At 38.6% G+C, this 72089-nt stretch overlaps 1 protein-coding gene across 3 annotated transcripts; it reads left to right on the forward strand.

Annotated features, from left to right (window-relative positions):
- Positions 1 to 1335: 1335 nt before the first annotated feature.
- Positions 1336 to 39943, forward strand: ANKRD50 (ankyrin repeat domain containing 50). Of its 3 annotated transcripts, none has more exons than XM_055549987.1 (5): positions 1336 to 1638; positions 3078 to 4027; positions 30824 to 31053; positions 34081 to 37631; positions 39242 to 39943. In XM_055549987.1, the coding sequence occupies exons 2-4, from the start codon at positions 3483 to 3485 to the stop codon at positions 37626 to 37628; spliced, it is 4323 nt and encodes a 1440-aa protein (XP_055405962.1). In that variant the 5' UTR covers positions 1336 to 1638; positions 3078 to 3482; the 3' UTR covers positions 37629 to 37631; positions 39242 to 39943. The 3 variants fall into 3 exon arrangements, with proteins under 3 accessions (XP_055405962.1, XP_055405961.1, XP_055405963.1); XM_055549986.1 differs by having other exon boundaries at positions 1336 to 1585; XM_055549988.1 differs by lacking the exon at positions 1336 to 1638 and adding an exon at positions 2151 to 2254.
- Positions 39944 to 72089: the final 32146 nt, after the last annotated feature.

The following is a 72089-nucleotide window of genomic DNA, read 5'->3' on the forward strand; positions in this document are numbered from 1 at the left end:
AGTCAACTTTTCCAGTGGCAATAATGTATGACAAGTTAAGTGGTAATTAAAACGGCTTAAGCAAAAGGCATATCAAAGTTGTATCTCTTTAAAAATCAATTTTTTATCACTAATTCTGGTGAATTTATACTCTTTGTTTTGTTCTGGAAAAAACCTCAGAATTTGCAACAAATACATTAAAATTAAAGGTCAACAAACCTCAACTGCCATAGATAGCCTGAGAATAAACAGAATGGAAGAATAAGCATAAGTACAGTCCATTTTTCTAGTTAAGAGTGACAGCTATACTTCGAAATTCCTAAAAACAGATGGGAGACTGACTGGTTCAGCATTTAAGATAGAAGAATATTTAAATTAATGGAGGCTGGGAGGAGAGCTGATGGTTTTAGCATAAATAATAAAAAAGATACTGCATTTTCTAATCTATCAGTTGACAGTACTTTCCCAGAAGAAATTTGGAATCTAATCCAGGTTCACGTGAATGCAAACTGGCTCATCTAGTTCAAAAGTAACTGCTTGTGGTCAGGTCCTCCAGGGCAGTTCATCTTATTCTGCATTCTGACCTCGATCGCGGTCTTTTTCCCCCGTAGTGGCCTCTGCGACTAATCAAACTATCCAGAAGGGAAGCTGCCTGAGATCCAATAGTGATAGCTTTCAACTAGATCTGATGGAGGCCATGTCCTTTTCATGAGGCAAGTGGGAACACAGACCCATATCCCTACTATTTTTAGTTTTCACAACCTCCTTCCCGGTCCTTACTTGTTTCTTTTAGTCCCAGATCGAGAAAGTTAAACCATCACCGGAATTTAATAGATTGAATGGGGACCCGGATGACTGAAGAAAAGGACCGGCCTGGAGTGCCCTTTGGGGACAAAAAGGTTAAGGGAGTGGCATGGGGCAACTCTCCCAGCTCAAGTGCCCCTCCTAGCAGCGGCCCCAAAAGCCAGCGAGTCCCTCAGACAGGAAGACAAAGGAAGGCTCAGGGCCGAGTGGTGACGGGATGGGTGGGGGCTGCGACTCGCGTGAGCTCGGGGACGTGAGAACGCAGCCCCCGCCCCCTTCTCCGCCCCCATCCTCGAGAAAGGCGGAGCCGCCAGGCAGCCCTCAGAGAGGTCTCCCCGCGGTGCAAAGCAGCCGGCCCCAAGCGGCTGCACACACCCAGGCACGGGCGGCGACGGGACGGTACAGTGGGGGAGGGGCGAGGCAGGGGGGCGGAGCCTGCGGCCGAAGAAAGGCCGGGCGGCCGGGAGGGGCGGGGCCTGGGCAGAGAGGGCGGGGCCGCGGGGCGGGGCGGAGCCGGCCGGTCCCGGGCTGCCTGAGACAGTCACTGCCCTGACGGCGGCGGCGGCAGCGGCGGCGGTTGGCCAGTGGGGGTTGGGAGGAGCACGGCGGAGCTGCCGGGGCAGCTGGAACTGGCAGTTGCCGGGGGCCAAGAGGAGGATCTGGAGCCGGGAGCGTTCTCCGGGCCGGGCGGAGGAGGCGGCTGCAGTGAGAGTTCAGGGAGCGCTGGCGGCGGTGGCTTCTCAGCAAAGCAAGTGTCTGAGACTGAGACTCCGCAGCGGCGGCGGCAGCAGCCGGGACCGAGGTAACCGAGGGGCGGCGGCTGCAGCGGCGGTGGAAACGAGGCCCCACCCTCAGGTCGGAATCTCGGGGGCTGTGGCTGGGCTCGGACCTCACTCACCCACCCACCCTTTTCAGCCCCGGGCTCCAGACCCGACTTCTCGCGTCGTTCCGCCGCGGGCCGGGCGGGGGCGGGAGCAGCGCTCGGGGTTGGGGGCGCGGAGCTGGACACCGACCCGAAACGACCCCACATCTAGGATTGGCGAGGACGTCGGGCACCCCTTCCCCCTTCAGAGGACACACCCCGATCTCGGGGCGGGGCGGGTGTCTAGGCGTTCCCAGCCTTCTGGAAGGAAGACCTCAGTGTAGAGGCTGCACCTCTGTCCGTGGCCTCTCCGAGGTGGCCCTCCTGTGGCTCCTTTGGGCCACTGAACCCGAAGGAGGTTCCTGTCGCTGGGAATCCCGGAGTTCCTTTTGTCTATCAGCTGAAACTAGAGGCCGGAACTGTAGGCAAACACCCACCAGCCTAAGCCATCTATTCCTTATCCCTTTCCTGCCTGGAAGGAATTCTCCCCGGCAGCCTTTTCTCCGGCCACAGTAGTAGATTTCATGCCTCACCCCCTCTCCGAAACCATCGTCTTTGGCGCAGAGGAAAGGATTCGCGTAGTACTTGTGTTTGGATTTTATCATTCATGTAAGCTCACCCCCTTCCCCTTTTTCTTTTTAACCCGTTCCCATCCAGCCGCAACCCTGATAATCACCCGCTAGATTTTGCAACTATCAACAAAGGACTGTGGCCAGTCAAGTCAACAGAGCCCTTTGACTGGCTGGTCTGTGCAAGTTCATAGAGCTTCCCTACCTGGCGCTATTTTGCCAAGCTTGTCGGAAAGATCTTTTTGGCTAGAGTTAAGGATGATACTGCATGTACCTAAAGTCTTTATTTCTCCTTTCTTTAGTGAGGTTTTAAAAATCCAGGGTAACTTGATTCAAATGTAGCTGTTTGGGAAGCCTAACTATAGAGAAAGGAAAATGTAATTATGATTTTGGTGTAGTTATCCAACTTTTTGAAAGTGCCAAAGATGAAGTGTATGAGTTTTTGAGATTACTGTAACTGGATAATTGTATTTTTTGACAAATAAGCTTTTTATCATGTGATATTTTGCACGAAGGTATTTTTGTTTTTATTTTAGTTGCTAGTGGGAATTATTGATTACCTAGACATCTTAAACGCAGAAACTTGTGAACAGGTTCATTAAGGATCTATCTTGAAAAATGCATTTTATGAATGCTTTGAATTAAGAAGATGTTAACAGTGGTTTGCCATTTTTGCCACATAAGAGACAGTAATCTGAAACAGTTCCCTCTCTGGCAGTTGTCCAGATACCTAAAACCTGTAGGGTCTAGTACTTTGACTATCCTTCAACAAGAAGTATAGCACTAACAATCTACTGTATGAATGTAATCCCTTTGATAGCATTTAACTGTAATGGACACATTTTTCTGCATCTAATTTTCAGATACAGAGTTAACGCTGGAAATCTGGAGAAGCATTTTATACAAATTGAAAGATTGGGCTTTCTCTTCAGTTTTCCAGATGTATTGTCTCATCTGCATACTTGAAATATCCACAATCACATAAACTCCAGATGTAACCATGGAGTTACGCGACCCATCAAGATATAGGAAAAGTGTGGTCAAGGTTCGGAACCAGGCAGTTTTCCACCAGTTCAACAATTAATATAAACATATATTCTCTGCTGATTATCAGGAATAAAGAGCCAAATAAAGTCATGCACATTCTGTTGGCAGATGGACTCTGTGGCTGTTGAATTTTACTGTAACTGGTTACACTGCCATTCAAACTCAACTTAATATGCAAGTTCCGTCCAAAAGGATGTAAAGACCTGTGTTGATGTACCCAGATGCTAGCAAATGTTGACGATAAGAAACCTATTATGACTAATCCTTGGGAAGAGAAAGTCTGCAAAATGGCTCAAACGAGTTTACTGCAGGGGAAGCAGTTTTACTGTAGGGAGTGGGTTTTCCACAAGCTTCAGCATTGCCTCCAGGAGAAGACGAACTGCTGCAACAGTGCTTGCAACTCAGCAGCCCTTGTAATGAATTCTGGGAATAATGCTAGTGTTGTCTCTGGGAAAGGAGCTGCCTGGGGTGTGTTATTGGTAGGAGGGCCTGGCAGTGGCAAGACAGCCTTATGCACTGAACTCTTGTGGCCAAGTTCACCTACAAGCTTGCAGAGAGGTTTACATCGCCAGGCGTTGGCCTTTCATTTCTGCAAAGCGCAGGACTCGGATACTTTGTGTGTTGGAGGGTTTATTAGAGGTCTGGTTGCTCAGATCTGCCGTAGTGGACTACTCCAAGGATATGAGGACAAACTAAGGGATCCAGCAGTTCAAAGCCTCCTACAGCCCGGGGAATGTGAGAGAAACCCAGCGGAAGCATTTAAAAGGTAACAAATAAGTCATGGTCATGGTGCTCTGTTTCTTTGAAAAAATTAAAGGGGTTTTTTTTTTTTTTGGTGTTTTGTATTGTTTCTTAACTTTGCCAGTACTTTGACTCTAATTGTGTATTTGGGGATAATCTGTGGTTGTGAAACACTTGTATACTTTGAGTGTTGAAGGAAACAAAATTTAAGCTTTGGATTGTAGGGATATTAATTAAAAGTATATCTTTTACTTGTTTAATAACAGAGTGTGAAACACTGAAGAAACAGAGAGGTGTGATATTCTTGCAGACTTTTTAACATGTGAGTGCCATCCACTAAAACTCAGGGCAAATCTGTTTTCTTCTGCTGTTAGCTATCAAAATCAGGGTCAGAACTGTTATATCATTCTGAAATTAATGAGCAAATCCATTAGGCAATACCTGTATCACAAATTTGAGATGCCAAGCTTGATGGACAGTGTTCAGTATGGAATAATCAATAATGCAAACCTGAATATTAAACTCTACTTTTTAAGAGTTTTAAGTGTGCATAAACAAATCTTTTCCTCTTACTGCTTTTTCTGGAGGTACTGTCACTCATTGAAGAGCTGAATTTTCATTTCCAATAAGTAATTTCATAAACTGTGGATTTATTGAAATCTTAGAAACTGTTTCAAAAAGCTTAGTCTAAGTTGAACTTAGTCTAACTAAAGTATGTAATTATGTAGTTTGATTGAAATTAGTTAAATAAGTTATGTAAATTTTTAATACTTTAAAATATTTAAAATCAAGTCTGATAACTGTATATTTTTGATATATTCTGATCATGAGCAAATCTTTCTCTATAGTAGCAGAGATTTTCTTTAAAAAGATCCTTCTACTCAGATCGTTTTTCTATATTTTTACCCCACTGGGTGAATTTTAGTTACTAATTGAAGGTGAATAAGAAGCAGATAGAGCTGTGTATAAAACCACATCAGTATTGATTTTCTGTTTGACAGAAGGATCTAATCATTTTGTATTCCCAGTCTATACTTGGCGAGGGAAAGTCTAGTATTTCTACTTGTACCATTCTGGTACTCTTACAGTTTTCTACTGGGTCTTTCAAAAACTTGGGTCACTTTCTTTTTCACTTAAGTAATGAATCAGTGGGCTTCCAAGTGGCTCAGTGGTAAAGAATCTGCCTGCCAATGCAGGAAACACAGGAGACACAGGTTCAATCCCTGGGCCAGGAAAATACCCTGGAAGAGGAAATGGCAACCTACTCCAGTATTATTGCCTGGAGAGTCCCATGGACAGAGGAGCCTGGCAGGCTGCAGTCCATGCAGCTGCAAAGAGTCAGACATGACTGAGACTGAGCTTGCACAATGATGATTGAGTCATTAAATAAACTAGGTAACCCCTTGATATTGGAAAAGCTGTTTTTGAAAATTGGTAGAGCTGCATGTTTCTTTGAGACTGTGAAGCAGTAATATAACCATCATCAAATGCAGACATGAGAACACACTTAAAAGTTAAAAAGATAGTTTACATAGTCTATGACATTAGATGATCTAGACCTCTGCCTTTGGACAAATAGTTAAGATTTTATTGTGGATTTTACTGGTGTTTGGTTGACTTGTTAAATAAATCCTTTGGAGAATTTTAATAGGCATATATTTTATTTAGGCAGGGATAGATATAATTCAGCAAGTAGACAATGGAGCAAAAGGTCATTATTTTCAAAGAGTTAAATAATATTTTGGGGGAGACAGAGATGGATGTAGTTAATCATAACATTATGGGAGATAAAATATAAACAAAGAAAAGTAATTATTTTTTTCATTTTTGACAAAAACAATCTCCCAAGCCAGGTTGTGTATTGTTACTTTCTAACATCTAACACTTGATAATTAATATTGATGATTTCATATATTTATATGTGAAATAATTTAAATAGAAATAGAAATTTGATATAGTTCTTCACAGATCCATAAAACTGGGGAAATTTCAGAGTGATTCAGTAATGGATGCTTTTTATCTACTTTTCTTCAGTTTTACTTCCTAATTTTTTATCCCTATTTTTTTACCCTTAATGATACTGGATACAATATGCAGTGCTGCAAACTAACTTCTTACATGGAGTCACATAGCTAAGAAGTAACTTGTTAATAATCAGTTTTTTGAAATCACATTTTCTTCATGATTAAAAAAGACTGAAAGTAACTTCATGTTTAGTTAAATATTGCTACTTTCTTTTTTTTCTGACATAGTAGAGTATTCTGTTGATTCTGAGATTTAGTTGTCAAGAAATTTCTTCTGACATCCATTCATTCATTCTTACAGCAAATGTTTATTGAGAGCTTTTTGTGTTTTTAAGTATAGTTCAGCTACAGATATTTATTGAGAACTGTCTCTGTGTTAGGTAGAATTCAGCTGTAGATAAATTAATGAATAGAACAGACAAAATACACTGTCTTCGTGGAGTTTTAAGTTGTTAACGCTAACATTTATCTTATTTCTATAAAAAATAATACTTTGGGTAAATACTTGCTATTGTGTAGATGCAGCACACATTTTAACACTGATGGAATTGGATCATCCATTAAAGGGAATGATGAATGAAGACACATTAATTTCTTATTTTTGTTCTTTTCCATTTTTCTTTCTTCACAGGTTAAAGTGCAAAGCTGTTGTTACTACACTTAGAATGTATATATTTCTTCTATTTCTATTGATGGAACTAAGATGACAACTGTTACGTTTTTACTTGTTTAGAGAACCAAACGCTGATTTATTTCATTCTGCCTCCCGTTTCAGGCTTATATGGGAAAACTGCATTTTCTGTTGAACTGACTTTTCTAGAGTTAGCGGTAGAGTTTCCTAGTAGTCCTATAACCGTAAAACAAATTCCAGTTGTTTTTGACCAAAGGATCAAGTTAAGGAATGAGGGAGGGGTTAGTGGTTTTAGATCCTGTGATGGATTCAGAAGCACAAAGAAAGATGGTTATTGTTTCAACCAGAAAACTTCTTTCTGAACCTTACTGTCATGGTCCTTGACACCCCTCCCCCCCACCCCGCTCCCTCCCCGCCCCTCGCCCAAGGCTAGGGTCTTTTGGGAGAGGTAGATGGATGTGGAGTGGAAGTACAAAACTTTGTTCCTAGTGGATATTATTTTCTTTTATTTCTGATTAACAATAGGCAAGGCCAGATGGGAACTTTCTGTGTGATGTCAGTTTTCCAAGTTGGGTAAAAAGATTTTGTTCTTTGTAATGTTGGTAGTAGTAATAGTGTCCGTCGCTTAGTGGTGTCCAACTCTTTGCGACCCCATGGACTGTAGCCCACCAGGCTCCTCTGTCCATGGGATTCTCCAGGCAAGAATACTGGAGTGGGTTGCCATTCCCTTCTCTGGGGGATCTTCCCGACCCAGGGGTCAAATCTGGGTCTCAAATCTGGGTCTCCTGCATCACAGGCAGATTCTTTACCATCTGAGCTACAGGTAATGTTGATAGGAATTATTAAACATCTTCAGTGGTAACCTCAAATTAAGTATAAATGGAATAAAGTTGTGATGAAGAATTAAGGATGAACAACTCTAAACTTGGAGAGTTTAGCAGAAAAATTTTATGAAAAGTGGTGAAAGGTAACAATGGCTTGTTAGAAAAAGATTGGGAGCTAGAAGACTGGACTCTGACATTTGTTCCTTATGTTGAATAGGAATCCTTGAATAGTGGAATTTTCTTTCTAATTTTTTTTATCTCCTCCTTAAACATTTTATACTTCTTCCCTTATTGGTCTTCAGATTCTTAACTTCTTTTGTAATTACTTATGCATACATGGTTTGTTATCTCCTCTATTAGGCATATGTTTTTTCATAACATTATTCATGGCTGATTAATATCTTATGTTTATGACAGCACTTTGAACAGCATTTTGCATATCCTAAGTGTTGTATGAGTATTGTTTGAGTGAGTGAATATTGCTACTTACCTATCTAGAATATGTTTGAACCTGATTGAAGGCCAGCTGAAGCTCTTGCATAAGAAAGGAAATTGAAATGTTACATCATTTAGGTGAGTGTTAAATGCAGACCAGGCTGGTATCAGATCAGATCAGTCGCTCAGTCATGTCTGACTCTTTGTGACCCCATGAATCACAGCACGCCAGGCCTCCCTGTCCATCACCAACTCCTGGAGTTCACTCAGACTCACGTCCATCGAGTCAGTGATGCCATCCAGCCATCTCATCCTCTGTCGTCCCCTTCTCCTCTTGCCCCCAATCCCTCCCAGCATCAGAGGCTTTTCCAATAAGTCAACTCTTCGCATGAGGTGGCCAAAGTACTGGAGTTTCAGCTTTAGCATCATTCCTTCCAAAGAAATCCCAGGACTGAGCTCCTTCAGAATGGCCTGGTTGGATCTCCTTGCAGTCCAAGGGACTCTCAAGAGTCTTCTCCAACACCACAGTTCAAAACCATCAATTCTTCGGCACTCAGCCTTCTTCACAGTCCAACTCTCACATCCATACATGACCACAGGAAAAACCATAGCCTTGACTAGATGAACCTTTGTTGGCAAAGTAATGTCTCTGCTTTTGAATATGTTGTCTAGGTTGGTCATAACTTTCCTTCCAAGGAGTAAGCGTCTTTTAATTTCATGGCCGCAGTAACCATCTGTAGTGATTTTGGAGCCCAGAAAAATAAAGTCTGACACTGTTTCCACTGTTTCCCCATCTATTTCCCATGAAGTGATGGGACCGGATGCCATGATCTTCGTTTTCTGAATGTTGTGCTTGAAGCCAACTTTTTCACTCTCCCCTTTCACTTTCATCAAGAGGCTTTTTAGTTCCTCTTCACTTTCTGCCATAAGGGTGGTGTCATCTGCATATCTGAGGTTGTTGATATTTCTCCTGGCAATCTTGATTCCAGCTTGTGTTTCTTCCAGTCCACTGTTTCTCATGATGAACTTTGCATGTAAGTTAAATAAACAGGGTGACAATATACAGCCTTGACATACTCCTTTTCCTATTTGGAACCATTCTGTTGTCCCATGTCCAGTTCTAACTGTTGCTTCCTGACCTGCATACAAATTTCTCAAGAGGCAGCTCAGGTGGTCTGGTATTCCATCTCTTGAAGAATTTTCCACAGTTTATTGTGATCCACACAGTCAAAGGCTTTGGCATAGTCAATAAAGCAGAAATAGATGTTTTACTGGAACTCTCTTGCTTTTTCCATGATCAAGCGGATGTTGGCAATTTGATCTCTGGTTCCTCTGCCTTTTCTAAAAGCAGCTTGAACATCAGGAAGTTCACGGTTCACATATTGCTGAAGCCTGGCTTGGAGAATTTTGAACATTACTTTACTAGCGTGTGAGATGAGTGCAATCGTGCGGTAGTTTGAGCATTCTTTGGCATTGCCTTTCTTTGGGATCGGAAGGAAAACGGACCTTTTCCAGTCCTGTGGCCACTGCTGAGTTTTCCAAATTTGCTGGCATATTGAGTGCAACACTTTCACAGCATCATCTTTCAGGATTTGGAATAGCTGAACTGGAATTCTGTCACCTCCACTAGCTTTCTTCGCAGTGATGCTGTCTAAGGCCCACTTGACTTCACATTCCAGGATGTCTGGCTCTAGGTCAGTGATCACACCATCGTGGTTATCTGGGTCATGAAGGCTGGTATAGTGCTTATTAATTTATTAACCTGATGTCTGCTCTTGAGCATGTGTGACTATGGCATTGGTCCAGATGGTTTTACATGGCCAGATGTCTATCTTCTGTCTCAACTGACTCCAAGTATTTTTGGCAAACTCAACAAAGGGGCAAAGGACAGAATGGGACTGGAGTGTGTTCTTCCTTCTTACCCTCAGTTGTGGGGTATTTTCAGGGCAAAATAGTTCCTTTCCATTATCTGTTTTTTATATCTAAGATTACTTATACTCTTAACTAACACTGTTAACTATTAAATCTGATCTCTACATATTTACAGAAAGATGTTTAAGCCTAAGAGTTTCTGAATCCACTTTTAATCTATCTTTAGCCTTAGATGATATATGTTAGTAATTTTTTTTCATTATTAGTGCTTTCTTCTATTCAGAATCCTCTGACTGTGTTCTTTGATGGGGCTTTCTCTAGGTTCTCTCTAGCTGTCCAACAAAGCCTCTTTAGGTCATCTCCATTTGTTTATACACTCCTTCAATAATTTACTTACATGGCTACCAATGCTTATATCTAACATGATAGCAATCCAGTCTACATCAACAACCTTTCTGTTCATTCTGATCAACATATCTTTTCACTGGAGTGTCCCTCACCTACCTTCCTCTGTTCAACCCATCATCTCTTTTAGCATTTCTATTCATTGATACTAATTTATTTCTTAAACAAAAAGTCAGTACCTGCTGTGTGCCAGATGTGTGCTAATGTGCAGATAACAGGACTGAAGTGGTGAACCAAACAGGACACTGAGAAGTGGGGAGACATACATTGAACAAATAATCACAAAAATTTAAAAATGCAGCTTTGCTAAGTGCTGAGAAGGAGGGACAAAGGCCAATAAGAAAACATAAAATATAAGGCTTTTTGTTCTCTAAGTTGCTCCATAGTTACGCTTATTTTCTAAACCCTTTCTATTTAAAAGTATGATCATGAGATCAACAATATTGGCATAACCTGGGAGGTTATTATAAAAGCAGAATCTTAAATTACTGAAGTGATCTGCCTTTTAAAAAGATTTCAAAGTGAATTCTGTGCACATTGAAGTTTGAGAAGCACTGTTCAGGGTAGATACTAGAGTTTTCTTTCGACTTTTCTGTTATCTTTTTTTATTCCATGGTATGTCAGCTTTTTCTTGGAATGGTTCTTGAATTCTTTTGCCCTAATCTAGAATTTTTGTTCATCACCTCCTAGGTGCTCTACTTAATCTTAGCATCTCTGTATTGTGATTCCTTTTGGTAATGGCCAATTAACCAAAGTAAAACAGTGCTTTCTTTAGGTCATTCCTCTGAGCCTGTGATAATGTAAACAACAAATTTAAATTTGTCTACTTGACTTTAAAAGTTCTTTACGATTTGGTTCTGTTCCATCTAAAGTATGTATTATGTTTCCAGACTTCACCAGAACACATTAAGCTCATTTATTCTTTCAGGAAATATTTTTAAGCTTATGAGGCAATGTTAAAGTTGATAAGAGATATGAATAAGAATATTCTCATTTCTCTTATTGTTTAATGAGATCTTAATATACTTAGTAAGAATATGGACCTTTTGTTTGTTATATGTTGCAGATTTTTTTAGTTTTAACTTTGTTTTTAGAAATTTTGCTTAAATGAATTCTATACAATGAAATGGTTTGATTTTATAAAGTAAAATAAGTAAACACTCTTCTTGCCTTAAAAAAAATCTTTGAAGTATATTCTGATTGGTTGCCTGTCTTTATTCTCTAGTTATTTTAGTACTTTCTTTGTGTTAGTGTGTTAGTCTCTCAGTTGTGTCTGACTCTTTGCAACCCCATGGACTGTGGCCCACGAGGCTTCTCTGTCAATGGCATTTCCCAGACAAGGATGCTGGAATAGGTTGCCATTTCCTTCTCCAGGGGATCTTCCCCACTCAGGGATCAAACCCTGGTCTCCTGCGTTGCAGGCAGATTCTTTAGCTTCTGAGCCACCAGTAAAGTCCTGTCTTTGACTATACTATATATAATTGTTTTAAATTTCAAACCAACTTCTCTTTCATGTTATCTTAATTTCAGAAATATCCCTATCATTTTCTTTTCTACAACACATGTAATGTAACTGAATGCTGTCCTCAGATGCTTGGTCGTATCCAACTCTTTGCGACCCGATGGACTGTAGCCTACCACGCTCCTCTGTCACTGGATTCTCCAGGCAAGAATACAGGAGTGGGTTGCCATTTCCAGGGATCTTCCTGACCCAAGGGTGGAACCCGCTTCTCTTACGTCTCCTGCACTGGCAGGTGGATTCTTGACCACAGGTGGCACCCAGGAAGCCCAGTGTAGCTAAATAATCTTTGATAATAATGTAAAATTTGAAAATGTTCATATAATTACTTAATGAAAATAAGAATTAATTAAGAGAATTATATCTTATTTGTGGTTATCTTGAAAAACAATTTGGAATGTTTCAAGAACTTGTAACCTTTTAACAGTTGTGACTCCAGAAGTGAATACATAGATATTGCTGTGGATTGAATTATTTGCTTTTGTTCTTCTCTCTAGGTATCCTTGGTCTTTCCCACATGATATTGCAGTGCTTCTGGGTCCGTCTCTGTCTTTTGATTTTGGGTCAGCCATGTGATATGGGGGATGTTAGTAGATGTGATCCAGAGACTTAGCACGTGATTGGGCTGCTCCTCTTTGAGGCTCAACACCTTAAGAAGGATATGTTCTGGCCAGCTAGTTGGTCCCAAGAGGATGCGAGGGATGTGGTGCAAACCTGACCCAACTCAAAGCTTGACTCTTAAGTCTGGAATACAACAAATACACAGACACAGGACAAAGTATAAATGATTGTTATTTTAAGCTCCTGAGTTTTGAGGTGGTTGTGGTATACCTCTCTTGTGGATAAAAAACTAACAATCCAAAAATTAAGGAAATGATATTTCAAATAGGAAATCATTAATTTTCATGAAAAAATCTGAGAGTCCTCATTGATCCCTCAATTTCACTCCTCCCCTTCCCCGATTCTGTCAGCTACTTTTGTTCTGTTTCCAAGATAAATAACTCAATTTTTCTTCATCGCCATTGCTGCTACTCCCATATCCCTTGCAGTGATGTCCTAACTGGTCTGCTCCTTGCTGCTGTTATCCCTCTTATCTTCACAGATTAGTTAAGGGTATCAGATCTTGTTATTTCTCTGCTTAAAACTTGCAGATAGCTTCTCATTACCTTTATAATAAATTCTAAGCTTAGCCATTGACTTTGACCTGTACTGTTCTCAGCCTTGTTCTTTGTTCGTCATCCGCATTGACCTTATTATTGTTCTATAATAGGTCACGTTCTGGCCAACAGATATCTGTATGGCCACTTGCTCTGATATCACTTAGGTGTACCAGCTTTAATGTTTCCTCCTTGGAGAGTTACTTTTGTCCAATGAGTCGCCCCAGCCAATCATTTTCTTAAATTACATCATCCCACTTTGCTTTCTTTTTGTCTTAATTTTCAGTGTCTATCATGGTTGGGAATTATTTTGTGCATACTTTGACTTTCTAGCTAGCTTCTGGAATGAGCAGAGTACTTGTTTGTCTTGTGCCTTTATATCTCTAGGGCTTAGAATATAGCAAAGACTCATTACTTCCTGAATTAATAATCTTGTCACATTGATAATTTGCTCTGAACATATTCGGCTTTGAAATATTCTGTTTTCCTGTGGAATCATCTGTACATATAGATAAAATAGTTATAGATGAAAAGTATTTAAAACCAGCATTTTGATGACTTTATATTAGTGTCTTTTACAATTCATGTTGAAATTAATTTTTATCAAATGGAAACTTTTTAATAACATCAGATTTATGTTACGTGATGTGAGTCATGTGATGTCACCTCTTGCCTCTCTTCTATAAATCCATAGTTTCATCTTGAAACTCTTATCATTCTTTCAGACATTGTCATTTAAAATTCATATTCACTTAGAAAGGAGAAAAAAACTTTTGCAGTTTAAATCTCAGTTAATATGTTTGTTAAGTTGCTACTTTAGGGAGAGAAGCAACTTGCAAAATGGTGGACTTCACAGGAATTGAAAGGTAAACAATAATGGTACTAAAAGGGAAGAAATTGTTGTAGAAAGTAAATTATAGAGGAAATGATACATTGCTCCTATCCCCAAAGCTTCAGTTATACAGGAAAATTAATAAAATAGAGAGACAAACATGCATGTACCTACTCATTTTGCCACATTTACTCTAAATCTGAGTTTTCTGTTTATTTTAAAAAAAGATAATCCACATTTAAAGCCACCGAAGTATCCCATTCTAATTCTAATTTAGGTGAGCCCCAGGTGTCCCATCTGTGAATTTATTTGTTACGCATATGTAGTTTGACTAGTTTATACACATGGGGAGATGTATATGTGTTTATACATACTTGTTACATGCTTTAGTTCTGTGCATTTTTAATTCCACATCAGCAATTCGCAAACATTTTTATTCTAGGTCCTCTCTATACTCTTAAAAATTATTGAGTACCACAAAGAATTTGTTTATGTGGCTTATGTCTGTGTATCAGTATTTCTTTATTTGAAATTTAAACTAATATTTAATATATATTAACATATTTAATAGTAATCTTATACATTAACATAATATTTTAATGAAAGAATAACTGAATTGCCCATGACAAAAGGAAAAAATCCACATAGCAGCATTGTTTTACATAGTTTTGCAAATCTTTTTAACATTAGGCTTAATAAAAGGCAGCTGGACTATCATGGTTATGTTTCTGCATGCAGCTTCTGGAAAAGTCCATTTATCCTTGAGAAAAAACAAGAGTGAAAAAAGCAAATAACATTTTAGTTTTATAATGACCCTGATTAGGGACTTCTGCTGCTGCTGCTAAGTCGCTTCAGTCATGTCCGACTCTGTGCGACCCCATAGATGGCAGCCCACCAGGCTCCCCTGTCCCTGGGATTCTCCAGGTAAGAATACTGGAGTGGGTTGCCATTTCCTTCTCCAATGTATGAAGGTGAAAAGTGAAAGTGAAGTCGCTCAGTCCTGTCCGACTCTGAGCCACCCCGTGGACTGCAGCCTACCGAGCTCCTCTGTCCATGGGATTTTCCAGGCAAGAGTACTGGAGTGGGATGCCATCGCCTTCTCCGTAGGGACTTCTAGGGATCCCATACTATACTTTGAAAAACATTGTTCTGTATAAATAGTATTGTGTTGCTAGTACTAACCTGCAATATTTTCTTTGTAATATTGTTTTTTGTTTGTTTGTTTAGCCATGTTGTTACATGTGGATCTACATGGTTCACTTTACAATACACGGCCATGCATGCCAAGTCACTTCAGTTTTGTCCGACTCTTTGTGACCCTTTGGACTGTAGCCCAACAGGCTCCTCTGTCCATGAGATTCTCCAGGCAAGAACATTGGAGTGGGTTGCTGTGCCCTCCTCCAGGGAATCTTTCCCACCCAGGAATGGAACCCATGTCTTTCAGGTCTCCTGAGTTAGCAGGCAGGTTCTTTACCACTAACACTACCTGGCAAATCCACTCTCCAGTATATCATTTCATTTTTATACTATAATTCATTTATTGTCATGTTGATACTCATTTAAGATGTAGTCAACTTTTTAACTTTACAAAACAGTTAAGAACATTCTTGGGTACTCTAACGTGCATAGATTAAGAATAAAGAAATGAAGGGTAATTCCAAGTTGAATTAAATACTCAAGTATTAAGTGAAATTTTGGATCTTAAGATGTGTATCTCCATCTTCAATTTGGAGATAGTACCAACTACTCTTTAAAATCACATCAGTTTATACTCTTCTAAGAGTGTATAATTTGAGTTTCCATTACTCTACTAGATCTCCAACACTTGCCATATTTTCAGAGTTATTTATGTGTTGGAAGGTGAATGTGAAACAGTATCTTATTATTTTAAATATCCTTGATCCTGTGCCTTGTCATTCTGCTTGTGTAATTTTTGTTTTGAAATGTACAAATGAATATAATATCAGTCTTTTCATGATTTCCTTTATAGTTTGGCCTTTTGGGGTCTTAAAATTTAAAAACTTGTTTTCTACTTGATTGTTCTAGTAGTATTTGTTGACTGGCTCATCTTTCACTATTGATTTTAATACTACTTCAGTCAGATACAGACACATTCCTGTATTTCTGAGTTCTCTATTCAACTTTGGTTTATTCATTCCTTTGTTGTTTTATCAAATATGTATTAGATAGCAGGAATGTACCAGGTACATTCTTAATACTGGGTTATATTAGTTAAAATGTGGCAAGTATCATTTGTATTTATTGAGCTTTTATTTTGAGGGTTGGCGTGGGTAGTTGGTAGAAAAGTGAAAAGTTAAGAAGACAGTATATAATATATAGCATATCACTAGATGATAGATGGTATGTGGAAAATCAAAACAAAGTAAGGATGATAGGAGTGATATGCTGAGTAGGTTGGGGCCAAAGAGTTGCTATTTATATAGGGAAAGTTAGGGCATTCTGTAGGAAGTATCCAGACTGAGGAAAATTCCAAGTGCAAAGTCCTGTGATGGGAACTGGCTTGGTATTATCCAAGAAAAACAAAGGGAAACCAAGAGACAAGTCGAGGTGTAGTTAGAAGCCACATAATACATGGACTTGGAGGCCATTATAAGGATAGTCACTTTTACTTTGAGGAGATGAGAAGACATTAAGTCTTTTAAACAGAGTAGTAAAACATCATATGACTTACGGTTTTAAAGGGTCACACTAGCTACCGTGTTAAGGACTGGGGTGGTAAACACGCAGGCAAGGAAACCAGTAAGTGACTGGTGCAGCAGTTAAGGCTGAGAGATAATACTGCGACTTTGGTGAAGTGGTGGAGGTAGTGAGCGGTGTTTAAATAATTTTTATCTAAGAAGCAAGGTCAGTAGTTGGGAGTGAACTTTGAGAAGAGGAAAGTGTAAAATAGTCCTCTAGGCAATGGGGTATGGATGGCTTAGTGCTTCTCCAAGTGTGGTGTAGGCCCCTGCAAGGTCAACTTCTTCAAAAAACAATACTAACACACAACGCAGTATTTGTTTTTTCACTTATTCTCTGAGGTATGGTGAGGGCCACATGAGAGACTAAGTGCATAAATATTCTGACTGAGATTTTTATTAGGATCACATTGAATTTTAGATTAATTTGTGGAAATTGACCTGTTTGCAACATTGAATCCCCTAATCCATGAATATGGTACATCTTAACTGACTTAGATTTTTTTTTTCTTCCAATTTTCCTCAGCAGTGTATTATAGTTTCCAGTATATAGGTCCAGTACCTCTTGGATTGGATTTATTTTCAACTATTTGATTTTTTTTTGGTACTATTGTAAATGATATTATTTGTAAATACTATTTTATGTATTTTTTAAAATGTTAGTGTCTAGGGATTCAAATGATTTTTATATATTGACATTGTCACAAAGCAGTCTTGTGCAGTCCACTCATTAATTGTTATTCTCTAATGACTTTCACTTTAGAAGTATATTTCCAATTGGTACAGAGTTAGAGGTTTAGAAGGTGTGTGTGTTGTGTGTGTGTGTGTGTGTGTGTGCACGTGCACGTATTTCCTTCAGCATTTTAAAGATACTTTTCAGTTCAGTTCAGTCAGTTCACTCGCTCAGTCGTGTCTGATTCTTTGCGACCCCATGAATCTCAGCACGCCAGGCCTCCCTGTCCATCACCAACTCCTAGAGTTCACTCAGACTCACGTCCATCGAGTCAGTGATGCCATCCAGCCATCTCACCCTCTGTCATCCCCTTCTCCTCCTGCCCCCAATCCCTCCCAGCATCAGAGGCTTTTCCAATGAGTCAACTCTTCGCATGAGGTGGCCAAAGTACTGGAGTTTCAGCTTTAGCATCATTCCTTCCAAAGAAATCCCAGGGCTGATCTCCTTCAGAATGGACTGGTTAGATCTCCTTGCAGTCCAAGGGACTCTCAAGAGTCTTCTCCAACACCACAGTTCAAAAGCATCAATTCTTCAGCACTCAGCCTTCTTCACAGTCCAACTCTCACATCCATACATGACCACAGGAAAAACCATAGCCTTGACTAGACGAACCTTTGTTGGCAAAGTAATGTCTCTACTTTTGAATATGTTGTCTAGGTTGGTCAAAACTTTCCTTCCAAGGAGTAAGCGTCTTTTAATTTCATGGCTGCAGTCACCATCTGCAGTGATTTTGGAGCCCAGAAAAATAAAGTCTGACACTGATTCCACTGTTTCCCCATCTGTTTCCCATGAAGTGATGGGACCAGGTGCCATGATCTTCGTTTTCTGAATGTTGAGCTTGAAGCCAACTTTTTCACTCTCCCCTTTCACTTTCATCAAGAGGCTTTTGAGTTCCTCTTCACTTTCTGCCATAAGGGTGGTGTCATCTGCATATCTGAGGTTATTGATATTTCTCCCAGTAATCTTGATTCCAGCTTGTGTTTCTTCCAGTCCAGCATTTCTCATGATGTACTCTGCATATAAGTTAAATAAGCAGGGTGTCAATATACAGCCTTGATGTACTCCTTTTCCTATTTGGAACCAGTCTGTTGTTCCATGTCCAGTTCTAACTGTTGCTTCCTGACCTGCATACAGGTTTCTCAAGAGGCAGGTCAGGTGGTCTGGTATTCCCATTTCTTTCACAACTTTCCACAGTTTATTGTGATCCACACAGTCAAAGGCTTTGGCATAGTCAATAAAGCAGAAATAGATGTTTTTCTGGAATTCTCTTGCTTTTTCCATGATCCAGCGGATGTTGGCAATTTGATCTCTGGTTCCTCTGCCTTTTCTAAAAGCAGCTTGAACATCAGGAAGTTCACGGTTCACATATTGCTGAAGCCTGGCTTGGAGAATTTTGAGCATTACTTTACTAGCATGTGAGATGAGTGCAATTGTGCGGTAGTTTGATCATTCTTTGGCATTGCCTTTCTTTGGGATCAGAATGAAAACTGACCTTTTCCAGTCCTGTGGCCATATGTCTTATACATCTTCATTTCTGTTGAAAAGTTTCTTGAAGACTTGTTTTTGCTTCTTTGATAATGCCTTCTCTCTTTTTTTTGTTTCCTTTTAAGATTTTCTGTATTTGTGATTTTTTTCTTTGTTTTTTAGTAGTTAGACTTTGTCTTGCGTAAGTGTGGTTTCTTGATAGTTTTTCTGTTTTCGGATTTACTGAGTTTCCTAAATCTGTGGATTGATTTTTTTCATTAGTTTTAGAAAAGTCTCATCTATTTACTTCGAGCTGATTCTTTTTCTTTGCAGACCACAATTGTGTGTAAGTTGTACTAAATGCATTCCTCATGTATTTTCCACACTATTCTGTTCTAGCCTTCTTTTCTCAGGTTTGGGTATTTTCTTTTGGCCTTTATTTTGAATTTGTTAATTTCATCTTCCATTGTTATCAGGATGGTGGTGAATTTACCGAAAGAATTTCTGACATCAAATACATACAATTTTTTAGTTCTAAAGTGGAATTTTAGTTCTTTGTTTTTATAGATTCTGAGTTTTTTTGGTTGAAATTCTTCATCTTTTATCCACTTTTTTCCTAATCTGTTTTCTTTAATATTTTAATTATGGTTAGTTTAGTCTATGCTAGCAATAGTATCTATTTGAATCTGTATTTATTGTTTCTTTTTCCTCTGAATTCCCAATCACATATTTCTGCCCTTTTTCTGTCTGATAATTTTTGATTGTATGTCAGATAGTGTGTCAAATGCTGTAAAGTTCCAGACAGTATCTTTCATCAGAGAAGGCTTGCTTTTTTCTCATTTGGACAGAGAGTGAGGGGCTGCTGTAAATAGAGCTTGAGCTGGGCTGAGGCTCCTTTGAAGTCTTACTGAGACAGCTAGTTTATTTCTGTCATTTTGGTGTGGACCTTCTGAGCTTTTGATTGAGAGCTCCAAAAGGACTGTTGATAATTCACTTCTTCCCCAAGAAGTATCCATTTAGTTTTTTGACTTCCTGCCCTTTATACCTTCAAATTCTAACAAACATCTTGAAGAAGGTGGGTTTTGTGTTTAAAGCAAATTCCCTCCCTTTGGTAGAATTTTGTCTTCAGCTACAGACTGTGGGAGACTTTTAGACACAATCATCCTAGTTCCCCAACCCAGAATTTAGCAGAGATACCTTGGAGAAAACAGCCTGTTGTTAGGGACACTTCAGATTTGACTCTGCTCTCTAAAAGAGAAATGTCTGATCTCTATAAGAGTTGGGGTGATGTTCTTTCTTTGGCAGAGTCCCTCAGGGTGGCCCAAGTCTGATTCTTCGTCCATACCTAAAATCACTACATGCCCCAAATCAGTAAATGACCCCTTAGAAGAAATCAGCAGGTGGTTTCTTTTTGTTTTGTTCCTTTTGGATGAATTCCTGTCCTCTGGAGTTCTAATTCATTTTGCTCTCTTGCTTCAACAACCTTCTCATGTCTTTAAAAATGTAAATTTTGTAATGGATAACATTATTTTCTAGCTGTTGCAGTGGGAATTTTGGGCTGCTGCCACCTACTGCATTTTATCTGGCAGTGAAAGTCCCTATGAGGAAAATTTCTCTGGTTCTCTCCTGTTTTACTTGATATGTGCCTTTGCTTGTTAAGTAACTTCTTTTTAAAATAAATAAAATAATCTTTTATTTATCTGAACATCACAGATTGGTTTTCTTTAAATTCTTTGGCAGTTGTATAAGTTACTTTCATTTGGACATGAACCCATATTCTGATTGTTCCATTTGCTGCTTTCTTTCAAAGTGCTAAGAATTGTGTAATTTTTTCACTCTCCTTTTTGAGTCACCATTTCTACCTCTGTTCTCCCTGCTCTAATTGCTGATTGCCCCCATCACTCCCTACCGTCAGTGCAGTCTAGGATGATGGTCAATAATTGAGATATGAAGCTCCTACCCCAAGCCTGTTCAAGTGATTTTGTAGATTTAGTCACTGACCCATGATCTTTTTAGGTTCAATTCCTGTCTCCGTGGAGGCTGATTTTTTGCCCTCCCTGCTGCTTCTTAAAAGCCATAGCCCTAGGCGGTAGTCTGTGCTTTTTGTTTCCTTCTTTCATTATTCATGGGGAGAGCCCCTCTTTCAGCCCCTAGTTTCAGTGAGTCTGGGTCCTATTAGTTAGAGGCAGGAGAACTTGTCACAGTTTTTACTTCCACCATCTAATCTCCGGGCTGCCATTGCAGACTTGTTTGACAGGTTGAAGTTTTAGGCTCATTTAGGCTCACAGCATTTTTGCTTCTTTTCTGTGTCTGATACTTTGAAATGTTTATTTTATTTTTGACTCTGGTATTTTCCTTTTTTCTTTTTGTTTTAATATTTCATAATTCCCTACTGTATTTTAGCTAATGGGGAAACAGTTCATGAAGTCCCTACAATATCCTGGTCAATGTTTAGAGAGAAATTTCACCCTATATTTTGGCTAAAGTCCTGACCTGATTTTAATTATCAATTATACTCGTGAGATTTTTTAATGAATATATAACATGTGATCCCTAACTGGTTTGAGATATCAATTATACCCTATTCCACATTTTCACATGCTTTAATTTATTGGAGGGTAATTTCATTTCTAAAAGAAGATAGGGAACAACCTAAGTGTGCATCGATTTAGATGAATGGATAAAGAAATTGTGATACACACATATACACATAATTCAGCCATAGAACATATTTGTGGCAACATGAATGGATCCTGAGGACATTATGCTGAATGAAATAACTCAGATACAGAAAGACAAATATTGTATGTTTTCACTTATATTCAGAATCTAAAAACCAAACTCATTGAAATACGAGTTGGGGGCATTGGATGAAAGTGGTCAGAAGATACAAACTTCCCCCTGTAAGGTAGACAGGTCCTGGGAGTGTACATGCAGCATGGTGACTGCAGTTAGTAATAATGTATATTTGAAAGACGCTAAGAGGATAGATTTTAAAGTTCTCATCACAAGGGGAAAAAAAATTATAACTGTGAGATAATGGGTGTTAACTGATCTTACTGTGGTAACATTTTGCAGTATGTACATACATGTGTTATAGTCCTTAAACTTATAAAATGTAGTATGTCAAGTATATATCTTAATGAAACTGGAGAAAAAGAAAAGAAAGAATGTGGGTCTGTTTTCTTAAGGCAAGATATATTAAGAATTATTAGTGATTTAGTTTTTCTACTTCACATGCTTTTAAAACATTTATTTTAAAGCATAGCCTTTTGAAAGAATTTAATATTTCATTAATAAAATGACAGGCTGGTATGTCAGCATTGTACTTCCAGATGATTTTGGAAAGGTGCTAGGCATATAGGATTAACCTTCTAGGTAAACTTAAAATGTATAATATTTTGATGACAGATTTCACCAGGTGGTACTAAAACTTTATTTATTTTTATTTTTTTAGATTTGGCTATGTTGGGTCTTCGTTGTTGCATGCGAGCTTTCTCTAGTTGCAGCGAGTGGGGCTACTCTTGGTTGCAGTGTTCCAGCTTCTCTTTGTAGTGGCTTCTGTTGTGGACAAGAGGCTCCCGGGTGTGTGGGCTTCAGTACTTGTGGCTTGAGGGCTCTAGAGCACGGGCTCAGTAGTTGTGGTGCACAGGCCTAGTTGCCTCGTGGCACGTGGGATCTTCCCGGACCAGGGATCAAACTGGTGTCCCCTGCATTGGCAGGCGGATGCTTAACCAGGGGATCACGAGAGAAGCCTAGTAGTACGATCTTAGACTTCAGAATTCAAAATGAGTAATTTAGTAATATTGTGTATAATTTTTTAGGTTGAAAAAACTTTCCTTTCTCAATTGAATTATCTTTGCAACACTGGAAAACTAGCTTCCTATATTTACACTGTTCTGTTTTTAACTTAATGTGTCATTATGGTATTCTGCAAATACCATACTATTTTTGGTTTTTTTTTAACTCGTAAATTTCATTTTTTAGAGCATTTTTAGGTTCACTGCTTTCTTCTTAAGTGGGAAGTGCAGAGAGTTTCTGTTTATCCCCATACCTTCACAGACACAGGTCTCCTCCATTATAAACATCCTGCCTCACAGTGGTCTGTTTGTTATAATTGATGAATCTGCATCGACATATCATTATCATCCAAAGTCCACAGTTGACATTAGGGTTCACTCTTGGTATTGTATATCCAGTTGGTTTTAAGAAATGTATAATGACATGTATATACCATTACTGTATAGTTTTCTATGGTAAAACTACACAATATTTTACTGCTCTAAAAATCCTCTGTGCCCTGCCTACTCATCACTGCCTCCCTGTTCTCTGGCAACCTGTGAGCCTTCAACTTTTTCCAGTTTTGCCATTTCCAGAATGTTTGACAGTCAGAAATCATATTGACTTTTTTCACTCGGTAATAAATTTTAAGATTCAGTTCAGTTCAGTTGCTCAGTAGTGTCCAACTCTTTGTGACCCCATGGACCGCAGCACGCCAGGCCTCCCTGTCCATCACCAACTCCTGGAATCACACAGACTCATGTCCATTGAGTCGGTGATGCCATCCAACCATCTCATCCTCTATTGTCCCCTTCTCCTCCCGCCTTCAATCTTTCTCAGCATCAGGGTCTTTTCAAATGAATCAGCTCTTCACATCGTGTCACCAAAGTTTGGAGTTTCAGCTTCAACATCAGTCCTTCCAATGAACACGCAGGACTGATCTCCTTTAGGATGGACTGGTTGGATCTCCTTGCAGTCCAAGGGATTCTCAAGAGTCTTCTCCAACACCACAGTTCAAAACATCAATTCTTCGGCCCTCAGCTTTCTTTATAGTCCAACTCTCACATCCATACTTGACTACTGGAAAAACCATAGCCTTGACTAGACGGACCTTTGTTGGCAAAGTAATGTCTCTGCATTTTAATATGCTGTCTAGGTTGGTCATAGCTTTCCTTCCAAGGAGTAAGAGTCTTTTAATTTCAAGGTTGCACTCACCATCTGCAGTGATTTTGGAGCCCCCAAAATAAAGTCAGCCGCTGTTTCCACTGTTTCCCCATCTATTTGCCATGAGGTGATGGGACCAGATGCCATGTTCTTACTTTTCTGAATGTTGAGCTTTAAGTCAACTTTTTCATTCTTCTCTTTTACATTCATCAAGAGGCTCTTTACTTCTTCACTTTCTGCCATAAGGGTGGTGTCATCTGCATATCTGAGGTTATTGTTATTTCTCCTGGCAATCTTGATTCCGGCCTAGCATTTCTCATGATGTACTCTGAATATAAGTTAAATAAGCAGGGGGACAATACACGTACATCTTTTCCTATTTGGAACCAGTCTATTGTTCCATGTCCAGTTGTAATTGTTGCTTTCTGACCTGCATACAGGTTTCTCAAGAGGCAGGTCAGGTGGTCTGGTATTCCCATCTCTTTCACAACTTTCCACAGTTTATTGTGATCCACATAGTCAAAGGCTTTGGCATAGTCAAGAAAGCAGAAATAGATGTTTTTCTGGAACTCTCTTGCTTTTTCGATGATCAAGCAGATGTTGGCAATTTGATCTCTGGTTCCTCTGCCTTTTCTAAAACCAACTTGAACATCTGGAAGTTCACGGTTCACATATTGCTGAAGCCTGGCTTGGAGAATTTTGAACATTACTTTACTAGCGTGTGAGATGAGTGCAATTGTGTGGTAGTTTGAGCATTCTTTGGCATTGCCTTTCTTTGGGATTGGAATGAAAACTGACCTTTTCCAGTCCTGTGGCCACTGCTGAGTTTTCCAAATTTGCTGGCATATAGAGTGCAGCACTTTCACAGCATCATCTTTCAGGATTTGGAATAGCTCAACTGGAATTCCATCACCTCCACTAGCTTTGTTCATAGTGATGCTTTCTAAGGCCCAGTTGACTTCACTTTCCAGGATGTCTGGCTCTAGGTGAGTGATCACACCATCGTGATTATCTGGGTCATGAAGATCTTTTTTGTACAGTTCTTCTGTATATTCTTGCCACCTGTCCTTAATATCTTCTGTTTCTGATAGGTTCATACCATTTCTGTCCTTTATTGAGCTCATCTTTGCATGAAATGTTCCCAAGGTATCTCTAATTTTCTTGAAGAGATCTCTAGTCTTTCCCATTCTATTGTTTTCCTCTACTTCTTTGCATTGATCACTGAGGAAGGCTTTCTTATGTCTCCTTGCTCTTCTTTGGAACTCTGCATTCAAATAGGTATATCTTTCCTTTTCTCCTTTGCTTTTTACTTCCTTCCTTTTACAGATATTTGGAAGGCCTCCTCAGACAGCCATTTTGATTTTTTACATTTCTGTTTCTTGAGGATGGTCTTGATCCCTGTCTCCTGTACAGTGTCACAAACCTGCATCCACAGTTCATCAGGCACTCTGTCTATCAGATGTAGTCCCGTAAGTCTATTTGTCACTTCTACTGTATAATGATAAGGGATTTGATTTAAGTCATACCTGAATGGTCTTGTGGTTTTGTCTACTTTTTTCAATTTAAGTCTGAATTTTGCAATAAGCAGTTTATGATCTGAGCCACAGTTAGCTCTCCATCTTGATTTTGCTGACTGTATAGAGCTTCTCCATCTTTGGCTGCAAAGAATATAATCAATATGATTTCGATGTTGGCCATCTGGTGATGTCATGTATAGAGTCTTCTCTTGTGTTGTTGGAAGAGAGGGTGTTTGCTATGACCAGTGCGTTCTCTTGGCCAAACTCTCTTAGCCTTTTCCCTGCTTCATTCTGTGCTCCAAGGTCAAATTGCCTGTTACTCCAGGTGTTTCTTGACTTCTTACTTTTGCATTCCAGTCCCCTATAATGAAAAGGCCATCTTTTGGGGGTGTTAGTTATAAACCGTTCAACTTCTGCTTCTTCAGTGTTACTGTTCAGGGCATAGACTTGGATTGCCGTCATATTGAATGGTTTGCCTTGGAAATGAACAGAAATCATTCTGTCATTTTTGAGACTACCTCCAAGTACTGCATTTCTGACACTTTTGTTGACTGTGATGGCTACTCCATTTTTTCTAAGGGATGCTTGCCCACAGCAGTAGATAGGATGGTCATCTGAGTTAAATATACCCATTCCAGTCCATTTTAGTTGCTGATACCTAAAATGTTGATGATCACTCTTGCCATCTCCTGTCTGACCACTTCCAATTTGCCTTGATTCATGGGCCTAACATGATGACACCACCCCTATGGCAGAAACTGAAGAGGAACTCAAAAGCCTCTTGATGAAAGTGAAAGAGGAGAGTGAAAAAGTTGGCTTAAAACTCAACATTCAGAAAACTAAGATCATAGCATCTGGTCCCATCACTTCATGGGAAATAGATGGGGAGACAGTGGAAACAGTGTCAGACTTTATTTTTCTGGGCTCCAAAATCACTGCAGATGGTGACTGCAGCCATGAAATTAAAAGACGCTTACTCCTTGGAAGGAAAGTTATGACCAACCTAGACAGCATATTGAAAAGCAGAGATATTATTTTGCCAACAAAGGTCCGTCTAGTCAAGGCTATGGTTTTTTCAGTGATCATGTATGATGTGAGAGTTGGACTGTGAAAAAAGCTGAGCGCTGAAGAATTGATGCTTTTGAACTGTGGTGTTGGAGAAGACTTGCAAGTCCCTTGGACTGCAAGGAGATCCAACCAGTCCATCCTAAAGGAGACCAGTCCTGGGTGTTCATTAGAAGGACTGATGCTGAGGCTGAAACTCCAATACTTTGGCCACCTCATGCGAAGAGTTGATTCATTGGAAAAGACCCTGACGCTGGGAGGGATTGAGGGCAGGAGGAGAAGGGGATGACAGAGATGACTGGATGGCATCACTGACTCGATGCACATGAGTTTGAGTGAACTCTGGGAGTTAATGAGGGACAGGAAGGCCTGGCATGCTGCGATTCATGGGGTCGCAAAGAGTCGGATACAACTGAAGAACTGAACTGAACTGAATGGACCTAACATTCCAGGTTCCTATGCAATATTGTTCTTTACTGCATCTGACCTTGTTTCTATCACCAGTCACATCCACAACTGCTTGGTGTTTTTGCTTTGGCTCTGTCTCTTTATTCTTTCCAGAGTTATTTCTCCACTGATCTCCATTAGCATATTGAGCACGTACCAACCTGGGGAGTTCATCTTTCAGTGTCCTATCTTTTTGCCTCATCATGGCCTGATAGCTCATTTCTTTTTCGGAGCTGATGATATTCCTGATGATATCGTCTGGATGTTTATTAACCGATGTTTCTTAACAGATTATTAACATTCACCAAAGGATACCTTGGTTGCTTCCAAATTTTGGCAATTAGGAATAAAGCTGTAATATACAGCTGTGTGCAGGGGTTTACATGGACATAAATTTTCAGTTCATTTGGGTAAATATCAGGAGACACAATTGCTGGTTTGTATGAGAGTATGTTTCATTTTCTATGAAGCTATCACTCTGTCTTCCAGACTTGCTGTATCATTTTGCATTCCCACCAGCAATGAATGAGAGTTCCTGTTGCTCCACATCCTTGCCAGTATTTGGTGTTGTCAGTGTTTGGATTTTGGCCATTCTAAAATATATGTAGCAGTGCTTTTTTGTTTTAATTTGCAATCCCTTAATGGCATATGATGCTGGACTTCTTTTCATATGCTTACTTGCCACCTGTATAGCTTTGGTGAGGTGTCAGTTCAGGTGTTTTGCCTATTTTTAATTCCGGTTGTTTTCCAGTGTCTAGGAGCATCTGCCTAGGTAAGCAGGTGTGTCTTCTATGCCTCTGTGTCACCTTCGATGTGAGGCTAGTTGGTTGCCCTCTGACCTAAGTTCTCATGGGTTCAAGAAAAGTCTTGAACTTGCAGCTTGTCAGGCTTACTTTGTTGTAAGGGTGAAAGAAAGACTTTTATTGTAAGACCGGAAGGTGTAGCTAGTTGTCTACATCTGAGAGAGCAAGCCAGAGAAGGAGAAGAAACCCCATGTTCAACAGTGAAGCCTTAAGAAATTATTGTACATGTGGTATCTATTAGTATATTCCTTATAATGCATGTAGCAGCTTTTAAAAGTTAATTAGCTTCCTGAGAAAGGGGCAGTAGGTAAATTCACTGTATTGAAAACAAAAAAGAGTGAACTTCATTTCAGAATTGCCCTGATAGTCTTTCAGCTGCCTTTGGACCTGGAAATGAGAAGGCCAGCTGCAGAAGCATGGGGCTGCCAGTGCTTACACTCAAGATAGAATTGCAAATGGGAAAGCTGTCAGGACTTTAAATTAAACTCAACAATATTAAGAATGTAATATATATTTTCTAAGTTTTAATAATGTAGCTAAGAAATATAGGACATTTAATCACATATATATACAAAGTAAAAACCCTGTAGCTTGCTGGTGCTTTTAAAGATGGTTTCTTTGGATGAATGTGATAAACTAGTACCATAACATTATCTCATTTTGAAGATTTTAAGTATATACATATATATTCACAAACAGAGAAAAATCCGTTTTAGACTACCTAAAGTACTCTGGGCTTTGTGCCTACATACTTTGATGGGATTGTCATTTTATGAAATGGTGAAACGGAACCTGGTAGAAAAAGTGGATCTGTGTGTCACTTCTTGGTGTAGGTATCCCCATATGGTGCTTTTGTTGAAATAAATGAAAGGAAACTGAAGATGGGAATTCTGAGTCTAGTAACATTTTTATCTAGTGTTTTGAAGTAGCAGTTTTCCTATTAATTGCCATTCACTCATGAAGCAAACTTTATTGAGTGTTTGTGATGTGCTAATAATGGTTTTGAGTGCTGGGCATCTGGCAGCACAAGAGAGGCGTTGTCCGGGGCAGGTTCTGCATGGAAGTGGAGGAGCTTCACTCCAGCCTTACAGTGAAATGAGTACACAAGTAATACAGTAAGTTCCTTTGAGAATACGATCAGCAGTGCGTGCAAAACAGGATCAGGTGTTAGGGCAACGGCAGTACGTGACGAAGACTATTTAAGATATGGTGATCAGGGAAATGGAGAAGGCAATGGCAGCCCTCTCCAGTGTTCTTGCCTGGAGAATCCTAGGAACAGGGGAGCCTGGTGGGCTGCCGTCTACGGGGTCGCATAGAGTCAGACACGACTGAAGCGACTTAGCAGCAGCAGCAGGAGATCAGGGAAAGCATCTTCAGGAATAAACTTTGTGTTGAAACCTGAAGGAAGAGCAGTTCTGCCTGGGGGAGCTTTCTAGGCAGAGGGAGTACCAAGTACATAGACCCTGACTGGAGGAAAGCTTGGTGTTAGAAGTGAAAGGAGAGCAGTGTGGCTGGAACCAAAGGGAGATCTCAGGAATGAGTCCTAGGATTTTAACTAAAGAAACTAGGGGGGAAATGGGATACCGCTAATTGACATGGAGAGATGAGTGGGGCGGAACTTGTTTGAAATTGAGAGAGAATACTTTTTAAAACATATTAAATCTGAGATACCTGTAGGACGTCCACAAGGAGATGGCAGCTTTGAGTTTAGGGGTGAGGGCCAGGCTAGGAAAAACTGCTCAACATTTTTAATGCCATAGATTGACTTCTGGTTTTAACATGACTGAGTGAGTCCTTGGAAACAGTCAAATAGCAAGAAAGTAAAACTACCAGAGACCTATAAACCCCAACCTCAAGATAAACGTAGAAGTTAATGTCAAATGGCGATGCAGACAAAACTGACAGAACATTTTTATATGCATACCATGAACATTATCACAAACACAAAGGCTCTCATTTGGAACTGGAGACAGGAGACTTACGCTAGAAGTTTCCCTGCACCCAGTTAAGCAGAAAGGAAGAATAAAGAGGGCAGGGAAGAATGAATCACACACATGAGCTATATGTGAGAATCAGACATTTGAGGATTGTGGGGAGGGGATTGTGGGGAGAAAGGCTGCCTTATGTACATCCCCACAGCTTCTCATCTTAATTGGCTGGAGAGAAGTTAAAGCACAAAGAACTTGTTCATGCCCATAACTCTTGAGTCATAAGGAGATTTAGAAACCTAAACACTGGATACACTAGCCTGCAAAGGAAAGAAGTTCTCTTATTGAAGAGCTGTCACAAGATATATACAAATATATCTCAAAAACAGTAGGGAGAAGGGGTCTGCAAAAGAAAGCTAGTATGGCTGGAGCAACCTTGTAAAATTTTAACTCTGCCACCGTAGGAACTCTGGAGGCAGTGGGTGAAGACATACGTTGCTATGGTTCCCAGGGGAAAGACAGGACAGTAGCTTTTGGAATGCAGTGATAATACAGACCAAGGTGGGATTGAGATATTTTATAAAGAAATATTGACAAGACTTAGTGATAAATTGGATCTTGGTTGCTACTGGAATTGAAAGATTAAGAGAGTTGTAGAAAGGACCATCTGTAAATTTCTGGTGTTCATAATTAGATGGAGTTTGTCCTCTTCACCATTGTATCTTTTAGTACTTCACTGAGCACATGGAATGCTCCCATACATATTTGTTGAAAATGAATGAGTATTATTTTAGTTATGAAAAAGTTGCATTCAACTTCAGTATAAACAGTCTGAGTAGGAGATGTGTTCTGCTGTAGAATTAAACCTAATAATTTATTCTTTACATTGAAATCTGACCATACAGCAAATGGGACCTAGACTGCAGTTTATCTTTGAAAAGTCTTTTAAAATAAAATTTGTGTGTGTGACAAACTAGATCAAGTGCAGTCTATTTGTGAAAGACATGATGATAAAATCCTGTATAAAGAAAGTGATATTTTTTTATCTTATGGAAGTGATCCCCAGTTTTTTTTTCCTTTACATTTTAGCTTTGTTATAAACATTTCAAGCTTTTATTATTGATAAAAAATCAGAAAAGGAATATTGAAATCTTGTTTTCTCCAGTTCCTACTGCCTTTCTGAAGTATACTGAATCACTGATTCACCCACACTCTCGTACACTTTATTGTGGAAAATGTTTTTTTTTTTTAAGTATTCTTTTTTTTTATTTTTTATTTTTTTTTAAACTTTATAATATTGTATTAGCTCTGCCAAACATCGAAATGTTGTTTTTGAAAAAGTGAACTATTTAGGACCAGTATTCATATTAAGGTAAGGAATTGAAACTTGTACAGTATTTTTATTCTAAAACTTTATCTTTCTTCAAACAGTATTTATAACCTGTAGTTCTAGTGTTGGGATAATAAATCTTAAAATCATAGCCAATAACACTGCAAGTGCTCATATGGATGTGGTTTACAGGTGCGTCCTGCTCCCTCTTTTGGGAATGAAGCCGCCCCAGCAAAGCCTCTATCTACTTGTGGATTCTGTGGACGAAGGGTGTAACATCACTGAAGGTGAACAGACGTCCACCAGCTTATCTGGGACTGTGGCAGAGCTTTTGGCTGGTCACCACGAGTTCTTTCCACCGTGGCTATTGCTTCTCTGTTCTGCCCGAAAACAGAGCAAAGCTGTTACTAAAATGTTTACTGGTAAGTGTAATTCCTGCCATCTGCAAATGTTTTCCATTGCTGAACTTAAGACTTGTATTTCTTTCTCAGAGGAGAGTACTCAGTTGAAAATTTGGTCCTTGCTTCTGCTGTTCTCTCAGCTGTTCTGTTCTGTTAGCGATTTTCAACTTTTTAAAGTGGTATTAAAAACAGGCTATACAATATTTTAAGTTAATTTAATAGTAACTTTTTTTTTTCAAGATTCTTTACCTAATAACTTCCTTAGCAAAGGTGAGGGCTACATATTTTATGCTGATGTTTCCTGATGAGCTTATATTTCTTCTAACTAGACTGAGCATCCTGAGGGTACGGAATATGCCTCCTTAAAAATCAGTGGCAGTTTGTCTAAGATGTTTTTCCTGGTTTTAGAGGAGAGACAGAGTCGACAGCCTTTGAGGATACCTCTTGAAGTAGATCCTTTATTTTTTTAAACCCTTTTCCTATGTGTGAGAAAGCAGTCTATGTAATGTTTAAAAGTATGTGATCAGGTTTTTTTTTTTTTTCTTTTCTTGTTTCCTGACTTTACCTTTTTGTTTTAACTCCCACAGTAAAGTGCTTACTCCTATTAGATTATGTAAAGCGCTTTTTTTTGTGTGCTGTGGGAATGAAAAGGAGCATAAAACAAGGACCACTCACAGGATTTATAGTGTAATTGGGGAGATAATAATTAAGTTATTGGTTAATTAGCTATATCACTTTAAAATAGTTCTGTACATCATACATAAGGGTGAAATCTTACTAATTTGCTAAAATGGCTTCCTTTAACCAGATTTATTCCCTCTCTTTTCAATTGCCTTGCTAATAATACCTTTTGATTTGGTTTCCATTATCCTATTCTGTTTTGTTGTTATTGGAAATTGAGTTGATAAAAGGGAATTAATAGGATGAACTTGGATATCTCTTAGTATGTCAGGTACAGGTAAAGTTGAAGCCTGTTTTGGTTTATTTCATCCCATTTCTTTCCCTTCTTCATTTGAGACAACCAGTGTTATTGGTTTATTTTTCTCCTTTTGTCTCATATTTTTCATTCTGTCTATTTTTATATTTTACATAAATGAAACGCTGCATACACCATCCTAGCTCTTCCCATTCACTGGCTGTGTGACCTTATGCAGCTTCCAATACAGTCTGTGCCTCAGTGCCCTCATCTATGAATTGATGGTTATTACATGTTTCTATTACTTTCCCCATAGAGTATTTTTGTGTGTGAGTCTAAGTGACAGGTCTTATTATGTGACTTAGAACAATGCCTAGTACATAATAAGTGCTTCATAAATGTATCACTACTATTGTTATCATTTCACTAAATAAAAAAAAAAAAAAATCAAACACAAAAACAATGTTTTTGAGCCTTGTTTCTATTACTACTTTTAAACCCAGTTCATTGCTTTTAACTGCTGTATATTATTCCTTCCCATGAATAAATCTCTAGTTTTTCCATTATCCTGTTTATGGACATTATTTCAGTTTTTCATTATTACAAGAAATGCTTCATGAATGCGCTTAAACACACCTTCTTGCACACATGTGCTATAGGTTTATATTATAAAAAACATGTGGAATTACTAGAGAATAGAGTGTGTACATTTTGAGCTTTAATTTTGACAAACTGCTATCTAGTGTGCTTGAAATAATTTATGTTCCTGCCGGCAAAACATGAAATTTCCCTTTCTCTATATTTTTGTCAGTTAACATTTGTTATTTTCAAATCTGTTTTTTCTGCTGTAGGGGCTTGTGCTTGATTTTCCCTCTGACTGGAATGATCTCCTGATTCCCAAATCCAACTTTTATTTATCTGCTGCTGCCTCTGCTTTGGTTGTTGCAGCTTTTAGTGATTCTTATGTAGACTTTAATAAAGACTCTGTAAAAAGTTTTGCCCCAAGTGTTGCCTCACTCTAGCTGTTTGTCTTTAGTGATGTTAGAATAATCTGTCAGAATACAGATCTGCTCACATTATTGTCTTGGTTCTCACTGACTTCTGTTAACAAAATCCAAGTCTCATTTCTTCACATAGTACCTGGAATATAGTAGGTTATATATGTGTGTGTGTGTGTGTGTGTGTGTGTGTATTCATATTTGTTTTATTCAGTTGAGTCAGAGTATTTTACTCAGTATTAATTGACCATCACTGATCTTTGCTGCATTTCTAGATTTATTCCTCTTAAGAATGAGTTCATTCACTCAGCAGTTTTTTCTTCTGGAAGATGAATTACACAATTGTCTAAATAAATCCATATCTATAAAACAGGATATCATCTCCCTTCCAAAAATGAAATTATGATTCCTTTCAAAGAACTTAAAGTGAGTTTTGAATAGCTGTTAACTAGTATGTTTTTAGATTGGTTTGAATTTTATTAAGCTGCTTTATTTTTACAATGCTGAAGTTTTGTTAACATGGTTTAACCAAGTTGTATCTTCAGATTGGAGCTGTTTTGATAATCTAAGATTTAATTATTTAAATTTGGTGACATGTAAAATAATGTAATTTAAAGGTGGTGACAAGTGCTATTCTAATTGTATGCAAATATTCAATTCCATAATTAAGACTAGTGTACATTTGGTTATGTGGAGAGAAATATGTAAATTTTTCACATAGAAAAAATCAGCTTATAAAAACAAATCTTATTTATGTCTCCTGCAGCTTTTTTTCCTAATCATTTGAGAGGGATCAAAAGAAATTCCCAAAGTGCTTGGATATAGCTAAAGATGTCTAATGCTCTAATGATAAGCGTTTAGTTGAAGTTGAGAGGAGCACTGAACCACTAAACAAATAAATAGTTCCCTTTGTGGACAGTAAAATGAAATCATTTATCTGTCATCAGCGTGTTTTTCCAGAAGAAAAAAAAAAACCTGTTTATTATATTTCTAGGTATTGATTGACTTATTAGTATTAATTGACTTGCTATTAATGTATTTGATTATTAGTTTGTCACATGTTGAACACATTCTCTTTGAAATATGGAAACTTTGATAATCATTTTCAATTGACACCTACTTTTTTGTCCTTAGGTTTTCGAAAAATAAGTTTAGATGACCTTCGGAAGGCATATATTGTTAAGGATGTTCAGCAGTACATCCTTCATCGTTTAGATCAAGAAGAAGCTTTGCGACAACACCTCACGAAAGAAACTGCAGAGATGTTAAATCAACTGCACATTAAAAGTAGCGGATGCTTTCTTTATCTAGAACGAGTTCTCGATGGAGTTGTAGAAAATTTTATTATGTTGAGAGAGATTCGTGACATCCCAGGAACTCTAAATGGTCTGTATCTCTGGCTGTGTCAAAGACTTTTCGTAAGAAAACAGTTTGCAAAGGTTCAGCCTATCTTGAATGTGATTCTTGCAGCCTGCCGGCCTCTGACCATAACAGAATTATATTATGCAGTATGGACAAAAAATATGTCATTAACCTTGGAAGACTTTCAACGCAAGCTAGATGTCCTCTCCAAACTTCTTGTTGATGGCCTTGGAAATACTAAAATACTGTTTCACTACAGTTTTGCAGAGTGGCTCCTGGACGTGAAACACTGCACTCAGAAGTATTTATGCAATGCAGCAGAAGGACACCGAATGTTGGCTATGAGTTATACCTGTCAAGCCAAGAATTTAACACCATTGGAAGCACAAGAATTTGCGTTGCACTTAATTAATTCAAACTTACAGTTAGAGACAGCTGAGTTAGCTCTGTGGATGATATGGAATGGCACACCTGTCAGAGACTCCCTATCTACTTTAATACCCAAGGAACAAGAAGTGCTGCAGCTGTTGGTGAAAGCTGGCGCTCATGTCAACAGCGAAGATGATCGCACATCATGCATCGTCCGGCAGGCCTTAGAAAGAGAGGATTCCATTCGGACATTATTAGACAATGGAGCTTCAGTAAATCAGTGTGATTCGAATGGGAGAACGTTACTGGCTAATGCGGCTTACAGTGGCAACCTCGATGTGGTGAATTTACTGGTCTCTAGGGGAGCAGATTTAGAAATAGAAGATGCTCATGGACACACACCGCTTACCCTGGCTGCTCGACAAGGACATACCAAGGTGGTTAATTGTCTGATTGGTTGTGGAGCAAATATTAATCACACCGATCAGGATGGCTGGACAGCATTGAGATCCGCAGCTTGGGGTGGTCACACCGAGGTTGTGTCTGCACTGCTTTATGCTGGCGTAAAAGTGGACTGTGCAGATGCCGACAGCCGAACAGCTCTGAGAGCAGCAGCCTGGGGAGGACATGAAGATATTGTGCTGAACTTGCTCCAGCATGGTGCTGAAGTTAACAAAGCTGACAATGAAGGCCGAACTGCTTTGATAGCGGCTGCCTACATGGGACATAGAGAGATTGTGGAACACCTGCTGGATCACGGAGCAGAAGTCAATCATGAGGATGTCGACGGCAGGACTGCACTCTCTGTGGCTGCACTTTGTGTTCCTGCAAGTAAAGGACATGCATCGGTCGTTAGCCTTCTGATTGATCGAGGTGCTGAAGTGGATCACTGCGATAAAGATGGCATGACGCCCCTGCTGGTGGCTGCCTATGAAGGACATGTCGATGTGGTTGACTTGCTTCTAGAGGGGGGAGCTGATGTCGACCACACGGATAACAATGGGCGTACACCCCTCCTAGCTGCCGCTTCTATGGGTCATGCCTCAGTTGTAAACACGCTTTTGTTTTGGGGTGCCGCTGTGGACAGCATTGACAGTGAAGGGAGAACAGTGCTTAGCATAGCTTCAGCCCAAGGAAACGTTGAAGTAGTTCGTACTCTGCTGGACCGGGGCTTAGATGAAAATCACAGAGATGATGCTGGATGGACACCTTTGCACATGGCAGCTTTTGAAGGCCACAGATTAATATGTGAAGCACTTATTGAACAAGGTGCTAGAACAAATGAGATCGACAACGATGGGCGGATACCTTTCATATTAGCTTCACAAGAGGGTCATTATGACTGTGTTCAAATATTACTGGAGAATAAATCCAACATTGATCAGAGAGGTTATGACGGAAGAAATGCTCTGCGGGTCGCTGCGTTAGAAGGACACCGGGACATTGTTGAATTGCTTTTTAGCCATGGAGCTGATGTTAACTACAAAGATGCTGATGGTAGGCCAACACTTTATATTTTGGCCTTAGAAAATCAGCTTACAATGGCTGAATATTTTTTGGAAAATGGTGCAAACGTGGAAGCAAGTGATGCTGAAGGCAGGACAGCACTTCATGTCTCGTGCTGGCAAGGCCACTTGGAGATGGTGCAGGTTCTGATCACCTATCACGCTGATGTCAATGCTGCTGACAATGAAAAGCGCTCTGCACTGCAGTCTGCAGCCTGGCAGGGCCACGTCAAAGTGGTGCAGCTTCTCATTGAGCATGGCGCTGTGGTGGACCACACGTGTAATCAGGGCGCCACTGCGCTCTGCATTGCGGCCCAGGAAGGACACATTGACGTCGTGCAGGTTTTATTAGAGCACGGTGCTGATCCAAACCATGCTGATCAATTTGGTCGTACTGCTATGCGAGTTGCAGCCAAAAACGGACACTCTCAAATAATTAAATTATTAGAAAAATATGGTGCATCCAGCTTGAATGGCTGTTCTCCATCTCCTGTTCACACGATGGAGCAAAAGCCTCTACAGTCAGTGTCATCGAAGATGCAGTCCCTAACAATTAAATCAAACAGCTCAGGCAGCACCGGTGGTGGGGAAGCGCAGCCTTCGTTGCGCAGTTTGCCAAACGGGCCAGCTCATGCATTCAGTTCTCCTTCAGAATCGCCTGATTCGACAGTTGATCGGCAAAAGTCATCGTTGTCAAATAATTCCTTGAAAAGCTCAAAAAATTCATCTTTGAGAACTACTTCATCTACAGCAACGGCTCAAACAGTGCCAATCGACAGCTTCCACAGCTTGTCATTTACAGAACAAATTCAGCAGCACTCGTTGCCACGCAGTAGAAGTCGCCAGTCGATTGTCTCCCCGTCTTCCACAACACAGTCCTTGGGCCAGAGCCATCATTCACCGAGTAGTGAGTTTGAGTGGAGTCAAGTCAAGCCCAGCTTAAAGTCAACAAAAACGAATAAAGGGGGAAAATCAGAAAATTCCAACAAATCTGGGTCAGCTGGGAAAAAAGCTAAACAAAATAATTCTTCACAGCCGAAGGTCTTAGAATATGAAATGACTCAGTTTGATAAAAGAGGACCCACAGCCAAATCTGGGACCAGTGCACCATCTAAGCAGATGCCAGCAGATTCGCAGTGTAAAATCATGATTCCTTCAGCTCAGCCAGAAATAGGTCGATCTCAACAGCAGTTCCTTATTCACCAACAAAGTGGGGAACAGAAGAAGAGAAATGGAATAATGACAAATCCAAATTATCATCTGCAGAGCAACCAGGTTTTTCTCAGTAGGGTTTCAGTCCCACGGACAATACAAGACAGAGGGCATCAGGAAGTGTTAGAAGGATACCCTTCCTCGGAGACGGAATTAAGCCTTAAACAAGCTCTGAAGCTTCAGATTGAGGGTTCTGACCCTAGCTTCAACTATAAAAAGGAAACACCATTATAAAAGGTAACATTTCATCAACATAAAGAATAAATATCCAAAGTATGGTTCCCTCCATATATTGTTCCCTTAGAATGCTCTTTTCCCTAATCCACATGGCCTGCTCCTTCACCTCATCACTATCTGTGTCCTCTTCTCAGCAAGACCCTCCCTCCTTACTCTTTGGAATTTGAATTCTACCACCTCCACCACTCCCTTTCCCCCTTTTCTGCTTCACATTAGCCATGGTACTTATTTCTTAACATGGTTTATATACTTTATTATGTTTATTATTTGTCCCCTCTCATCTGAAATGTCAGCCTTGTGAGGGTAGGGATTTTTAATCTCTCTTATTTACCACTTTATTCCATGTACTTGGAATACTGCTTGTACACATAGCAGTTTATCAGTAAAAATGTTTTGTATGAGTGAATGAATGAATATGCTATTTATGGATCTCAAATCAAAGATTCCTTCCTATACAATCATACTCCCCCTTAAAAGTTCTTTTATGATAACAGAGGTGGGACTGTTCCCCTTTTGGGTTGGAATAAAGTAGTGTATGTAATGCTTAGTAGGTAGGTAGTGAATGTTAATTTCCTTCCTTTTTTCACCCTGGAAGAAATTAAAAAATTAATCATAAAAGGTAATTTTTATTATGACAGATCTCTTAAGAATCTTTCAAGTGAAATTTACACATATCAAAAGTAGATATTTAGGGTATTCAAGGCCCAATATTTAAGTGTAAGAATTGTTTTAAACCTCAAAGTTATATTTATTAAATAAAAACTTTTTTCTCCTTTCTACTACTGTGGATGCTATTCTAATTATAGAGGGGAGGTTAATGGGAAAATTGAATTATAATTTTATATTATGGATACTTTTTCAGAAATACATTTCTCATATTTGAGATAAATTCAAGATTTCATTAGGCATTTTTGCTAAATTATACACAAATATGTTTGTACATGTGTATGTACTTGTGTATATACATGTGTATAATTATACACATGTATGTTTGTAGTTTGTACATGTGCTAAATTATACACATGAATGTTTATACATGTGTATAACTATAGACAAGTATTTCCTATACATTCTAATAATAAACATCCTTCAATGTGAATCTATGGAGGACTGGTGAAATATCATTCAAACATAAGTCGTATAAAAGTAGTTAATTCATTCTCCAATGTGATTTATTTTTAAAATATTTAGTTCTGATGGTACAGCCCTCTAACGCTCATGATATCTTTTGTAAATATTAAGTGTGGGTATATATTTTACAATAAAACATATGAATTAAGGTGAACACTTGTGGAATATTTAAGTAATTTATACTTAGTGAATCTCTAATAAGTCTACTTTTGTGCTTTACGTAGTAAATATATATATATATATATTCTTATGTGAAAGTGAAAGTCACTCAATTGTGTCCGACTCTTTGCAACCCCATGGACTATACAGTCCATGGAATTCTCCAGGCCAGAATACTGGAGTGGGTAGCCTTTCCCTTCTCCAGGGGAACTTCACAACCTAGGGATTGAACCCTTTCTTATGTAGATTTTAAAACTATATGTAGTTATATTTAATAAGTATAACATAGATATTAATTTTTTTTTTAACTTTTGTATTAGTTTCCTATTCTGTGAAACAGAAGACATTGTGATTGGAGTGATTCTTCAGCTACTGGATGAAAATATAAAATGCCTGTTGATTTGCTGAAAAAAAAAAAAGAAGAATGTGATACCTGCAGTACAGTTACCTTAAATACTGTCATGTGCCTCAGTAGTAAGGCTGCCTTCTCAATGTAACCCTCTGTGCTTAAAAAATTTCATTTTGTGTGCTTTGTATTCACTACCCAAGAGTAAGCACTTTTTTTTTTTTTAATGCAGATATATACTGCAGTTCCCTGATAAAAGATGAAAAATATTTTGAGTATTTTAAGTTAATATTTGATAAGTGTGCATGTGCCATGGTCAAATATATATGAAAAGGCAGTGTTCCTTGTATTTATTTTTCTCTTTCTGTGGCAAACGAAACTTAAGCATACTGTTTCAGTCACATTCCTTGTTGTAGTGTATGGTTTGTCTCCTGTATCCTTAAAAATGTCACTCAATAAAATAAACCATGCAACTCTTTTATGTTCGTTACACCTTCAGCATTGGTTAAAAATGTGTTTCTATTTAATGCTACATCAAGGTGAAAAAATAGTTTCATGAAAGATTTTTTTAAAAGTCTAGTATTTTAGGGAGCTGCTCTAAGTAGTTTAAATTTGGATTTCTCAGTGGAATCCTCCTAATCTTCAGCTAAAGGTGTGAAAAAAAAGAAAAAGAAAACCCACACACAGACTATAGGCAGAACAAAGTTCTGTTTCATTGACTGGGATGCAGTTTCACCTTCCTCTCACTTGTCATTCCACATCCAAGAAGACAGACGATCATTCCTGAGGCATGAAAATTCTCAGGGACAGAGCCAGGCCTCAGTGGCACGTGTGTAGAGGGAGATGCAGCTGTCTATCTGAGGGTAGATTTTTGATCCCTGAACAATTCACTGACTACCCTTCTTTCTTCTTCCATCCAGTTATGTAAAACATCTGCCACCTTGAACTGTGATGCCGGCTTCTCTCTCAGTCGTTTCTGTTTTGTAAATCACTGCATGTCCAAAATAGCCCCTACTCAGAATCAGTTGGATCAATTTTAATGATTAGTTGGATGAGTATTCTTGATGAATATGTGTTGTCCTTCAGAGATGACACTACTAACCTATCGGCCATAGCACAGGTGTATTTTTTAATTGCTATTTGCTAAATAGTAGTAATGGATTTGCACTTTTCTGTCCACATACTCTTTCCTGTTTTACTCTTTGGACAATCACTTCTAGAATGATAGATGCCACGATTAGGGGTGAAGTCTGTAACCAAGGAAACTAAAGTTAACTGTTCAGATGAGCATGTGACCCACCGCCTTGACCTCCTGGATGGACACTTTAACCAGTTGAGCTAGCTTGGTGGGTTGTATGCATGTCTGGAGAGGGTCAAATTTATTGTTTAGAAACCAAGGTTGCAGGTTTGATCTTTGCAAAAGCCCTGGGATCCTACAAAACCCAGAAATTCTATTCTTTCCATGTGCTGTTGATGAAGAGGAATAGGAAAGAGAATTTGGAGATTCAGCACAAAACCATTGCAACTACTGGACAAAAATCTTTAGAAAATGTCTTAGTATCTGAGGTCAGTAATGTCGTCTTCATATATGAAGGACACATACATGACGCATTGTTCACAGAAACAGGAAGAAATATGTAGTTGGTCATGATAAATGTTTCACTTGATCTTCCTGTAAGGCTTTTGTTTTTGCTTCTGTTTTTTAAAGTCAGCGAAACTTGGGTGTTTGTATCATCGGTAAGTCATAATCAGAATAGGAGATAAATTCAGTCAATATTAAGGTGACATGGCAATATTTATAACTCAAATGTGAATGTTTCAAGTGTTGAATTTTTGTCCCTATGGGACATTTATTAAATACACTTAATAGGACTCTTGCAAAGTAGCCTTAAAAGTGTTAATGATTCTGTTAATAACTATGAACACATCCTATTATTAGAACCAACTCTACTCATATCTCAAATACAGTACATTTACATAATTTAGAAGAGGAAGCTCTAATTTCTTATTAGGTGTATTTTTCTTTAGAAAGAGAGTCTTGAAAGCTGCCAGTTTTTCTATTAAACCTTGAATTATTGGAATTGTATTTATTTAATTTTATTGTTTTTACAAAAATGCACCTTGTGGCCAACGGGCAAAGATATGACTCGTGACACAAGGGATTTCTGTTTTCTGAAGAGGTCAGTGTTTTCATATCCATACTATATTCACTTGAAACAGTTGGTAGGAAGAGAACCTGTTGGAGAAATACACTTTTCAAAAGTAAATATTCCTCTGGATGTTTTTATATGAACTAAGTTTTGGAATAGAACAGCAATGGCTTTCAGTTAGGATAAGGCTACTATGGGGGTGGAGGAAGCCCTGCTTTGCTGATTGGTTTCTGTGGGGATTGATTTAATACCATGACCGAAAATAACTTCTGCTCCATTGAGACTAAAAATAGTCCCATAAATAGAAAACTCCTAAGTAACTATTTTTTAAATAAAAAACATTAAATTTTGTAAATCACCTGCTGCCACAATACAGCTGTGATGCCATATGCTTTTAAACAGTTTTATACCCTTCCATTTGTGTTCCTTTCCTAAAAGTCATGAGTTGATAGCAGAGGAAGTGATTAAAAAAAAATACAGTAATGAAAAATAAAGTCTCCATGTGTGTAGGAAAGGTTTTGGAAGGAAAATGGACCAGAACCCAGTGTTCTGCAGAATACAGCCAGTTATGTTGCGTCCCTCCCCCTCACCCCCCATGCCTACCAGAATCCTCACCAAAAGTAGTTCACTGCTCGAAAAACAGGAGTAAGTACTTTTTCCAATATTGTTTGCCTATGCAAATACTTGTTTTACTTTAAATGTCCTCCATTTACACTTTGCAGCAAATGTAGTTGCAGACAAATGCTTTTTCTTTTTGAATTTTTCCCTTGGTTTGGGGGTATGTAAATAGCCAAAAAATGTACATTGAATTTCACATTGTAAAAGTTTTATTTTATTCCTTGTATTATATTAAGCGAAAATCCCTATGTAAATGAAAGTGCATAATAAATATATTTGCTTTACAGAGAATACCTTGTTTTAATTTTATCCTTGAATCCACAGAAGGTGCATGGCATGCTTACAGTAGAAACAACTGTCTGTTAACTTCTTTTAAGTACTGAGGAGATGAATTTGGAAACATTTTACAAAGAAAAAAATGAGATAGAAAAACGTTCAAGGGAAGGTAGAAATTAAAAAGATCTAGCCTTAGTATCTTCCTAAAGCTTTTATAAGGACTTAATATTCTCTATCCTTCCCTAGTAACACCATATCTTTCACTATGTTAGGTTTCCCACCTCTGAAATTGCAGTAATCCAGTAAATTGTATCCAGGTATGCTTGCTGATCCTCAGAACACTGTGGGCATCTTAAATTTGATATATTGGGGGTTTTGTTGCACAACTTGTCATTCATTTTCAAAATAAGTTTCTATCATTTACTCAGTAAACTTAGGTCACTTCATGACTTTCTGCTTCCTCTAGCAAAACACAGTGTGTGTGTGTGTGTATACTCCAAATAGTTTGTAAAGTCAGCAAGGCATGTTCTGATAGGTAATACTACAGTAATTACAGGGTTCTATTGTAATTATCTTACATTCTTTATAAAGTTGTTAGAATAGTAAAAGTCTTACTCCAAAAATTTTTCATAATTTTTAACAGAGGTGGTACTGTACATAGAATAATTTTAAACTGTCTGACTAAATAAACGTACATGGAGTTTTCTAGCTGGTGGTCCAAGGAAATACCCTGGGAACTTGGCAGTGACTAATGTTTTCGCTCCTTTGCCTAACAGTTGGAGGGAATCCAGCTAATAGTAGTGAGATACACACCAAAGGCATAGATTCCCGAATTTCTGGGAAAATTTTATTCATCATGCAAATAGTACCACTAACTCATCTTTTTTTTTTTTAATTTTATTTTATTTTTAAACTTTACAAAATTGTATTAATTTTGCTTTAAGATAGGATCTCTGCATTGTTGTATGGCAGAAACGATCATGACATTGTAAAGCAGTTATCTGCCAATTAAAAAAACAATGAGCACAACACGCGTGCACACACACACATGCAAAAAGATAGGGTCTCTGCCTGTCCTGCTAATACAGTAAAGCATCCTAAAATATGTCCCAAAAGAACTGATGCTACATTTTTAATGAGTGTCTGTTACTCCTATTTTGTTTGTAAACTTAGGTTGAACTATAACGTATACAGGAAAATGCACAGGTTCTAAGTAACTGTCCTATACATTTTTATAAAAACTGAACATACCTGTTGAACCATCACCCTGATCAAGAAGTTGACCACTTCCTGGACATAACCTCCAACAAAGAAAACCACTATTCTTCACCATATATTGGTGTTGATTGCTTGTTTAAATTTCATAGAAATAGAATCAAACCAAGTCTTTTTTTGTGCTATTTTCTTCCCCTTAATGTTATATTTCTAAAACTTAAACACACTGTATATATAATAGTGGTTTGCCCCTTTTCAATGCTGTATATTACTGTCTTGTCAAACTTATATAGCATGCATTGTGCGAATTTACTATCAAAAATCCATTTTATTACTAATAAGCATTAGGATTGTTTTTGCTTTGGGCTCTTAGAAATTCTGCAGGCAGTAATATTTTTGTGGATATTTTTGATGTCCATCTATAAGCATTGTTTTCATGATGAGTGAAATTACTGGGTCTTATGTGTATGATTAGCTTTAATAGATAATGTCACCCAATTTTCCTAAGTGGTTGTATCCATTTTTATGCACTCCAACCATATACAATAGTCTCTTATTGCTCTTCATCTTTGTCAACCTTTTTATTTAGTTGTTTTCTTTTTTGCTCATTGTGTTTGGTTATATACTAGTATTGCATTTGAGGTTTGAATTTGCATTCCTCAGGTGATTAAAGAAAGTATTTCATTTATTTGTATATGTTGTCTTGTGAAGTTGTCATTCAGTCACTCCGTTGTGCCGGACTCTGCGACTCCATGGACTGCAGCATGCCAGACCTCCCTGTCCCTCACTATCTCCCGGAGTTTGCTCAAACTCATCCTTGAGTCAATAATGCTATCCAGCCATCTCACCCTCTGTTGCCACCTTCTCCTCCTGCCCTCAATCTTTCCCAGCATTAGGATCTTTTCCAGTGAGTCAACTCTTCACATCAGGTGGCCAAAATATTGGAGCTTCAGCTTCAGCATCAGTCCTTCCAACGAATATTCAGGACTGATGTCCTTTAGGATTGACTGGTTTGATCTTGCTGTCCACGGGACTCTCAAAAGTCTTTTCCAGCACCACAGTTTGAAAGCATCAGTTCTTCAGTGCTCAGCCTTCTTTATGGTCCAACTGTCGCATCCATACATGACTACTGGAAAAACCGTAGCTTCGACTAGACGGACCTTTGATGGCAAACTGATGTCTCTGCTTTTTAATACACTGTCTAGGTTTGTCATAGCTTTTCTTCCAAGGAGCAGGTGTCTTTTAATTTCACAGCTGCAGTCATCATCTGCAGTGATTTTGGAGCCCAAGAATAGAATGTCTTTGTTTCCATTTTACCCCCCATCTATTTACCATGAATTGATGAGACTGGGTGCCACAATCTTTGTTTTTTGAATGTTGACTTGTAAGCCAGATTTTTCACTCTCCTCTTTCACCTTCATCCAGAGGCTCTTTAGTTCCTCTTTTCGTTCTGCCTAAGGGTGGTGTCATCTGCATATCTGAGGTTATTGGTATTTCTTCTGGCAATTTTGTTTTCCAGCTTGTGCTTCATCCAGCCCGGCATTTCTCATGATGTACTGTGCTTATAAGTTAAATAAGCAGGGTGACAATTACAATCTGTTGTTCAATGCACCATTCTAAATGTTGCTTCTGGACCTGCATACAGGTTTCTCATGAAGAACTTTGCTGTTTTTCCTCCTTGGTTTTCTTGGTTCCTAGAAATTTTTTGTATTTTGGATGTAAATTCTTTTTATAATATACACAATGCAAATATCTTATCTGATTCTGTGCTTTGCCCTTTCACTCAAAATGGCACAATTTAATACAGGTTCTTATTTAATATTTTTTAAGAAGTTATGCTTTTTGTGTCCTGTTGTGTAAGTATTTGCCTGGTTCAAAGTCATGATGATAGTCTCCTATGTTTTCTTCTAATCGGTTTTTGTTATATCTTGATGAAATAGCAAATTAATGCAGCATCATCTATTTCTCTCCCTGTATTTTAATATCTCTTCATCATAAATCAGATATTCTTACATGGCTGGATCTTTCTGTTCATCCTCGAGCCAGTATCAGACACACTTACTTACTATGACTTTATAAGTTTTAATATACAGCAGTGTGAATCTTCACATTCATTTCTTCAAGACTGCCTTGACTCTTCTTAGTGTTTTGCATTTCCATAGAACTTTTAAAATTGGCTTCTCAATTGTCATTTTAAAAAGAAACTTGCTGAGATTTTGACTGAGATTGCGTTGAATCTGAGAAATATCAATAATCTCAGATATGCAGGTGACACCACCCTTATGGCAGAAAGTGAAGAGGAACTAAAAAGCCTCTTGATGAAAGTGAAAGAGGAGAGTGAAAAAGTTGGCTTAAAGCTCAGCATTCAGAAGACGAAGATCATGGCATCTGGTCCCATCACTTCGTAGGAAATAGATGAGGAAACAGTGGAAACAGTGTCTGACTTTATTTTTTTGGGGTCCAAAATCACTGCAGATGGTGATTGCAGCTATGAAATTAAAAGACGTTTACTCCTTGGAAGGAAAGTTATGACCAACCTAGATAGCATATTGAAAAGCAGAGACATTACTTTGCCAACAAAGGTCCGTCTAGTCAAGGCTGTGGTTTTTCCAGTGGTCATGTACGGATGTGAGAGTTGGACTGTGAAGAAAGCTGAGCACTGAAGAATTGATGGTTTTGAACTGTGGTGTTGGAGAAGACTCTTGGACTGCAAGGAGATCCAACCAGTCCATTCTAAAGGAGATCAGTCCTGGGTGTTCTTTGGAAGGAATGATGCTAAAGCTGAAACTCCAGTACTTTGGCCACCTCCTGCGAAGAGTTGACTCATTGGAAAAGCCTCTGATGCTGGGAGGGATTGGGGGCAGGAGGAGAAGGGGACAAAAGAGGGTGAGATGGCTGGATGGCATCACCGACTCGATGGACGTGAGTTTGAGTGAACTCCGGGAGATGGTGATGGACAGGGAGGCCTGGCGTGCTGCGATTTATGGGGTTGCAGAGTCGGACACGACTGAACGACTGAACTGAACTGCAGATCAATTTGGAGTTGGATGAATTGATTTGTTTATACAGTCTTCCAATCAATGAACCTGTATATCTTTCACTTGTTTTGATCTTTATTTGCAGTAATATCTCTCAGTTTTCTTGTAGACGTATGTGCATCTATTATTCTTAGGTAATTTGTTGCTTCTTGATCCTGCCGCGAATGGTATTTTTATTTTATTTTCTATTTGTTGTTATATATAGAAATAGTTGTATTCATAAGTCTTGCTGAATTTTTTTTTATGTGGGGTGTAACTTACATACAATAAAATTGATCCTTTAAGGATAGTTTGATGAGTTTTGACATACATATACAATATCAATACCACCATAATTGAGATATAGAATATGTTCATCATCTCAAAATTTTCCTTTTTACATGTCCTTTGGAAACCAATTTTCTCCTTTCACCCACCAGCCTCTGACAACCACTGGTCTGATTTCTTAAGTTTTGCCTTTTTAGAAATATAAATAAAATCACATAGGTGCAATTATGCCTGGCTTATTTCACTTAGCATAATGGTTTGCAATTCATCCATATTGTAGTATGTAGCCTGGCTCTTAATGTTGAGTAGCATGGCTTTTAATGCTGAACATTATTTATTCCACTGTAAGGCTATACCACAATTTTTTTTTTATTCATTCAATAGTTGACAGACTTTTGAGTTTCCACCTGTTAGCTATTATGAATAATGCTCTTATGAGTATCTGCATTTAGATATTTGTGTCAACATATGATTTAATTGGTCTTGGGTAAATATCTAAGAGTGGTATTGCTGAATTGCAAGGTAAGTATACCTTTGCATTTATAATAAACTAATAGAATCTTTACAAGTTGGTTATGCCATTTTACATTCTCATCAGCAATGGATGAGATTTCTAGTTTCTGCACATTTTCACCCTCACTTGGAATTGTCAATTTTTTTGACTAAAATTTTTATTGAGATGATTGTAGAGTCATATGCAATTGTAAAAAAATAATAGATAGCCTATGTACCCGTTCTCTAATTTCCTCCCACTGTAGAATCTTAAGAAACTGTAGACTAATATCACAAGCAAGATATTGTCATTGATAATGATATCCACTAACCATTCTAATTTCTCCCATTTTACTTGTACTCACTTGATTTACCCAGGTTTTCATATTCCCATGTGTTTGCCCATAAGCCCAGGCATGTGGACATTTAGTTCTATTCAATTTTATCAGTCATACATAATAGGTTCCCTGGTGGCTCAGATGGTAAAGAGTCTGCCTGCAATGGAGGAGACCCAGGTTAGTTCCCTGTGTCTGGAAGATCCTCTGGATAAGGGAATGGCTACTCACTCCAGTGTTCTCTCCCGGAGAACCCCGGGGACAGAGGAGCCTGGCGTGTTACAGTCCATGGAGTTTCAAAGAGTCGGATATGACTAAGCAACTAATTTTCATAGGTTCTTGTATCCTGTATAACAGTCAAAATACAAAACAGTTCCATGCCTCCCTTGTGTGACCTGCTTTCTTCTAAGCCCCTCCATTCTTAATTCCTGGCAACCACTAATCTAAGCTCTATTTTCATAATTTTATTATTTTAAAATTGTTATATAAATAGAATCAGAGTATATAATGTTAGGGATTGGCTTTTTTTCACTCAGCAGAATTCCCTTGAGTTTTACCTAAGTTGTGCATGTCAGTAGATTTTCTTTTTACTACTGAATAATATTTCATGGTATCTATATCTCACAATTTGGCATGTGGGCTGTTTCTTCTAGTTTTGAGTTGTAATAAATCTGCTATTAATATTTGCGTATAGATTCTTTGTAAAGATAGAGTATCATTTCTCTGGAATAAATGCCCAGACTTCCATTGTTGGGTCACATGGTAATTGCATGTTTGCTATTATAAGAAACAGCCAAACTTCCAGAGTAACTAGTGGTAATGGTTTAGTCACTAAGTCATGTTTGATTCTTGTGACCTCGTGAACTATAGCGCATCAGGCTCCTCTGTCCATGGGATTTTCCAGACAAGAATACTGGAGTGGGTAGCAATTTCCTTCTCCAGGGGATCTTCCTGACCCAAGGCTCAAACCCTGGTCTCCTGCATTGCAGGCAGATTCTTTACCAATGGAGGTACCAGGGAAGCCCCCAAAGTAACTATATCATTTTACATTTTCGTCAGCAATATGAGTGCTTCAGTTCCTCACATCCTTGCCAGCCTTTGATGCTGTCACTGTTTTTCTCTTTCAACCATTCTGATAAGTACATAGGAGTAACCCATGTTCTAATTTGAATTTCCCTAATAACATCTCTTCATGTGTCTATTTGCCATCTGTATATTCTGTTCAGTGAAATGTTTGTGTTGATTGCCTATTTTACAATTGGATTTGCTTTTAATGTAGCTTTTTGAGCTTTTCATTTGTTCTAGATACTAGTCCTTTGTCAGGTACATGGTTTGCAAATATTTTCTGTCTGTAGCTTGTATGCATTTTATTCATATGCTCTCGCAGAGCAAAAGTTGTAAATTTTGATGCATTTCAGTTTATCAGTTTTTTTTAAAAAAAATTATAGATTGTGCTTTTTCCGTCAAATCTAAGAACCCTTTTCTTAGTCTGAGACCCTAAAGATTTTTGTCCTTTTTTTCTAAATGTTTTACAATGTTTACATTTCATATTCAGGTTTAGGTTAGGTTCTTTTATTTTTTTTTTTTTTTTTGGCCTATGAAATCCAATTACTTCAGCAGTTTTGTTGAAAAGTTTATTCTTTCTTCACCACTTTTGCACCTTTGTCAAAAATCAGTTCTGCATCTTTATGTGGGTCTATCTGTGGGTTCTCTGTCTTTGATCTGTGTAAATCTTACTCTGCCAATACTGCTCAATCTTGATTATGGTAGATTTACCCTAAACCTTAGTATGAAATAGCATGATTCCTCCCGTATTACCTTTTTAAGCTTTTCTAGGGCCTGTGCCTCTCAACGGAAATTTTAGCTAGACTAGAGCTAAATAAATTTTGGAGTATCATTTTATGGTTGCATGTTATTCCAACTACTGGCTATTATTTATAGCTCTTAATTTTGTTTGTTAATGATTGCTCTAGGGTCTACTGTACACATCCTTACCTTATCACTGTGTTTCTTCAGATAAGATTACACTTATAACATATTTCCACTTTCCCTTTCCCATACTCTTATTGTTATCATATTTTTATATGTAAACACGACGTAAATCTCACAACATATTCCTAAATATTTTCCCCCTAGACATTCAATTATTTTTAAAGGCTTTAAATATAAAGGCTTCATTTTAAAACAAAGCCTTTATATTTACTTCCCCCCTCCCCTTTATTTCATTTCTGGTGGTGGTGTTAGTCACTCAGTCATGTCCAACTCTTTGAGACCCCATGGTCTGTAGTCCACCAGGCTCCTCTGTCGATAGAATTCTCCAGGCAAGAATACTGAAGTGGGTAGCCATTCTTTTCTCCAGGAGATCTTTCCAACTCATGGATCAAATTCAGGTCTCCCACATTTCAGGCAGATTCTTTATCATCTGAGTCACCAGGGAAGCCCTTTTTCATATCTGCTGCTGCTGCTGCTAAGTCGCTTCAGTCATGTCCGACTCTATGCGACCCCAGAGACGGCAGCCCACCAGGCTCCCCTGTCCCTGGGATTCTCCAGGCAAGGACACTGGAGTGGGTTGCCATTTCCTTCTCCAATGTATGAAAGTGAAAAACTTCATTTCTCTGTTTTCACATCCAGTTTCCTATCTATTGCCACCTCTCTTCTGATCAAGAAGTCCTTTAACAATTCTTATAGCCCATATCTTCTGGCAGTGATTTCTTTCACCTTTTGTTTGCTTGAAAAGTTATTATTTCACTTTATTTAATTTTTAAAACATTTTTTCTGAGTATATACATCTATGTTGTTGTTTGTTTATGTTCCTCCATTGTTCTCTGGATTCCAAAGTTTCTAGTGAGATAAACACTGTCATTCTTTGTTTGTATCTAATCCCTCCTCTGACCTCCCTTACTTCTCCCCCACCCACCACAACCTCTGGCTGCTGTCAAGATTTCCTTTTTATGTATTACTTTTAGTGGGCTTTCCAGGTGGCACTAACGGTAAAGAACCTGCTTGCCAATGCAGAAGACATAAGAGACATGGGTTCGATCTCTAGGTTGGGAAGATTGCCTGGGAGAATGTCTCTAGATGTGTTTTCCTTTCCTGTTACTTGGAACTTTCTGAGATTTTTGCGTATATGATTTGATTTTCTTCATTACTTTTGGAAAATTCTTGACTATAGCACCTTCAAATTAGTTTGTTCCCCCTTCTCTCTTCTCCTTTTGAGGCTTCAATTTTATATACATATTAGACTGTTTGATATTGTCCCAGAGTTGGATCCTCTATTCTGTGAGTTTATTTTCACTAATTTTTTTTTCTGTATGTTTATAGTTTGGATAATTTCTATTGAACCATCTTCAAGTTCATTAACTTTCTTGTACAGTGTACAGTCCACTGATAATCCTATTGAAAGAATTGTTCATTTCTAATTAGTTTTTATTTCAGGAGGATCTTATAGGTTTTTAAATATTAAATGTGAAATTTCAACTTGTTACTTGGCTTGGATATTTTATATTATATACTCATTTAGTTTCACAACAAAGGTAAGCATTAATATCATCATTTTACGAGTGAGACACTCAAGGTTTGTACTGAAGTTTAAGTACTTTGCCTAAGAGCATTTAGTAGATGAGTCAAAAAGCAAGGAGTGAACCTCAGCAGTCTAGCTTTAGTACCTATATGACTAATCACTGTGACTATCTCGCTGTGACTGAAAAGTAGCTCTATCTTTATGTATTATGAAATGTCCAAATGCTAACTCAAAGGACACTCTAGACCTAAGGTTTTTAGCAGCTACCAAAAACACTTGATAAATGCATCATTATAGCAAATGGAATATTTTAGTCAGGTTTTCTCAGTGTATTAGGCTAAAATTCTTAATAAATAATTGTTTAAGAACTTGCATGCTGCAATCTATTTAAAATGTCCTAAAGATTCCATTCAGTTATCCAATTATCTTAACATAATGAGTCTAATTTTAACTTCTATGAAAATACTTTTATTTAAATCTGCTATTTAATAATGTACTATGTTAAAGACAATACCATACTTTGTGGGGGGAAAGTTTAAGGAGTGTTTATGAAGTAAAGTGAAGTCTCTCAGTTGCGTCTGACTCTTTGCAACCCCATGAACTGTAGCCTACGAGGCTCCTCCATCCCTGGGATTCTCCAGGCAGGAATACTGGAGTGGGTTGCCATTTCCTTCTCCAGGAGATCTTCCCAACCCAGGGATCGAACCCGGGTCTCCCTTATTGCAGGCAGATGCTTTACCATCTGAGCCACCAGGGAAGCTCAAGGAGTGTTTATAGACTTAGTCAAAATCCCATTTGTGATAACAGTTATGAAGAGTTAGAAGTGCATATAACATTAGAAGATTCTTAGATTTTGACTATTATCACCAGTCTGTAGTAAAGATAAGCCATGCCCAGACATTATAAGAATTATCACATGGAAATAAATGGCTCAGCAAGAAGCTCCTTATACTAAGGTAGATCACTGGCTGAGGGTGTGACTCTCTCCTAGACCAATATTGTGAAGCTTGTGGCTCTGGGCAGCACTGATAGTGCAGAACACCCTCCTGCCCGTGAGCGTCACAAACCTCATCAATCTTGCTTTTCTAAGAGGAAAGGGAGATGCTGGGAGTCATGTCTGTTCATATCCTTGGTGGACATTTTGTCAGTTCATGCCTCCACCTATTTGGCAGTACTTGAAGAATTATACACATGTATTTATGAAGAATATAAGGGCTTCCCTAATAGCTCAGCTGGTAAAGAATCCACCTGCAATGCAGGAGACCCCGGTTCAGTTTCTGGGTTGGGAAGGTCCCCTGGAGGAGGGCATGGCAACCCACTCCAGATTTCTTGCCTGGAGAATTCCATGGACTGAGGAGCCTGGCAGGCTACAGTCCATGGGGTCACAAAGAGTCAGACATGACTCAACGACTAAGCACAGCACAGATGAAGAATATACAGGAACATGTTGAGATCAGCCAGAGCTCAGTTGGGATTCAAGCAAGAGAGCAGCTTTATGCCATTGCCTAATGACAGATCACTTGCCCGTGATGCTGCACTCAATGAACTGTTCTTTGGTATTAATTCCCAGAGTAACATTTGGGCCTTTCATAATTTGCTAAGAAAGAAGAAGACTGTGGTCATTGTGCTTTGAAATGTTTTCCTCATGGAGCCTAACTGTATATGATGCAGATGTCTTCTCTGCCCAGGCTTACAGGTTCCCAGGAGGAAAAAAGCCATTCTCTGCCAGTGCAGATCTCAGTCCTTCCCACGGGCAGTGATGAGAGTACAAGTGTGGGACTTGAGCCAGGAGTGACACCCTAGAACCTTCATGGGAGAAGATGGGCAAGTGTGGGCAACAGCTCTTGTTATCCTGCCCATCTCTTTTGTACTGTGCCCCTTAGGAATATTTGAAGAAACATTTATTGGTTTCTATTTTTAAAATATGTCAATGGCTTAAGGGTAAAATATAGTATTAAAGGAAAAACAATTTGAAGGTAGACTTTTTTAAACTGAAGCGAGCAGTAATATAGATTGAAGTAAAGAGTCAGGATTTAAAGCAGTTAGGTAGATTCTTCTACCTAAACTATTTAAAATTGTTCTAGTTAAATGGTATAAAGGGCTTCCCTAGTGGCTCAGATGGTAAAGAATCTGCTTGCAATGCAGGAGATGAGGGTTCGATTCCTGGGTTGGGAAGATCCCCTGAAGAAGGGAATGCAACCCACTCCAGTATTCTTGCCTGGAGAATTCCATGGACTGAGGAGCCTGGCAAGTCCATGGGGTTACAAAGAGTCAGATGTAACAGAGCTAGTAACACAACAACACAACAAACAATAGAAAACATATATTTTTAGGAAAAAAAAACTTCTCAGTCAATGTTGAAAATGAGGCAATGAAGAGTTACTGAGAATATAAAATAAAACTTATGTTAAGCAAGAAATGTGTAATCACTCATAAAGTCATATAGAAGCTTTATCAAAGTATTTTCTCCTTTTTTGGTAGTGACCCTATTCAAATCTTGAGTAATGAGTTACTCACAGTACTTTATAATATATCAAAAAGAATTTGACTTCCTTGCAATAAAGGTGCTATTTATATTTCAGTCAAATACACTCTTCATTTAAGAATGAAGATTTGAAGGTGATCCAGAATTTCCAATGGATAAAAGACAATTTTTAAATAAGTCTGGAAATGCACATATGGATTGGTTTAAAAACTGTCACATTTTTTTCAATTAATTGGTTGTTAGTTGGGAACATTATCTCTGCAATAAAAGTTGCTATAGTCCTGCTTAAAACAATACTTTTTAATGTATGATTTATCTTGGATCAAAGGCTTTCCAAACCCAGCTGGCCATCAGAATCGCTTTAGCAACAGTATTTTCTGGATTTCAGGCGTGCTTGTGAAGCACTGCCTTGGGTCATCTAGTTCAGCTGCCTCCTTTAACAAAATGACTCAGAAAACTTGGTCTCAGTCATATGACAGATCTTCCTAAGCCAAACTGAATAGTTTCCCATCCCCACCCCAACCTCTAAGATATTTTTGTTCCCCTTTTCACATTGATTGTTCCGACATACTTCCATTTCCACAAGGGAATCCACTGTGAACTTGGATAATTCCAAAGGACAGTGGATCATATTTCCTTTCGCAACCTGCTATGCTTTGAACAGAGATGCTCCTGTTTTCCTGTCAGCGATCAGCATAGAAAACAGCAGCATATAACCCAGTTGTTCACAATCTTTTTTTTTAATCCAATTTTTCAAGTGAAGAGAGACAACCATGCTACATGAAAATACAACCATGACACATATGAAACACATTATTAACCTAGAATGAGCATAGACTAAACAATATTATTGAGTTTCCTACTATCTACAGTCATATCTAACTATCTAAAAAGTTTATGTTTCAGTATGAAGAAATCGATCAAAGAATTAGAGCAAGAATTTGCTCCAATGCAAGCAAGCTTTCTATTTTGCTTGCAAAAATGGTTCAGGGTTCCTGTGTATTCTTTATCTGGATTCTTCCAATGATAACATGTTACATAGCCATAGTATACTTACTAAAACCAGGAAGTTGATGTTGGGACAGTTATAAAAATCTATAGATCCTCTTTGTATTTCACAAGTTTTTCATACACTCTTCATGTTTTAATAGTTCTATGAAACTTTATCCCACATAGATTCATATAACCGCCACCACAGTCAGCATGCAGAACTGTTTCATCACCCCCTCATCACTCCCCCACCTAAAACTGTCACCTACTCTCCTTTTATAACCACACTTGCCCCACAAACCAAGGCCCTAGTTGCTACAATGGCAAAAGAATTCATAAACAAGTTCAATGTAAAAACTCAATGTCATTGGTTAGATATATATATTAATGAGTGAAATTATCTAGCTTTGTATTGAAAAAAGCCTGTGACTACTTTTAGTGTAATCATGAAATATAAGGCAGCAATTTCCCTTTTCTCATCTGAATATTATGTAAAAGTTACAAGATGAACACTAACAAAATCTGCATGCTTCATTTTCAGTGAAATTAGAAGACAGGTAATTCAGACTCCTTTAAAAAGGTAAGGTCTGCCATGACAAGTAAGAGTGCCTCCAATTTTTTTGCAATGAACAGCAGCAAACATTGTTTCAGGGAAAGTAGAAAGGATGGTCCAGTGACAACAGATCCCAGATAACAACAACAACAATAACAAAAAACAGCAAAAGTGCACTTTCTTAAGGTAAGGGATCAAACTGAGGCAGTCAACTTATATCTGCTGGATACCCGGAAAGCTAATGTTTAACGTTATTTTAAAAAATTTAGAAACCTGGATGCAATTAGTCATTTCCTTTGTTGTTGTTGTTTTTCAGTTGCTAATTCATCTCCGACTCTTTGTGACCCCATGCACTGCAGCACACCAGACTTCCTGTCCTTCACTATCTCCCGGAGTTTGCTCAAATTCATGTCCATTGAGTCAGTGATACCATCCAACCATCTCATACTCTGTTGCCCCCTTATCCTCTTTCCCAGCATCAGGGTCTTTTCCAATGAGTTGGCTCTTTCCATCAGGTGGCCAAAGTATTGGAGCTTCAGCTGCAGCATCAGTCCTTCCAATGAATACTCAGGGTTGATTTCCTTTAGAATTGACTGGCTTGATTTCCTGGCTGTCCAAGGGACTCTCAAGAATCTTCTACAGCACCACAATTTGAAAGCATCAATTCTTTGGTGCTTCAGCCTTCTTTAATGACCCCAGAAAGATTTTTTAAAATCTAAGCATCTGATTTCCATAGAATAAATATAGCTATCTTGGGAAGGAAAACAAAAAGGAGGCAAGAATAAATCGTTTTACAGAGGAATTCTATCTGATACTAAGCATAAAAGTCTAAAGTTTTTAAAACTGTTCTAAAATGCTATCTAAAACTACTTCCAAATACTTTACATGTAGTCTTCACACTACATGTTTCCAATATACATGAATTTCAGTTATTACATTTTAGTTAAATAACACAAGTTCCTCAACAGCAGGGTTAAACTTTCAGTCACCATGATGTATTAACTATGAGTAATTATATAGGTGGAGAAGGCAATGGCAACCCACTCCAGTACTCTTGCCTGGAAATTCCCATGGGCAGAGGAGCCTGGTAGGCTGCAGTCCATAGGGTCGCGAACTTCATGGACAGGACTTTAGTCCACAAATCAACATGTACATAACAGATATGCATTGTGATCAGTGACCATCATATCCTCTCTTTCAAAGTCCATTGGCAGTTGGTCAATTGGTCACTATCTGTTGCTCATTTCATACACAGACAGCAACTCATGCAATTGTGTTGCTTCCTTATCTCCCAGTGATAAACCTATAAGACAATTTTCAAAACTGGATTATGAAAAGAAGAAATTGGTGAATAAAGATTTAAGTGTGGCAAAGTCACACCATGGGAATTGATGATGTTAAGGTGGATTGGATGTAATTAGAAAATGTGAAAATGGCAACATTAAAGCAAAGATAGGATGAGATCTAGATCTGCATGATGTTATGGAACATATCATGTTGAAAATGTTTGATAACTATACAAACCAGTCTAAACTTTCTTGAACATCCTTTGGTCTAAAATGTACTAGGGACTTCTCTGGTGATCCAGTGGTTAAGATTCTATTTTCCACTGTAGGGGGCATGGTTCAATCCCTAGTTTGGAACTAAGATTCCATATTCTACTCCTGGATACCAAAAAAAAAAGGAATAAAATGTACTAAGCACACAGAAAGCCACTATGATTTAAACATAGGATTTGCATCTACTTTTGAGTGGAGACTGTATAGAAAACCCCAACCGGTTTAACTAGGATTCAAGCTAAAAAGCTAGAATTAGTTGCTGCATTGAAAGAAAACAGGGATCATGAGGAGACTGAAAAAAGACCTTTCACAGTTAGTAAAGGTTTGTTTTGGTCATCTCAGCAGTCAGTGTGAGTTGACTTGTGTGAAGTTATCTGGTGAAACTGTTAACACAAATATTTACACTGCTGTGAAATTTGCACCCAGATTCCAAGAATTATTAAGATCACTGTGTAAGGTTTCACCTTCAGCATCAGTCCTTCCAGTGAATATTCAGGGAAAAAAAAAAAAGATCACTGTGTAAGGTTTCAGTATGCATGGTAATTTTTACAGTTTCACACTGCAGCATTAAGTGAGGACTGCCTGTGTAAACCTTCCCAAATCATGGAAAAGCTTATGTGAAAAAGAAATTAACAGACCAATAGACTGATCTCACTTATGAATTTTTGATGCAAAAGATTTTAATTAAATATTAGCAATCAGAAGCCTGCACCAAATTAAAAAATATTTTATTATAACCAGTAGGGTTATTCCAGAAATTCAAGCAAGACTTAATATCCAGAAAGCTATTAATTTAGTTCTTTTCATTACATATCTAAAAAGAAAATCATGTATATTTCATGGCTACTGAAAAGGCAGATGACTCATGACAACAATAGTTCTTTAGAAGAACACTACAGAAGGAGAATAAAATTTGTTTCTTAATATACAAGTCAGCTTTATACTTAAAAAATATGAGTTACTTTGCCACTAAAGTCAGAATAAGTCAATAAAATTCACTATCACCACCATTATAAAAGTTATTCTGATGTTAGTACCAACACAATTAGAAAAAGAAAAAAGAAAAGGTTGAATTTGTAAAGAAGGTAAAGCTATCACTGTGTGCAGACAATGTCATATGCTTGGAAATATTCAAGTGAATCAACTGAAAAACTACCACAATTAGAGATTTTAATAAAGCAATGAGGGACACAAGTAATACATACTTTCAGTAGCTTTCACATATACAAAAAATAACCAAGAGGGACAAATAATGAAAGAAGTACACTAAAATGGCATTTTTTTTTGTTTTTTGGTCTTTCAGAATGACTGAAATCCCCCAATTTGATATTTTAAAAATCTTTTTAAGTCCATGAGAAAGTAGGCATGCTCCTGTATCACAGATAGGCATAAAACTGTGGCAGTCCCTACAGAAAGCAGTTTCCTAGATAAGAAAACTGTAAACTCTTTGACTCTTTGATCCAACAATCCCACTTCTATCTGCAGATATGCCTCTACATATTTGAAATGATGAAGGTACATGTTTATTCATTGAAGAAGCATGGTTTGAATAATAGAGATTTGGCAGACAAAAATGAAAGCAAAGCAAAGAACTGAAAATTGAAATGAAAAAGAAGTTTGGAAAACATGTCCCTCCATAGAATAAATAATAAATTATTGCCTATCCATACAATGAACACTGAAACTAAGAATGAGGCAGTTCTATGTACTAACATAACACTAAGGAATCACCAAGATATCTTGTCCTGTGAGGAAAAAACTTAGTGCTGAACAATGTGCCTGCTTTGTTGCTGTTGTTTGGTCCCTAAGTCGTGTCCAACTTTTTTGCAACCTCATGGACTGTCAGGCTCCTCTGTCCATGGGATTTCCCAGGCAACAATACTGGAGTGGGTTGCCATTTCTTCTCCAGGGGATCTTCCCAACTCAGGGATCAAACTGGCACTTCCCGCTTGGCAGGTGGATTCTTAACCACTGTGACATCTGGGAAGCCCTGTAATACCTTTTAGTTATTTACCAAGTGAGCTTATTCCCAATTCAAAAAGAAAAGCCAAGGAAATAAAAAATATGTTTAACTTACCCTTTAGGCCAATATTTTAAAATATTATTCATTCATCGTAAAACCATCTCTTCTTTTTCCTGCAAGTAAGTAGGCTCCATTTGCCAATTTGTACATCAGAAGGAACCATGCCATGATGACTCATTAGGACATCACTTCAGTGTACCCTGCTTGCAACCCTATGAATTAACTAAGGATGTAAAACTGTTTCCTGCCTGGGCTTCAGGCCTGGAGGAAGGTGTGAACTTTTCAAGTTGGCCGTAATTTCAAATCCAGAATCTACTATTTCCTAGCAGTATGACTGTAGGCAAATTACTTAACCTCTCTTAGCTTCCATTTCCTTCCCCTCCTCTCCCGCCCCCGCCAAAAAAATAATACCTTCACTAGAATGTTGGAAAGATTAAAGGAGTTAATATGTAAAACCCTTGCTAAGGTACAAAACAAATGTGAGTTGCTCTTTCCTTTTTTTTTCCCCATAGGACTTGCCAAATTTAACAAATGATATTCTAAATTAACTGGCTTGAATCAAATACCTGTCCCTAATGCATTCATTAAAAACTTTTATTGTGACTGATGATGCCTGAGTGTGAATAGTTCTGATTTAACCCTTAGCCATATCAGATTTTTGCTTTTTCTGGTATTGTGACTAAGACTAGAGATACGGCCTATGCATGTTCAATCTTGGTAACTAATTGAAATAAACAGCATATTCCTTCATGAAATGCTGACTGATTGCTAGTTTATGGATTTCGCAGGACAAGTTAATTCCATCAAAATAGCTAAATGGACTTCTGTGTCAGACTCTTTCCCCCCCTGACTAATCAGAATTAATTGTAGTGTATACAACTATAGACTTTCATTTAGTGACTAGGGCAGCACAAAATGTTATACCTCATAAATGTCATGTTAATAATGAATGTGAAGTAGAGATAAATAAGAAATAGATAAAAGCAGATTAAAAGCCAAAGTGGCATTAGCAATAAGCTTTCTCTTCAAAGACTAATAAATATTCTGAAATATTCCACTTAGGAAAATGAAACCTCAGGTTAGGTCCTTCAGGGGGAACCTGTGATTTATTTGGGAATCCCCGTGAACAGATGGCTGCGACTTGTAGAAACTAGTGATGAAATTTACAGCTGTTGAGATTTGCAGATGAGACATAGGTACACACTGCTTCAAAGTGATAGCACTTGCTCCCCCAACTAAATTTCTAAAGTATTTTGAAATTTCAAGTCATAAGTAAATAGTTATCTTTGAGAACAATCTCTAAGGAAAATAGTATTGCAAGATTTGTGTTTGGTTTAGCACAGTACCACAATTTGAAAAAGCCGAAGGACAATGCAGGTTGTAATATAGACCAAATGAACAAACTTAAGATTTCTCTTTCTTTTCCTCATCTTGCCTTTGTTGGATGAAGGCAATTTTTACCAAGTTCCAAGAAAAAAAAAAATGTCTTTAGAACCATATTGACTGATAATAAGATCATAAATGTCCCAGTTATTGTCCCTAAAAAAATTATTTAAAAATAAGATATATAGAAAGCAGAAAGGACCCAGGATTATTATTTTCAATTTTATTTGCAGTAAAAGCTTTATTTTTCTATGAAAAGAGACTTCCCTTGATGTGCATTTACCATTCTTATTAGCCTTTTATAGGGAACTTGTGCCTGCAGTGAAGGTGAATTCTTTAAATCAGATAACAAACAGAAAAGCCAGAGTAAAAGAGGGGAAAAAAAGTCACAGTAAAAATCATGTAAGAGGCATGAAGTCTCTTACAGAGTAGATAGTTGTACGCGTCACTTGTATTTGTATTCTCTTTCAATCTGAAAGCAAAAACCATCTATCTTCACAGATTAAAATGTTAACCCTTTGGAATCATTGGAAGGAGAATTAAACACTACCTATCAGTTTTCTACAGCAAGGGACTGAACATTTTTCATTTCATTCTTCATTGCAACAAATTTTAATATTTTTCCCAATCAAAGGAGGGTTCTTTTGAAGACACAGAGTGAGTTGGTTATCCCAGAAATTGGAGGAGCTAACTGGCAGGAGATGGCACCCTTGCTGCTCCCATGATTGTGGGGAGTTAACCCTGTAAAGGCTTCAGGGGATGGAACCATCTGGTTTTACAGTTCATTACGCTTTCATTCCCAGGAGCAACACTTTCTATAAGGAATTGCTCTTTGCTTGCTGAGCAGTTTAGAATAGAAACTAACAATGGGATTAAATTCATTCTTCTGCCCTGTAGGTTTCCATCCTCAGGATGCCCTCAATTTGAAGAATAGTAACATCAGTTCAGGAGTTGGGGAAATGAGAACAGCAGGCAGAACACATGGGTGTTAAAGCAATCAGAGGATGAATTTGCAAAGAAATAGCCTGCTTAGGACAAGGCCAATAGTCACAGCCTGAAACACAGCCTCTGCCCAGAGACCATCAGATTCACAGTGGATAGTTGGAAGACAGTCAACACTTGGGAAGTGACCAGAATGAAGAGAAGAGCTTTTCCTTGGGAATTCATGAATTTTGGTTAAAGGCTAATTTAGTGGTTTTCTTTCTTCTTTAAAAAAAGAAATATCTTGTAAGTTATGGAGTCTCCGGGTACTCTCTTCCTCAGCGTAGGAGCTATGGAGAGTATACTGTTTAGCAAGTGTTTGTATGTCTGGCTTTGTGCTAAGTGGATTGGATGCAGTTAACTTTGCATTTAATCCTTACAAAATTTTATGAAATACATTTCACTACCCACATTTTATAAATTAAGGAAATAGTTTTAGAAAGGTTTAGTAACTTGTTCTGGAGAAGGCAATGGCACTCCACTCCAGTACTCTTGCCTGGAAAATCCCATGGATGGAGGAGCCTGGTAGGCTGCAGTCCATGGGGTTGTGAAGAGTCGGACATGACTGAGCGATTTCACTTTGACTTTTCACTTTCATGCATTGGAGGAAATGGCAACCCACTCCAGTGTTCTTGCCTGGAGAATCCCAGGGACGGGGGAGCCTGGTGGGCTGCCGTCTATGGGGTCGCACAGAGTCGGACATGACTGAAGCAACTTAGCAGCAGCAGCAGCAGCAGTAACTTGATCATTGTCAATAAAATAAGTAAAAAGACAGAGCCAAGAGTTTGTATGTCACTATCGAATATTAAATTTAAATTGAAGGAAAAGCTGAAGAAATAGGTGACAATTTAATGTCTATAGACAAAAGTCAAGCAAACCAAGATTGTAAAATGTGGGGGAAAAAAGTACAGGGTAACTTAATTGTAGTCTTCCCCAGTGGCTCAGATGGTGAAGAATCTACCTGCAATGCACAGTATCTCCAAATTCATAAAATCCACAAGGAAATGTTCTATAGTTATACCATAACTTTACATAGAGAAGAAGAAAAATGGGTACAAAATGCATTAAACATGTTTAGTATTAATAAATGATTTTTGTAGTAGGAGAATTTAAGGCTGATAATCCTTAGAAAATTTTAAAAAAATGAAAATATATTATTTTGCTGAAAAAGATCTGCCTGTAAGGAGGATTTGAGAAAAAATGATCTCTTAATTATTATCTTTTAATTATGAGATGGCCTTTCCTGTTAGCTCATTTGGTAAACAATCCCCCTACAATGCAGGGGGCCCCAGTTCCATTCCTGGATGGGGAAGATCTACTGGAGAAGGGATAGTCTACCCATTCCAGTATTTTTGGTCTTGCCTTGTGGCTCAGCTGGTAAAGAATCCACCTATAATGTGGGACACCTGGGTTCGATCCCCAGGTTGAGAAGATCCCTTGGAGAAGGGAAAGGCTACCCACTCCAATATTCTGGCCTGGAGAATTCCATGGACTCTATAGTCCATGGAATTGCAAATAGTTGGACACGACTGAGTTACTTCCACTTTCACTTTCAATTCAATTTAGTTCAGTTCAGTCAGTCATGTCCGACTCTTGCGACCCCATGAATCACAGCACACCAGGCTTCCTGGTCCATCACCAACTCCTGGAGTTCACTCAGATTCAGCCCATCAAGTCAGTGATGCCGTCCAGCCATCTCATTCTCTGTCGTCCCCTTCTCCTCCTGCCCCTAATCCCTCCCAGCATCAGAGTATTTTCCAATGAGTCAACTCTTCGCATGAGGTGGCCAAAGTACTGGAGTTTCACCTTTAGCATCATTCCTTCCCAAGAAATCCCAGGGCTGATCTCCTTCAGAATGGACTGGTTGGATCTCCTTGCAGTGCAAAGGATTCTCAAGAGTCTTCTCCAACACCACAGTTCAAAACATCAATTCTTCGGCACTCAGCCTTCTTCACAGTCCAACTCTCACATCCATACATGACCACTGGAAAAACCATAGCCTTGACTAGACGGACCTTTGTTGGCAAAGTAATGTCTCTGCTTTTGAACATGCTATCTAGGTTGGTCATAACTATCCTTCCAAGGAGTAAGCGTCTTTTAATTTCATGGCTGCAGTCACCATCTGCAGTGATTTTGGAGCCCCCAAAAATAAAGTCTGACACTGTTTCCACTGTTTCCCCATCTATTTCCCATGAAGTGATGGGACCGGATACCATGATCTTCGTTTTCTGAATGTTGAGCTTTAAGCCAACTTTTTCACTCTCCACTTTCACTTTCATCAAGAGGCTTTTTAGTTCCTCTTCACTTTCTGCCATAAGGGTGGTGTCATCTGTACATCTGAGGTTATTGATATTTCTCCCGGCAATCTTGATTCCATCTTGTGCTTCTTCCAGTCCAGCGTTTCTCATGATGTACTCTGCATAGAAGTTAAATAAGCAGGGTGACAATATACAGCCTTGACATACTCCACTTTCAATTATGAGGTTGGAAAAGTGGTGAAAGTGAACCATGGGCCAGATGATCACATGATTTTCTTCTTGCTTTCTCAGATATGTAGGCAGAGACCTTCAGTCCTCAAGGAAACCTCCAGAAGGATACCCAGCAAGTTTTGCAAAGTGAGAATCTGGCTGGCTGTCAACAGGGCTTTGAATGTGGAGGGAGAGGAAGAGTTACCAGTAGGCTGTCTTTGAATATAGGCAAGAACTAAGATGAAAAAAATCATAAGCTATTATATATAAACTGATTTTGGAACAGGGCCTTGATACACACTCAATGTCATTTACCAAGACAAAGCAAAACAAACAAAACACCAACTGAAAAACCAAAACACAATTGAAAGTGTTTTCATTCATTAAAACTACAACCAAAATATGTGTTCCTGCCTTTTCACAGGAATCCACCAATTAGCAACAATAAATAAGGTGTTGTTAATTGCCTTTCAGTGACACTTAAGGATTAATGGTGGGCTTCCAAGGTGGTGCTAGTGGTAAAGAACCCACTTGCCAATGTAGCATACAGAAAAGACATGGGTTCAATCCCAGGAGATCCTCTGGAGGAGGGCATGGCAACTCACTCCAGTATTCTTGCCTAGAGAATCCTGTGGACAGGGTTGCACAGTCAGGCACGACTGAAGTGACAGCCTGAACACACGAATTTCATTATATTCCCAACCATCAGGTGACATGAAATCTCAAACATTTATAAAGAAGAAAACAATCAGGCAAAATGAAGAGAGAAAAATTTTAAACTATATTCAAATATTGAAAGAGAATTTAATTTTATGACAGCAGTTGATAGTCTGTTTCCATTTTGTTCAGGTCAGCCTTCTATAACCTTGGGGTGTGACAATATTGCTTTGTGTTTTCCATCCTGTAACTCAGTCTTTTATTGATTTTGGGGAGCCCTGATCATTTGGATCCCTATAGTTAACTTGTCACTTCTTTCTTTTCTTCCAGCTTAAACTTGAGGACCACACCCACCTTTCACATTCACTAGGTACTAATAAATAGTTTCAAAGTGTTCCTTAATTTTGTTCAGCCTGGAAAAGGCATATGTTTCCTGAAGATGCTCAATCAAAATAGAAAAGCCAAAGCTTTAGACATATATTTTCCCCCTACCCAGAATATGCTTGTACCTCCTTTACTATGAAATAGTCTGTTTCAATTAGTAACTGACACAGGATTCAAGAACAAATTCCCTCTGTAGAAGGTTCTAATGACATTCTAGAATTCAGTATTGCTTTGCATCCCTGCCCCCCATAAGCTTTTTCATATTGTTAAGTTTTCTTTACAGTAAATGCATTGCAGGCAACTCAGATGTAAAAGAACATTAAAGGAAAAGACATACATTTTGCCCAAGGCACTTTAATTGATCTAAACAAAGGCTGGGCTCCAAGCAAATGTACCTTTGGAGATCAGAAGACTGTTGCAGCTGTTGGCAAATAAGTAGGTTTTGGGAATTCACACGTGGGGAGGCCTACTATGGGTGCTCAGGCCCCTTGCATTCTGTCAGTGGTTACTGAGAAATCAAAACATTTAAATTCTCATGGAAATTTGCCTGAAGCAGGCATGAACATACTGAGGTGTAAAATAATGATTAGTTCATGACTAGAAGTGTTGCCCTGGGATTTTTTTGGTTTGTTTTGGATTACCCTTAATGGGAGCAAAGAATACAAAGGATTTTCTCAACATGTACAGAGTTGTATTTCTCACAGAATATTCAAACTATCTCCTTCCATCAGAACAAGGGCCTGGGCTAGGCAGTGAGGCTAGAGCTCTGCAAAAGGAGCAGCTTAAAGCCCCTGGGTTGTAGACTCTTTCGAAATAAAGTTAAGGCCAGTGAGTGATTCAAACTTCCCTGAAACTCCAAGTGTTCTTCAAAGGACCACAGCCTCAGGGCTGGCATGACATTCTGCTGGATCTTAGAAGAACTAAAGACTGTGGTTTACTTCTACCTAAGGGAGCTATAATCACCTTATCAAATCAAGCCTAGGTCAGGTTTTATTTTCTGCAAACCCAATTGAATGATCAATACACAATTCTTTTCCTTTCCTCTTTTTAATCAGTTAGTTGTTGTTGTTTTAGTCATGTCCGACTCTTTGTGACCCAATGGACTGCAGCCAACCAGGCTCCACTGTTTATGGGATTTCCCAGGCACGAATACTTGCCTGGGTTGCCATTCCCTTTTCTAAGGAATCTGAAGACAAAATAAAAGGTAAAACAGAATAAAATTTCACAAATCCCTTCTATTCTGATATTGAACCTAATTACCCCTGATTTTTTAAAGACTATTTATTATTAATTTTTATTTTTTGGCTGCGCTGAGTCTTCACTGCTGCACGTGGACTTTGACTAGTTGCAGCAGGCAGGGTCTACTCTCTAGTTACCAACTAGCACCAACTGATTGTGGTGGCTTCTCTTGTTGGGAAGCATGGGCTCTAAGAACGTGGGCTTCGGCAACGGCAGCACATGGGCTCAATAGTTGTGGCCCACGGGCTTAGTTGCTCTGTAGCTTGTGGGATCTTCCCAGACCAGGGATTGAACCAGTGTCCTTTGCATCACAAGGCAGATTCTTAACCACTGGACCAACAGCGAAGCCTAATCCTGATTTTTTGAAAAAGAATTTCTTCTGTCTTTTGTTTAGAAAATTTAATGAATATATGAGGCTGATTAAAAAAAAAAAAGCAAACCAAACTCATATTTAGGCAAAGGATCTGAATAGATATTTCTCTAAAGATGATATACAGATGGCCAACAGGCATGTGAAAAGATGCCCAACATCACTAATCATTGCTGCTGCTGCTGCTGCTAAGTCGCTTCAGTCGTGTCCGACTCTGTGAGACCCCATAGACGGCAGCCCACCAGGCTCCGCCGTCCTTGGGATTCTCCAGGCAAGAACACTGGAGTGGGTTGCCATTTCCTTCTCCAATGCATGAAAGTGAAAAGTGAAAGTGAAGTCGCTCAGTCATGTCTGACTCTTAGCGACACCATGGACTGCAGCCTAACAGGCTCCTCCATCCATGGGATTTTCCAGGCAAGAGTACTGGAGTGGGGTGCCATTGCCTTCTCCGCACTAATCATTAGGGAAATGCAAATCAAGATGACAATGACAATGACCTCACACACATTAGGACAGCTACTATAAGGAAAAGAAAATAACAAACTTTGTCAAAGATGCAGAGAAATTGGAACCTTTGTATATTGTTGATAGGAATGTAAAGTGATGCAGTTACTATGGAAAACAGTATGGTCATTCCTCAAATAATTAAAAGTAAAATTATCATATGATTTAGCAATCTCACTTCTGGGTATATCCAAAAGAACTGAAAGCAGGAGTTGAAGAGATATTGTACTCCTATGTTCATGGCATCACACGGCTATTCACAATAGCCAAGAGGTAGAAGCAAACCAAGTGTCCATTAACGGATGAATGGATAAACAAAAGGTGGTATAAACGTACAATGGAATATTATTCAGTCTTACAAAGGAAGGGAATTCTTACAGAAGTCAAACTATGAATGAATGTGTCCCAGTGGCAAAGCCAATCATAAAAAGGACAACTCTATATGAGTCCACTTAGATGAGGTGTCTAGCATAGTCAAATTTATATAAACAGAAAATAAAATGATGGTTGCCAGGGGCTTGGGAGTTGATGCAGAAATGAGGATTTGTTGAATAGGTAGAAAGCTTTGATTTAGCAAAAAGAAAATGTTCTGGAATTTGTAAACTCCAGATATAAACATGTAAGCATACTTAACATGAACTGTACACTTAAAAATGGTGAACATGGTAAATTTTATGTTACTTGTTTTTCAACCACAATAAATATATTAATTATGATTAGAGTGTGTTGGTATACAAATGTTTGGGTTATTTATCTAAATAGAAATATTTCTGTTATGAGATGATTTGATATAAACAGGTTGATTTTTTTTCTTGTAATTTGTAGAGCCTTATAGTGTATGCTATTTTCTGTTTAAAGTTACATTTAGGCAATGCTGATAACTATAATTACTGTATTAACATTAAAAAATCATAATAAGACGTTTGTAAACACTACTGATTCTAGACTGAATTTTTGTAAATTCTGTAATTCAGCTTTTAGAAAATGAAGAATAATGCACTTTAAACAGTGTTTAAATAAATCATAATTAATTTTGTTTCCAGATACATTGAGTAAGCTGGGCCTGACAATTAAAGAGCTAATTATGTTGAAAATGCAATTCACTTTCCCCCTAGGCTTGTTCAGTTATTTCTGTTTTCTAATTTAGACAGGCAAGTGTTTATTTGCCGCTAGGCAACACCTGATAAAAATATTTAAGTACATGCAAGGACAATTATATACCTATGAAGACATGTAAAAAATAGTTTTATGTGAGAAAGATGATAATCTGCTTGAAATTTTGATTTTTTCCCTCTTTGATTTTTTTTTCTATGTCTCTATCACAACCAGTTAACAAAGTTCTTACAATAAATCTAGATTGCAAAAGACACTGGTTTTGGAAAAGTGAAGTTATAGTCAAGCTTTCACATGGACCCTCTATACCAGGACATGGAGAAACATCAACTACATGGTTGTCACTTTCTAGACTGAGAAGTTAGGACATCCTGTTAGAATACTTAATGCTACATGAAATTGAGGTGGTCTAAGTCTTATAGAGAGGTGAAATTTAATACTGGATGTAACAGAAGTTTCCCTGGTAGTTCAATTAGTGAAGAACCCACCTGTCATGCGGCTTCTATCCCTGGGTAGGGAAGATCCTCTGGAGAAGGAAATGACAACCCACTTCAGTATTCTTGCCTGGGAAATCCCACGAACAGAGGAGCCTGGTGGGCTACAGTCCACGAGGTTGCAATGAGTTGGACACAAATTAGCGACTAAGCACAGGACACAGAGCAAGCAAGTTTTCCAGAAGGTGGCTTCATGTCTCTGATTTTTATTATGTGACAACAGATCAGAGAAGTCCTTTAACTTTTTTGAATTCCAGTTGCTTCAAGCATTCAGTACAGCTAACACCTGTTCTTTCCACTCCTCTAAAATCACGGAAACAACGACAGCAAAAATAATACAAGCAAAACCCTTTTGTGTGTCTCCTCAGCAGAAAAGAAAGTTCTGTTGTAAATATGAAGGATTCCTTTCTCTTAGCACAGAGGCAGTGATCTGCTATGTAGAGCTGTGCTTTCAGTGGAATGGCAAGAATTGTTGCTTTCACGGTGTATTACAAAGAAGCTGGCTGTTAAAATATCACAAGCATAAAGAATTTCTTCGTAACACTAGTGTAAACTGAATTTTTGTATTGTAGTTTCTGAAAGTCAGAACTTCTCATCCTCATGTTTATACAACTTTAATATAAATGGGCTTAGATCTAGTCAAGCAGGATGAAGAAACACAAAAAATAAAAACACAAGTAAAAACATGCATAAATATATACACACACATTAATATAGGAGGAGGAAATGAGGCAAAAAAATATATTCTTGAGCAACAGCACTTGATAGCACTCACTAAAGTAGAAATAGAAGCAGTGAGTTCCTCAAAAGCCAAAAAAAGAACCTATTTTGTGGCTTCTAATGTGGCTAAGGGGCTTCCCAGGTGGTGTCATAGTAAAGAATCGCCTGCCAACGCAGGAGACACAGGATAAGGAAGTTTGATCCCTGAGTCAGGAAGATCCCCTGGAGTAGGAAATGGGAACCCATTCCAGTATGCTTGCCTGGAAAATTCCATGGACCAAGGAGCCTGGTGGGTTGCAGTCCATAGAGTCGCAAAAGAGTCAGACACGACTGAGCTACTGAGCACCCATGTGGCTAAGACATTGTAAGTACAGTTGGGACTGGAAGAGACTAAAAGGATGACACAGCAAGGACAACTACTTTCTGGAAAGACTTAAAATGGCTATGGACTCAAAGCACTGCCAATCCAGTGTTAAAGGGATAGTTAAAGGCTTTAATCATCTGCTTTGGTTTGAAATGTATTGCTACTGTATACAGTTTGGATTCTCATAATAAGCTGTCATTCTATCCACAAAATTTAATCCACAAAATTCAGATGTTTAAAAAGGAGATCAAATTTTTTTCCTCCAACTGATATATCTAACATGAGCTCTTATCACACTACAACATAGCCATCCCTTCACCAACTTGCAAAAATCACCCACTCCCCCTTCCCTGGGCTTGCAGCTATACTATTTCAAGGAGCTTACATTGTGCCATGCAGTTCTGGAGGACATCTGTTCCAGGTGGCCAACCTCTCTCCACCCCAGACTCCCCCGCAGCCGCCTTGTTTAGTCTGGTTTTTGTGTGTTTGCCCATGCAGATGGCTGCTCTGACACCCTTTAATCTTGTCCAGAGGCTCCACGGATCATGTGATGACTCAGAGCATGGGCCCCTCTTGAGTGCACACAGTCATTCTGCTGTTCTTGTCTGTGTTGAGATCACAGAAGCTCAATGAGGCTTCATTCATATAGCTCTTTACCCCTTCCTAATTACCAAGGAAAAGGAAGTCATCCATGCCTCAGTTCAGTTCAGTTCAGCCACTCAGTTGTTTCTGACTCTTTGCAACCCGATGGACTGCAGCACACCAGGCTTCCCTGTCCATCACCAACTCCCAGAGCTTGCTCAAATTCATGTCCACCACGTCAACGATGTCATCCAACCATCTCATCCTCTGTCCTCCCCTTCTCCTCCTGTCTTCAATCTTTCCCAGCATCAGGGTCTTTTCCAATGAGTCATCCTTTGCATGAGGTGGCCAGAGTATTGTAGCTTCAGCTTCAGCATCAGTCCTTCCAATGAATATTCAGGACTGATTTCTTTAGAATTGATTGGTTTGATCTCCTTGTTGTCCAAGGGATTCTCAAGAGTATTGAGTCTTCTCCAACACCATAATTAGAAACCATGAATATTTTGGCACTTAGCTTTCTTTATGGTCCAAATCTCACATCCATACACGACTACTGGAAAAACCATAGCTTTGACTAGATTGACATTCGTTGGCAAAGTAATGTCTCTGCTTTTTAATATGCTGTATAGGTTGGTCATAGCTTTTCTTCCAAGGAGCAAGCATCTTTTAATTTCATGGCTGCAGTTACCATCCACAGTGATTTTGGAGCCCAAGAAAATAAAGTCCATCACTGTTTCCATTGTTTCCCCAACTATTTGCCATGAAGTTGTGGGACTGGATGCCATGATCTTCGTTTTCTGAATGTTGAGTTTTAAGCCAGCCTTTTCACTCTCCTCTTTCACTTTCATCAAGAGGCTCTTTAGTTCCTCTTTGCTTTCTGCCATACGGGTGTTGTCATCTGCATATCTGAGGTTATTTATATTTCTCCCAGCAATCTTGATTCCAGCTTGTGCTTCATCCAGTCCAGCACTTCTCATGATGTATTCTGCATATGTTAAATAAGCAAGGAGACAGTATACAGCCTTGTTGTATTTCTTTCCCAATTTTGAACCAGTCTGTTGTTCCATGTCCAGTTCTAACTGTTGCTTCCTGACCTGCATACAGATTTCTCAAGAGGCAGGTCAGATGGTCTGTTATTCCCATCTCTTTCAGAATTTTCCACAGTTTATTGTGATCCACACAGTCAAAGGCTTTAGCGTAGTAAATGCAGCTGAAGTAGATGTTTTCCTGGAATTCTCTTTGCTTTTTCTATGATCCAATGGATGTTGGCAATTTGATCTCTGGTTCCTCTGCCTTTTCTAAATCCAGTTTGAGCATCTGGAAGTTCTCCATTCACATACTGTTGAAGCCTAGCTTGGAGAATTTTAAGCATGTGAATTTTGAGAATTTTGAGCACTTTGCTAGCATGTGAGATGAGTGCAATTGTGTGGTAGCTTGAACATTCTTCGGCATTGCCTTTCTTTGGGATTGGAATGAAAACTGACCATTTCCAGTCCTGTGGCAACTGTTGTTTTTATCCACACCTAAAGTAAAGAAATGGAGAAGGCTTCATGGATTTATTTGAACCCAGTCTGACTCAGAAATTTCCCCTTTCTTCACCTCTATCAAGAAAAATGAGGCAAAGGTTCCCCTCCACTTGTTTTCTACAAAATATCTGGAGTCCTTCTGTCCCTCAAAACAGAAGTCCCTTAAGACTTTGCTCAGCAGAGCATGGATATCTTCACCTCAGACCCCACTATGTCCACTCACTCCTACATCTCTTTTGCATTCTTTTCTTCCCTCCATCTTTTGGAGGTAACTTTTCATCTTGGGGTGGGGAAAGTGGAGACTGAAGGGAACAGAGAAGTAAAATTTCCCTTGCGTTATCTAGTTTCTTTGTGCCTTGAGTTTACTTGTTGGGTAGATTTTACCCATAAAAATATGTCCATAAGCTTTTGATCCTCAACAGGCTGTTCTTTGATTCTACGAGTGCACTTCTTCCAGAAGTCAACTGTTGCTGTGTGTTAGCTGCCCTAATGCCAAAGGTCCACAAGGTACCATAA

The sequence above is a fragment of the Bubalus kerabau genome, chromosome 16, assembly GCF_029407905.1.
Source record: "Bubalus kerabau isolate K-KA32 ecotype Philippines breed swamp buffalo chromosome 16, PCC_UOA_SB_1v2, whole genome shotgun sequence".
Taxonomy (NCBI): domain Eukaryota; kingdom Metazoa; phylum Chordata; class Mammalia; order Artiodactyla; family Bovidae; genus Bubalus; species Bubalus kerabau.

Excerpts from the sequence above, each read along its gene's own strand:
- ANKRD50 (XM_055549987.1), top strand. The coding sequence starts at position 3,483 with ATGCTAGCAAATGTTGACGATAAGAAACCTATTATGACTAATCCTTGG. Across the intron at positions 4,028-30,823 it reads CCAGCGGAAGCATTTAAAAG|GTGCGTCCTGCTCCCTCTTT; the intron begins GTAACAAATAAG and ends TGTGGTTTACAG. Across the intron at positions 31,054-34,080 it reads TGTTACTAAAATGTTTACTG|GTTTTCGAAAAATAAGTTTA; the intron begins GTAAGTGTAATT and ends TTTTGTCCTTAG.